Source organism: Melanostigma gelatinosum, assembly GCF_949748355.1.
Source record: "Melanostigma gelatinosum genome assembly, chromosome: 2".
NCBI classification, from domain to species: domain Eukaryota; kingdom Metazoa; phylum Chordata; class Actinopteri; order Perciformes; family Zoarcidae; genus Melanostigma; species Melanostigma gelatinosum.
This window is the reverse complement of record NC_136635.1, coordinates 25,979,180-26,051,268: the sequence shown is the minus strand read 5'-3', so window position 1 is coordinate 26,051,268 and position 72,089 is coordinate 25,979,180. Positions and strand designations below refer to the sequence as shown.

The 72,089-nt window shown below is 42.5% G+C and overlaps 1 protein-coding gene across 1 annotated transcript; it reads right to left on the bottom strand.

Annotated features, from left to right (window-relative positions):
- Positions 1-24,822: 24,822 nt before the first annotated feature.
- sall1a (spalt-like transcription factor 1a) lies at positions 24,823-36,312 on the bottom strand (the record flags this gene model as incomplete). The annotated part of the gene is made up of 3 exons (XM_079283367.1): positions 24,823-26,342; positions 27,430-30,821; positions 36,240-36,312. 3 exons carry the CDS (start codon positions 36,310-36,312, stop codon positions 25,902-25,904), a joined length of 3,906 nt encoding a protein of 1,301 aa, XP_079139493.1. The 3' UTR covers positions 24,823-25,901.
- Between the last annotated feature and the right edge of the window lie 35,777 nt (positions 36,313-72,089).

Here is a 72,089-nt window from a genome sequence, read left to right as displayed (position 1 = left end):
ATTTGTATTGTGTTGGGTCGAATGTCAACCGACAGTATTCATAAGTTATTTTCAAAGTTCTTAGCCAAAATACTTTTATTTACTTGAGCCACCTCCGGACAAACTCCCTTACTTTGTTTTAATTAGAATTTAAAAGAAAGATCGCCGCCGCTTGAGCCAAATATTTCAGTACGTATTTCACTGACTCTCATTACTCTCCCCGATGCCCGCTTTCATCCCCAGACTCCCCCCAGATCGCTACGGCTGTTTACAGTGAAAAACATCTGCCTTGAAATTATTCCACTTCCTGAGGCTTGAATGAAATCAAGTCTCCACAAAACAACAACAGGAAGAGGGCCATTTTTACAATGGCTTTGTTTAAATATGTGCAAGAATTCAGTGATGCCTGTGAACACAGAGATATATGGTGTCAGCAGCGACTGGTGCAAAATAGCACCCTATTTACACATTAGCAGTACCGGGTGAAAGATCTGTAATATCAACCCTAAACAAATGGCGGTTTTTTTCTCCACATAAGCCTAAGAGTAAGTTAATTTATTTTCACCCTCTAACTATCAACAAAAAATCCCAAAAATATAATTCATTTCGCAATGTAGCTGCTTCAAGTCCACATCCTGAAGTAACAACTCTACATTGTGACACTTCATCTTTTTTAGACATTTTCATCGAATGCACCAAAACACACTAACTTATATTTTTTAGTTTGTGTCCAACATTCCATCCATTTTGTTTTTCTGCTTTTTCTCTACTGCATCTGCATGTCTGTGATTTCACCGTCCATGTAGACATGGAAAGAGCACGAACCGGTCAATCATTAGCCAATAGCAGCCTCTGCCTTACCTGAACACAGACAGCTTCCTCCTCGGATTTGCTCCCTTTCATGCACACCGAACCATGAAGGAAAGAGAAAACAACTACAAATACTATGTGTCGCCTTTGCACAGCATTCTTTTCTTTCACAAATTAAATATGAGCAGCTGAGCAAACCAAAAAGACAGCTTTTATGGACGTATTACGGTTATTTATAGGCTGTAGGATAAAATGTTTTTTTGTGCAACCCATGGCATGTCCAAGGTTGCAAAACAAAAACTTTCAATCACCAAATCAGCAGTTCATAACAGGAAATGGTATAAATAGCTGTTAAATACTCCGTTCAAATAATCCTTCTGTACTTTATTTTGTCCTCCCTTCAACTTCCCTTTTCCCCCAAAATGAACCAAGTTAGCCTCAGGACGTTCAACTTCAGAGACGAGGCCGCGACGCCAAAGAAAGCTGCAGGTACTGACGTAAACAACCCCCGTCACTCTTCACGCTGCTTGAAACTTGTTTAGAAATGTCTCAGCGTCACCCTGAAACGTTTACACAAGCAATTGTGCACGCAGAATTAATCTCATGGGCTTACAATTAAGACATTGAGGAATTTCCCTCGACATGAGATGAGGCTGGCAACCTTATTCTCTCCCCTAACAGTAGCCTTGAGAGAGCATGTGTACATAAACCTCCTGTGGTTACTCAAATGTTGTAAACTGTATAACTAAAGCTTAGGCCTCATTCATAAGCTGTTTACCTTGTCGATAAATCACGTCGTCCCTCAAGCGACATGTAGTGACAGGAGGCTTAGCTGTAACCAGAGACCTGGATACTTTAAGTCAGGGACAACAAATAGAAATTACCTGCTCAAATAATGAGATTAAAATGCAGGCTTGTGTTTGGGTACAGAGGGAAAGGCTGTGAAGTGCATAAAAATACAGGTACAGCTGCCACAGCACTGGCTGTATAGTCGATCAGAGCGCATGGGCTCATGTCAATTTTAAGTCACAGGTGAAACATTATAAAAGCATCAACGTTGCATTTAAGTGTTTGAAACTTTTAAATGTGCTGTGCAAATGGCAGTGTAAATTATCTCGGTTTGCAAATTTCACAAACGTTTTTTTTTTCTCCTGTGAACACGTTTTTTTTACTGACATATTTTTAATTATTTGATTTGATTTATTTATGAATATACAATACCAATACAATAGATGTCACAACATGTTGAAGTGAGAGCACGTCATTCCAACATGGTCCAAAAACACAAGATCGAACAACAGATGCTTGAAACCAAAAATACATCAGTGTAAACTAAACAAACACACAAAAAGCAAATGAACACATTGATACACCGAAATACAACAAATACAGATTGATAGCACAAGTAATATTTCATTAACAACCTTTCACCCTCCATAGATGAGCTGTAACCTGACTTGTTTTTTGTCAGCTTCATATTAAATGCAAAGCTATTCCATTATTTACTCGAGGAACTACACATGATCACACACGCACGATCAGAAGCATCCATTGACGATATAGTGCCGTACATATGCTGCAGTTTCTGTTCAAATTTCCACAACAGCTTATTTGAATAGTGAATTCACAAAGCACATCATTTGTTTCACTGTATGACTCTTTTTGTCCCTGTAAACAGAAGCACCTTCTTGTTTATCCAGCATCAATGCAGCGTTACTCGCACACGAATGGCTCTGTTTCTGCTCGCTGCATCTCAGCCTCGTGCCAATGTTTTTGGGCAACACAAAACAGGGTCGCTGGTTGTTATTATTTTCCATTATTGAAACTTAGAAAGCAATTTCAGTCAGGTAGTGTGGAGCTCAGACAAAGGGTGTAGAGAGGTGCAGTCGCAGACAGACGTGAGAGATGTTGTTTACAAGCTGGCGAAAAGGCGTAACAGGTTCCTTCGAGCGGGAACTTCTCCCGCTGAGGGAGAGTCCACCACAGTGCCACATTCCTCATAGTTACAAGTAAGTGTTCACTTGATACCCTCTTCAGAAGGATAGCGCGGCAGACCTGCGCCACACGTCACGCACTGAGGTGATGGATGATCTCAAACAGGGTTTCATATTATGACATAGAGTATTCTAAAGTTGAATCTGATCTACAGTTTGTCTTTTGCCAGGATTGTCAAGTGACAGGATTCATTATGAGCCGTTGAATTAAGTACATATAAAACTGTCAGTGACACAAATACCCCCGTGTCAAGTTATTGACGCACAACAGTATCATATCTCCGTGTATCCATACGCCGTGGCTCAATTTACACCTCTGACAAGAAGCACCTGCTGTGACAGAAGCCAGCCACTGAATTTCTCAGCTACAGGGGGTGTCGAGGGTCAATTTGTCTCTCAGAGCGTTTCCATCGGTCACCTTCGCTAACCCCACCTTGGAATTGATGATGCTTGACCCAACTCCACTCAAAGCCAAGTACGCAGTGCGGAAGCAACAAGCACGTAACCGCTTCGTATAAAGGAAGCCATTGCAGCTCTTTGGCGAAAATATATCATACAACTCATTGCACTGTATGAAAAGTAGGCTGGTCTTATAGCAACAAGAAAGGACTAAACACTAGAATTTGAGTTTATAAATGTCTCCTAAATCTACCCCAATATACCACATCTCTTCTCAAATTCAAAACTACTGTTCAACAAAACAGATCCGAGGACTAGCTAACCCTTGATACCCAGCGAGTAAATACTAAATTAAGGAAGACTGCCTTCCAGTAGTAGCACCGTAAAGGAGTTGAACATACAATCGTATATATTGCAAAAACTGTACATAGTGCATCACACTTTATGCACTATTTATCATTGTCAGGGCCATATTTATCGCTCAATATGTCTAATATATGATGTTTAAAAGGGCTTTCACTGTCGACGAAAAGTGCTGATGTTTTATTCTTGTAATGATTCATTCGTTCTGGAAACCTGCCTTCCAGACTTCAGAAATGAACAACAGAAACCACCATGCAGCAGGCCTGCTGCTGTGTGTATCTCACACCAGCAGTAATGCTGCTTTCACCTGGTGTGTAGCCCACACCGAGTCTGGCAGGGCCGAGGCAGCGTCTGAGGAAAAAGATACCCAGTCCCATTTACGACGGGCCTGCCCAGTGAAGCTGGAGTCAGTCTGCAAGTGAAGGGTGGAATAAAGGAGTTTCTCAGGTTTAGAAGGCCCGGCTGAACGCACCACTGAGTGCTGTGCCTCTGTAAATTAATAATCTATAAACTCTGATAACACACAACTGCTTCATGTGCATTTAAAATGTATCATGTAACACTTTATTTAAAGTGGAAGGTTGCAATTTAGGATGGAAATAATATTTCAGTAATAAATAAATGTTTTCAAAATAGTTACTTCATTCGAACTCAAACGATCTACATCAACAAGTTGAATTCCACGAAGTGTTTTTCTCTAAATAGCTGTTATTGCAACATATGGGATTACAGGAATTACTTAACAAGCAAAAGTGCTTACAAACACTCTTTCATTATGTATGATATCACTGAGAAAGTATGTAAGTGGAAATGACTAGTTTTACATTTTTGGTCATGGAACTCTGTGGCGGCACATGGCCCCTTTGTCAGAGCGGGATTACCAGGAGCGAGCGCTCACAAAAGGAAATGCTTGTGGAGCTACAGTAACAGAAGGATAAAATCAGCCGTGTGATGATTGGGGTGACACATTTGTTTGGCTGTAATGAAAATAAGCCCATTGATGGCGCATTCAGTCATAGGCCCGGGCCCCCTCCCCCCTATTCCACATCCTGTCTCTTTATCCTTCATACAAGTGGCAGACAGATAGCGGCTCGGGGGATATTGTAGCAGCCAGTGGGTGAGAGGGGCTCAGTGTGTGTGTGTGTGTGTGTGTGTGTGTGTGTGTGGGCAGACCTGTCAGCCTGTCACTTTGCATATACTACTGATGTGTATGACAGAGCTGCTGCCCACCAGCTAGTCAATGTATGTTAATCTGCAGGCTTTAAGTACTTTAACACACTGAATGAAGATACAAAAATAAACAATTTAATAAAGCTCTTTTATTTGAAACTGTATTATACTTTAATATAAGTAAAAAAGTGTAATACAAGTTGCCTATTGTAATGATTGAGCCACTCTGAATGAAATAAAATATGAAATGTGAATTATTGAAAATAACAGATTTATACTTTTATTGATGTGACCGTAATGCCACCAGATTATCGTATAATCTACACTTTGCTGAATTAAAGTACTTTGTTGTAAATTAACTTTAAAATCCTAAACAATACAGTCTTTTTTTTTATACAAGAGTAAAAGAAGGGCAAGAAAACACAGCCATATAAAATATCACGTGAGACATCACAATGAAGTAAAAGTTTAAATGACACAGTAGACGTTTCTGGGCCTTCTCACTGTATCAATGAGCCATGGCAGAGGACCACAGTGCTGATAAAACATCAGGGCTGATGGTAAACCCAGAGCCCACTTGAAGCGTTTGATCCTGAGATAGCAGCTATGACTCACTCCTCTGTGTGAGTTTCAGCCACTGGGCAAATGAACACACACACACACTCACTGTGAGAACACCCCTGCCGGAAACCTGCTTTCAGTGTACCACAGGGTGACAGGATGACTTCAGACTCACTGTATCAATCAGAAATCTGCTCCGCACCCGTCTGCTTCACCAAAAGCCCAGGGCTCAGACATGCCACACACGGGATTCAGATCAGTGTTCGACATTAACATGTTCACGCTGCCAAATGTCTCGGTAGCTGCATGCAGCTGTTGTATGAGGACTACCGAAGAGGCTCGGAGAAGACGATAAAGAGAGCAGCAGGCCTTCAAACTCAGGATTGGTCTGGTGACATGTCGTTGAGCAAGACACTGCACTCAAACAGTCTAATATAATTAAGTATGACATTATTGATATTATCACAGCATATGTCGCACGGCAACAGCTCGTCTGCCCTGAAGCTTCCACAGTTGGTGCAGCAGCGCTAGTCTTAGAAAAACAGAGTTCACTTTGATCATCATATTGGATTAGATATCTGCTCATAATATAGGCAAGTGTGTTGCCTATATTATCAATAGATATCTAATCGAATGTGTTGAATAGTCTGTAACATATTCTCCTTTATAAACGTTAATTTTCACTGAAATATTTAGAATTCAAATATAATTTTTTTTATTAAGTAAAATGTTTCGGTAACACTTCATAATAACTACACACTATAAAGCATTAGTTAAGTATGAGTAAACACTTAATTCATCATTTATAAAGCATTGTTCCTACATTAATAATTCATTAGTATGCAGTTCATAACAACAGTTATGAATGTTGTATTCTTGATTAATAAGCCCGTCTATTATATGTTTCATTATTGTGTTTTCATACTTTATAAATGATGGATTCCCCATTTGTAAATGAAGTATTATATATTTTACAAACCAATTATTAAGGAGTTGTAGATGATTAATATGATAATGTATAAAGTGTTGATAAATGATGAATAACTTATTTAGATGTACATTATTCATGCATTTATATATATAATGGTTTGGGACTATGTTAATATATGCTTTATAAATGCGTATTAATACTGCAATTCATGATTTATTAAGGTAGTTACTACTCGTTAAAATAATTCATAAAATAATTTTAAAAATGCCATTGAGAAGAGAATGGAATGCTGGATAGAACATGCATGGTCTGGAATATAACTAGAATGTTGACGTGTAGTTGTGTCATATGCAAGATTCATTTCCCAGGCTTCTCAGACCGTGACGGTGAGCATTTGAACTGTCGGGGAGAGACAGTCGCGACTCTTAACTCCTGCATGGTGACATGTCGCTGTGTTGGGCTGCTGTTTCAATAGTGTCGATAGTGTGCGGTCTGTCTTTAAATCATGTGCCAACATGCGTTAGTGTACTTCGCATTAACTTCGAGAGCTTTGCTTATAGGAGGGATATTTTGAAATATAGTATTTATAATCATAAAGTTATAAAATAATTAGCTAACTGTGTAAAATGTTGGGATTTACTCTAACCTCCGACATTAGGACAGTGTCTTTATGCTATCATTCACTCACAGGTTTGTATGGATCATATTTATTTATGAACTACAGGCCCATATCAAAACTGCCTTTCTTGTCCAAAATTTTAGAGAAAGTGGTGGCCAAACAACTTACTGCTGCACTGGAGAGGCACAACATGTATGACAAGTTCCAGTCTGGGTTTCGTAAGCAACACTCTACTGAAACCGCTCTCCTGAGGGTTTCAAATGACATTCTCATGTGTGCTGATACAGGTGACTGCTCTGTGCTAGTTCTTCTGGACCTCAGTTCTGCATTTGACACTGTAGACCATGACATCCTGATTAAGAGGCTACGTGATTGGGTGGGCATATCGGGCATAGCGTTAGACTGGTTTACATCTTACCTCAATCAGAGAAGTTTCAATGACTCTGTGGGTGATTTTGTGTCTGTTACCTCTCCACTGTCTTGTGGTGTACCGCAGGGCTCGGTTCTGGGGCCTCTGTTATTTTCCCTTTATCTGTTACCTTTGGGGCTGATTATAAAAAGCTATAATGTGTCCTATCACTTATATGCAGATGATATCCAACTCCATCTGTCACATTGTTTGACCCTCATGTTAAGCAGCTGTCCAGGTCATGTTTCTTCCATCTAAGAAATATCAGTAAACTGAGATCTGTAGTATCAACACCTGATTTAGAGATGATCATACACACATTTATCTCTTCACGCATTGACTACTGCAACTCACTTTTTACATCACTTAACCGTCTGCAGGTCATCCAAAATGCTGCCGCCAGATTACTCACCAGGACAAATCGACGGTCTCACATCACCCCCGTACTCCGATCTCTCCACTGGCTTCCTGTAGCATCTAGGATACCCTTCAAAATTCTCACCATCACTTACCGAGCACTTCACGGTCAGGCTCCGACTTATGTAGCTGATCTACTTCGCCCCTATTCACCCGCCCGCACTCTCAGGTCAAACGCTCTAGGTCTTCTGTCAGTCCCACGCACACGAGCCTTTGAGGCAGTGGCCCCGAGGCTCTGGAATGCTCTGCCTGCAACTCTGCGCCTCGCAGATACTGTGGATACTTTTAAAAGCCAGCTCAAAACCCACCTGTTTAGGCTGGCGTTTGTGTAAAAGTAAACCCATGTCCGCTGACTTTGCTCCTTCACCGGAGTCTCTGTGCTTTCCCACCTCGCAGGTTTCCATGGATGCTGGTGATATCTGGACCCTGGTCTTGCCTCCTGCCGTGGTTCTGTCATGCGCATTGAAAGTGTTGTAACTCTGTAAATGTTGTTCATTCTGTACACATGACATCTATTGCACTTCTGTCCATCCTGGGAGAGGGATCCCTCCTCTGTTGCTCTCCCACAGGTCTCTCCCTCTCTTCTCCCGTTAAAGGGGTTTTTGGGGGAGTTTTTCCTGTTCCGATGTGAGGGTCCTGGGACAGAGGATGTCGTATGTGTACAGATTGTAAAGCCCTCTGAGGCAAATTTGTGATTCGTGATTTTGGTCGACACAAAAATGAATTGAATTGAATTGAACCTGTGCCTATACTGTTTTCAACAACTCCACAGAAGACACCTGGACAGCTCTGAGACAATATCTATTTAGTGCCATATATATAGTAACAATGTCTGTGTAGTCAACAACTGTCAAATAAAATAAAGAAAGTACACATTATATATATATATAAATGCATGAATAATGTACATCTAAAGAATTTATTCATCATTTACTAACGCTTTATAAATGATCATATTCATCATCTACAACTCCTTAATAATTGGTTTGTAAAATATATAATACTTAATTTACAAATGGGGAATCCATCATTTATAAAGTATGAAAACACAATAATGAAACACATAATAGACGGGCTTATTAATCAAGAATACAACATTCATAACTGTTGTTATGAACTGCATACTAATGAATTATTAATGTAGGAACAATGCTTTATAAATGATGAATAAGTGTTTACTCATACTTAACTAATGCTTCATAGTGTGTAGTTATTATAAAGTGTTACCAATGTTTCTACTTGGAAATTAAAATCGATGGGTAATTTCTGCACACTGAACCTGTGTGTTTAAGGGCAGTTCTTGGTGCATGTAACCCCATCAAAGTAAATACCAGAAAAATAACAGCATTGATTGACAACCTACAGAGTTTTTCCGACAGGTAACCTCTTGCAGTTATGTGAATGATGACTGTCCTCTCCAAAACCATGACAGAAAGCGTTGTTGGCAAAGAAAGTGTCTTTGACATCATGAGACCATGTTTGCATCCTGTTTGCCACCAATGTTGTATCACCATCAATGTTGGTTTCTATGAACCATAAGGGTGATCTTCCCCTAACAAGTAGTTTGGTTGCCTATACATGACTTAACCAACACATTAACTGTTGCATTTATTAAATAAATAGAAGTAAAAACTAGATAATCAGCATTAGCTTGAATTATTATCGTATAGTAAAAGACGGTTAAAGGAAAGACTGCAATGATGACTTAGCAGCACAGAGACAAATACAATTAAAAAAAATTAAAACACCAACTGCCAAAATGTATCTTATTTTGTATTTTCAGACGTTCAAATGACTTCTCTTTGCTCGGGCATCTCCAAACCATCAGCCCCCACCTCTCCACCCCCAAAATGTCTGTGAGCGCTCTGACATCGTGTTGGTGGTATTAGGTGTTACACAGGGGTCCATTTCCCTCTCAGTTGTCTCAGTGGAACACACCCGCTGCGGCAGGGCTCCCCCTCAGCTCCATGTGTGACAGTAATTTTACACAGCCGGGGCCCTTGGTCCCGGAGGTGGGCCATTAAAGTTCAGGTGAGGTTAATTACAGACAATTGTTAAGCCTGCTGCTGTGCGCTGGACGGGTGGGAGGGATTTGACGCCTCCAATGCTGATTCCTGTGTGACAAGGCTCTGCCGGTTCCACGGGTGTTCAGCAGCAGATTTACACACACAACCTACAAGCGCCGATCATTCAGCGAAACAGCTCGAAATAAAACCCCACAACACAGCCACATGAAAATGCTACAGCTTGTTGTTGCGCTCAAGGTATAAATTACCACACACAACATGAAATTCTCCACATGAAATACTCAGGAATCGTGTGTAACTACCTTTAAATAAAAAGTCAAATTTAGGAAAGTTATTGTGCATATACTCAGGGAGCCATCTCTAATTTCTACCAAAAGGTTATATTAACCCAGAGCCAAGCCGAAAGCAGGAGCTGGAAAACAAGCAGGGAAAGAGAGACTCAAAGGTGCAGTCTGCTGTGTTTGAGTAAGGATGAGATTATATTGGATTAAAGGGGATTTTTGCAATGCAAATGAATGCACCTCAAATCAATAAGGCCTGTTCTACTCAATATACAAACTAATTAAGAGGTAATACAATCAAACCAGAATAAAATAGATTGTGCAGCTTCCTTAGAAAGAAATCCAATCAAACCTTTTTATGTGAAAAGATAAAATCTAAAGCGATCTTTCTTTGTACGAATAATGACCTCGGCTTTGTGTCCATTTAATAAGGAAAACTTGTCTTAAGAGGTTACGCTCAATGTGCATATTCTAATCAATATGAATTACATAGGGTTTTATCTATGTTATCTGCTCCAGACTGCTAAGCTAATTAATGTTTTATCGAGTGTTTTAACTCAATTATTTCGCAAAGTCAAAGAGGTTCAACACAATTTTCTATGACCAGCCGGAACATTTTCAGTGGAGGGGAGGTAGTGGAATCCTGGGACCTCTAAAAGAGTCACAACACAAGACATGTACTAAACTTACAAATGTATCCTCTTCAAATATTTTAATTCAACAAAATAAAATGGTGGCGTAGGTATCATTGCAGTGGAGTAGTTTTGGTTGTTTGTGGAGCACGATGCCTCTCTGACGGTGTTACATTTTGTGTTGTATCTGCCGGGTATCATTACTAAAGTTTGGAGAGTCCCCCCTCCTCTTGCGCTTCATTCCAGCTGATTGCTCATTTTCTAATGCTAATGGTGCTAGGCAGGGGCTAGGGTTTCTCCCCTGTCAGCTGGTCACTGGGGCTGTGGGACGGATCTAATGGGCTCTGACAGGAGGGAACTGATCTCATTCAAAGGGGATTTGATATGTGGCATGAATGTGGTGACCCTCAATGGACATATTAATGGCCGTTATCATTCACAGACTTTGTGCCATTCATAAAGCCCCTTTCTGTTGGATGCACCGGTGCTGCACCAAATGCCATGACTTATGGATGAGCTGGCCATATATTGTTGTCACTGCCTTTTAGGTAACACGTCAAAGTGACTCAGAGCTCAGCTCCTGTGGCAGAGGTGGTGGCTGGTCGAATGGTTTAAGCGGCAACGCGCAGTAAATAATAACATGGTGGGTGTTGTTTACAATTCAATTACGACTACACGCTGGCTGAGAAGAAGACAAAAGCCTACAGTCACAGGAGACATCGGTGTGGAGTCACACAGTCAATATTTAGTTTCACCCCCACTGCTATTTATGACTGAGGCTTCTCCTCAAGCATTCAAAGTATTGTTTGTGCTCATTTGTCATTGTTCGTTGAAAAATAGTGAGAGGATCAAAGAGAGGTTTGTAAAAATGACTGTCAATACTGCAGCATATGGTGGTAAGATGTTTGATAAATTACATATATTACTTTTTAAAAGTATTGCTACAATGATCAATATAAAACGACTGTTTATGATCAACATAAAAAGTCATTAATGGTAGATTAGAGTTTAAGAAAAAAAGAATAAATTAAATATATCAACCAGAATACATATGCTTTCACATCCCTATCCAACAACTGTTATAAACCCCTGACAAACGTGACTGGGCTAAAGGAAGGAAAACAAAAACAAAAAAGTTACCATCAACATGTGGACGCTTTTGAATAAACAAGTCCTAAAAAGGCACAGAACTGCTTGTGCACAAAATGGAGCAGCCACAATTAAATGTCTTGGGCAGGATGTTCATCAGAGTGTGGTTTTCTAAAAAACAAATCCCAAAGAAATCAAGCCGGTCTATAAACGGGAGAACCAGCCAGAAAAGTCATATTCTGCCATACGTTCATCCGGGGAGAAGTGAAGAGGAGCGATTCTTCATTGCACAAGGGCGAGCGCTGCAAACACATGTGGTCTGAGCGGCTGCAACTTGAGCTGTTCCTCCTGGTACCTGGCTAAGATATATGTCAGGAACCCTTCAGAAGAACAACAAACACATGACGCAACACTCAAAGGTTCTTGCATCCTGTATGATTATACAATCGGCGAAACTATATTCATCATCATGTTTTAACATATTAAACAAACAAAATTAAAGTCCCCTTTGAAATCAAAGAGATGTGTTTTGCAAAAAAAGTCTACTTGTACTATACAAAAGGCTACTATTACAAATGTATCATCAACCTCTGGGTTACTGTAATTAATGATGAGCATATCCCAAGTGTTTTCCATATCCCCGTATTCCCTGCATGCTCTATTAGCAAAGCTGAGTTGCAGATACGAGCACAGCAGCGGCAGTAACTTGGAAGGTGCCTGGAAGTGTTTCTTGACAGCTGCACAGGAAGTCACATCCCTCCACACGTCGAGGTGTCACCGGCAGTATTTTAACATTTCCAATTTTAATCTCAGATTCCTGCCATGTGTCAGCTTCAAAATGAAGTTCCACTCCTGCACCCTTGCTTCCTCCTAATAACAATCTGTGTACTGCCAAGACATGCCACAAAGATGTCTGGTCCCACCCGTTTCTTTTTTTTTTTTTATCAAAATTTGCTTAAAGGTATGTTTAAAGGACATTTCAAAATAAGATGCAATGTAAAATATACTCAAATGATCAAAAGCACAGAATATGAAACACATGGCTTGGTACTATGTATTATTGTTGAATGAAATATGCTTGATATGGTAATAATAGTAGGAATAATTCTACTTAAAACTTTGCTACAATTCATAGAAAAACACCATTACTCCAAATCAAAAAACATATGATCATCTTATGAAGCGATGATGCATTGTTTTAGATTAAACTACCCACCAAAAAAGTGTGCCCCCATTCAGGTATCAATAACAGCCGATATGGTACTATAGATGATAATAGTGTTAAAACACAGTATGTCTACATTTGACTCCAACTTATATACTTAGTATAGAGTATACGTGAAAGTAACATTTTCAATGAAGGACTTTTACTCGTAACAGAGTATTTTTACTTTGTGATATTTCAACTTATATTGAAGTAAAATATATTTTGAGAATAGATGAAAAACTGCATAAATAGACCAACCAAAGTGCATCTGATGTACAGGTGTATTATGTTTCACACGGAACATTCAATGAACAACAATGATGGATTAAACATCCTAAAGCAGATGTAACAAAAGAGCAAAGCGAGCACCAACAACATTACCAAAGTGCTGTTCTTCACTCCGAGGCCGAGGCAGCAGGACATTTGTGCCTGGCTTCCTCCACAGCCTGGACAATCCTCCCCACATTACTACCATTGTGAGAGCTACTTTGCTTTCACAGTCCAAAGATCAAAACAGCAGCCATGTTTCCAAGGAACAAATGTCTTACCAGCTGGGCTGGTGTGAACACAGATATAATGCTGACAGGAAGCCGAGGCAGTCACTTGTAGAGCCAATTATGGGCAGAGCCGTGGGGGAAGGTTTACAAACACCGCTTTTCTTGTGTCGCGCTTCTCTGAGGTATATGATTAACTTCCTCACCAAAAGTACCCAGGCAGCCCAGAGTCTGCCCTCTTTGTAGGTGGCAAAGCTGGTGAGCCGTGGCGCAGCCCAGCCGACACCAGACAACCAGGCAAAACAAAAAAGTGGGCTGCGACCGAAAGGGTTCATTTTGTTGTTTTTTATCACTGACTGTACTTCCACATTCTTCTGCTTTTAATGGTTCTTCTTCAGGACACATTTAACCATTTGGTTAAGTTTTACAGTGTTGCTATCACTGGGAGAAGGCGGGTTATATGCCTCTCGTGAAGCCATAGAAGCTCAGCGTTCTCCATTGGAGTCAGGAGGAATTCAAATTGACGCATCCGAAGAAAATACCTTTGCTTTCGGAAGACTAATTACAGGCCTTCCCATGAATGGAGGTTGAAGGAGCAACTTAATTAACCAGTCTCTAGATTACCCTGCATTATTCTTCTGCTGCATTCCCTAGACCAACATCATTTTCTGGAGGATCACAGGAGTTTCAGTCAACAGTTGCGTTAAAAATTAAATTAGAAAAACAAAAAAAAAGGTAATTCCATTGTATTCAATCTTGTTTGAATCAAAATAAGGAGCGTCCACAGTGAGTGCCTCCTCCCATGTGGCATTGTCATGGTGGCAGAGCAGGGTTACCAGCAAACAACAGTCTTTTAACTATCCATGGTCTAGCAGCCCTCCTTCACTGTCGAATTTAAAAAGTTCCTTTCACCACATCTGCCCTATTTGTGCGGCCCTTTCTTCACCTGACTTGCTCAAGAGATTCCCTTTATCTTAAAGGTCAGTTCATTCGACTGGGCAACAAACAGAAGTGAATATAACTGTCCCCAATCTTTCCCTTGCAGAATTCATGCTTGAGTTGCCTCAAATAAAGACGGTCCCTGCCAGCTAGAAGAAGGCGCTCACAATCAGCTCTATAGGGGCAGCTCTATAGAAAAGACTCCCTGTATCATACAGTCCCCCTTTACAACTCTACATTTCCATTTAATGACACCCTACATATTAACCCTGGTCAGCATCCAATTACACAGAATAAGTGAATTGTCTGTGCCAGCATGCAATTTGAAAATGTTTTTCATGCAATGCGGGGACAAGAGGGAGTGGGGGGCCCTTTTTTTTTCATCAACCAAGCGTTCATTAAAGCGCGAGCTTGTGAGTTATTTCAAATTCATTAACTCTAAATACAGGTGATTCCCAGCCCCCTTTTACACAGGACCACCGAGATTCCCTGTCATGGAGTGTTATCGGGGTGTAGAATGACACCAACACAACTGATTTGATGAGCTTTCCTCCCCTGGCCAGCACTCAACCAAACAAACTGGCAGGGCAACCAACAGCAGTCCATTCATATTTAATTACAGCCTGCTAACGTCGCTTGCGGATAACATTACACCCGGAAAAAATGGAGGGAAGAACTGCTATGAAATTATAAAAATATAGCAAGGATGTTATTTCCGAGTCGTTAACGTGATACAATTTTTAGTTCAGGACACACAAAGAGATCAATCAGATAATCAGATAAAAAGAGAGTCACTGAGGGGCAGCGACCATCTCTCCTTTAATGGCATGTAAATAACACCAGGTGGTGAATATTAAGTATCAAACGTGGAACACAGCAGTCTGTGTCACATGACCCACCTATGGGTGTAAAGTCACTGCTGGCCTCCCAGGCGACAAGCTTGTGTGTGTGTGTGTGTGTGTGTGTGTGTGTGTGTGTGTGTGTGTGTGTGTGTGTGTGTGTGCGTATAGCAAGGCGGGTTTAAGTTAGCAGAGATGACCAGATGAGAGGTGGCTGAATCCAGCCAAACCATGTCAAGTTACTGAGTGCTGCTCTGAGAGAGCACAAACCTGCTCCCTGTGACTCATGGCTGAGCTGTAGATACACACCAGAAGTAATGTTTTTCCTCAGAAAGTACACCTACCGTGTACCTGCTACATGCTAAAAGTGTCTCTGTTTAATTTTGGCTTCAAGAAGTAATACAAAAGGTAAGGAAGAAAATGCAGTTGAAAAACAAACGGTGATGTGTTTTTCATATTCCTCAAACTTAGATGAATGCAGCTCGAGTGAAACTGCAGTCCGTCTGGGCAGTAAATCTAAAACATCAACAGCAAATATCAGGTTTTGGTGTTGATATGACCAGTGCAATCTAACATTTCCACTGATGTTTTGCAATCACACAGGTGGAGTCCATAGCAGAGAGGAACAGATATAAATACCATCCTTATTTTCCAGGGAGATTGTCACATTTCTCTTTGTGGTGACAGATTTGTTTCCCATATTTTGATCAAATTTCAACTGTGTTTATGTCCTGAAAACCTAGCGTCGATACTATACATCCTAATGTAGGAGAATAGACGAGGCAGGTTGAAGAAAATAAATAAAAAGAATAATAATAAATAATAAGTATTTGATCACAAAATCCCTGGAAGTGTGATTGTATCAATGTAAGAGTACATTATGGTCGGTGGAGGTTCCCTTCATTTTCTTGCTGTTTCGCTACTATGAGGAAGCTGGTTGTTGTCTCACGGTTGGTTTTCCAAAGGTTCATAGAGTGATCAAGAGTGTGCCTCTTTCTTTGCTGTATTGCATTGAATTATCAATACTCTTTGTAACAGACCGCCAGACAGGATACATGATTAACTGATACATCACCGGTCTTATGCTTGCATTCTTAACACCTTAATGTGTGTAGGATGGACTGTCATTAGGAGTCAATAACCTTGCCATGGAAAAGAGACACTCACACACTACACATAGTATATATACACAGCAGGACAGGTTCATTTTCACCTGAGAGCTATGACATGGATAAGAAACTAATGATATAGGATAGACACGCACATACATGTATGCACGTACAACACATGTCACACACACACACACACACACACACAGTGTGCCATCGTCTCTTGGCGCGCTGGCGCCTGTCACTCAGCGGGGTCCTGGAATATGCAACGGGGCCATCGACAGGCGTCTGTGTCAATGCCTGACAAACCTCAAGGCACCAGGCTGTAATTGGAACGACTGGCCTAATCCTCAGATCAAGACAGACTCATTGACAACCTAAGCGGGCAGCGATCCCAGCAGCGCCTTATTGGTGGAGCTGGCCTCTTCGCTGGGAGCAATGATGTCATCGCTGCCAGCCGAAAGACGCTGCCGCAACGTTTGAGCTAGTTCATGCGCATACATAAAAATCACAACCGTGGTGTCTTTACTATCGTATTTTATCTTAAAGGACTCATGTATCGGTTTCATTTTCAAGGCTAATATAAGGCCAATCACAAAAAGAACAAACATATGTGGATTCCGCATCACATTTCAGTGATTCCCAATTAATAAATGGTTGTGCTGCAGGTGTTTTAACAGTAGTTTTAGCTTCTTTGGCTAGATCAGTTAAGAAGCACTGGGGAAACACAGACATTTCTTTGACACCTTAACTAAATGTTGTATATTCCAGCATAGTATTGCTATAGTATCCTCCTCATCAACTAGACTAATGCTCATTTTCTTGTCTCGCCTGCTCCTGGAAGTCTTTCTTACTTTTGAGATTTTATTGACGGTACCATCCCTAACCAATGTGTTGAGCATAAAACACCCGTAACGCGAGCATAAAAAAAGTGAAACATCAGCTGTGGAAGATGAACCCACCCAGACAAGCCTCCAGCCTGCAGACAGTGCAGTACATGTAAGGAATCACTCAGACTAACACAACTTGCATCGCTTGGAGCAGACAGCTAGCAGATAGGCTCTTGCACTCCTTCAGTCTCAGTAGAAATAGCCACAATGCTCTCTTGAGATTGCCCTGTGTCCCTCTCTCTCACCTCCCAGAGTGGTAATCTGCTCTCTGATGGAGGGGAGCATGTAGCAGAGGTTGGCTCTGACACCTTCTTGGCAGAGCAACTGAGCCTGGCTCCCAATCCCGTTTCAAAAGCCAAGATGCCCCAAACCCCCCAACACAGTGTGTCTGTTTGTGGCCCCTTCTGACTGCCTGAGATCTCCTGTCAGTGAGCATATCAGAGGGTTTGACATGAACAGAGACATACAGTATGTACACTCAAGATATAACATGTTTTAGATTGAATATCTCGCAGATAAGGTGTCACAACTGTATGAATGCAGCCCTAACAGACCAGCAGATGGAAAAGCAAGAGATGCAGAGATTTTTTACCTGCATGCAATTGTTATGTTTCAAATGATAACATGCTGCTGAGGCTGACATTGTCATATGATATCGCAATTAGTTACTGTAACTCATTTCGAAGAACACAAAATGTACTTTTCTTTCAACGTGCTAAGTACTCTTTGGCAGTACTTGAGAGCCATCAACCACAGGCGGAGCATGACATGAGTGTTTCTGTGAATGTATGTGTGTGTATGTCTATGTGCATGCGTGTGTGTGTGTGTGTGTGTGTGTGTGTTTTTTTGTAGTTCCTGGCTTTTGTAAAGGCACCGGGAAGCTCGAGCCGTCCACCCAGGCATGCCTGTGCAGTGTAACCAAGGCTGACTGGCTGACCTCAGACTGTGTGGGCCCTTTAGCAGAAGATGAAGGAGCTTTTTCATTGACACAGGAACAGGAGGTATCGCCTTCCCTTTGCAGCAGCACTCATTCATTCCAGACACAATGCGTTATTATTGGTTTTGAATTGAAATGTTAATTTCGGGAACTGGGCAACTGGGCCGGAGAGCTTGCCCTGCTCATTTCTCATTTTTCACTTGGTCTGTTTCGATGGGGAGAGTTAACCCTCAACTCTCCTTGTATTACAACACCTTAATTAATGCAGCTAGGACTGAGGGCCTGCTGGACTGGGCCACAAAGGCAACGTGGCAGAAGTTTTCAACATTTGACTGGATGTTAAACAGTGCTCCATCACACAAGAGCCGAAAGGTTAGTGGTAAAAGGTGAAGACACGGTCCATACCCAGGGAGCAGTCTCTATTGATCCAGAGGCCACAGAGGAAAAAACAGCTCTTTCAGGGCCGGTGGTGTGAGGTAGGCAGGTCAGCACTCTGCTGTACAGCCTTACAGAAATGAGTGCATCAGCAGGCCCGGCAGATCTATATGACGGGAATTAAACAGCATAATCAAATTGTTTGCGCAACCATTTAGCATCTCATTCCCTCACTGCCCTGGGCCAGACTGACCACTGGAGACTGGCCATCCACAGCAGTAACAAAGTAGGGCAATAACTAACAGCGATTAAAGGAATATTGATGGCCTGTGACACACAGCATCCTGAAAAATGCTATTTGGTCAAATAGCTGCAATAATTAAGTATATGAGGGTCAGTCAATTTTATCTGCTGCTTTTATTTGGATCGATTATTTCGTAAACTGGCCAAGCCTCAGAGAGCATTATTGCTGAGTGGGGTGTTGATTTCATAGCGCAAGGGCTTCAGCCAAGTCACACAGTAGCAGCTCACAGCGGAAAGGAAACGCGCATTGTAAGTGTAAGTGCAAGTGTTACAAATATGACTTATATGCGGATCGGGGTAAGGAAACAAAATATCACCGCTGTCGCTGTAAAACATTTTGATATGGGCTGGAATTTGGAAAATGTTGACGTTGCTCTGTGATATTTGAGTCCTTCGTTGTTCTTGATAGCTGAAACCTTTCTTACTTTTTTCCCGAAAGGAAAACAAGCATGTCGGCCTGGCGTAAAATATTCTCACCACGGACTGATAAACATTGGCTGAAAGCAAAAATAATGAGTTTTGTCTGCGTACAAATCTCTGTGCATTTCATGTGATGCAGTGGTTAAAACTAAACGAGGCCATTTAGAGGCTTCTCTCCCAGGTGATTGATTAAACATTAACCTGCTGGATCTGGGATATCTCTTATTAATCACAGGTGGCACGGACTTAACTGAGCATGAGGAAGGCATGTAAAAAAAGGCACAGCAGCACATTATGAATCACACTTACACATGCATGAAATTGTGTAGTCATGTCATCATAACATATGCCATTTAATGGATGTTTTAATCCGATGAGTGACGCCGTTTTAGCGCTGGCGGACCCAGTGGGAATCAAACATCTAACTCTGGTGGTGCAACTGAGTTATACACACAGCAGACACACACACACACATGCACACATTTCCATGTCAAACAGCACATTGTGGGAATTGCCATGACCTAATACATTTCTTATCTTACATTTGATTACACATTTCACAGAGGAAACCATTTTCTTCCCGCCTACAACAAGATGTCCAGTGAGAAAATCGACCTAGACTGAAGAAGTGAGTAAGGAGTGGGTGGTAGATCTGTGATCTTGACCTGTTGACACTGTACAGCGCCCCAAATCCCATAAAAAACAGTACAACAGAGCAAAATCTCTATCAGACCTTCCTCATTTTCCCACAGTCAGTGGCTGAGTAGAAGAACCTATCACACTCCAATAACGTCACTGAATATTCAGCCACTGTAGCAGGCCATTGCTTTGATCTAGTACTGATGTGGGTGGCCGGTATCCACAACTACAACAGTCTTCAATTTGACCCTGCCTCTGATATAGCTACGTTGTTCTTGCTGTAACCAAGGGTGACTTTTTTGTGCCCGAGGAGGCTTTTATGAGAAAATTGACAAAGTAAATATCCTTTCAGCTGCTTCCCTGATGAATAATGTGGCTGATGGACTGCTTTAAAAAAACAACGATAAAAATCCAACCAACGAGCTTCAGGGTTGTCCGTGCACATCAGCTGTCATCGTGTGATGTGGGTGGCGGTCCTGGCGTGGGGGCTTACGGCAGCACACAGGTGCCCTTTTCACTCCCAGGCCGAAAATGACAAATTCAATAAACTCAAGACATCTCTCCTGAGCACCTATGGACTCAAACACACCTGACAAGCGGTTGAAAAGCTTCTTCCTAGTCGCTCCGACACCCCATATTCACGCTCAATATCAATATCTCTGCGGCCGTAGAATATCTTTCCATCTCACTAGCATGCTTTGACACTGTGAGAAAGAATAAGTGTGTAATGTGCTTCATAGGTTATGGGACTCGAGGTAAGATTGCGATGAGGAAACTAAATCTGTGAGATGGCATTAACAGACAGTGTCCCCAACTCTGTGTGTGTTTCAGCCCCAGAGCAGACAGCCCTGGCTAGGGTTACCAACCTTAATTCTGATGGTGAAAGGGCCACAATCAGCCTACTTAATCTCGAAGCTGTTCTTTAAAACCAAAGAAAGACGATCTGTCTCCATTCTACTGTACAAAACAAGGAAACGTGATTCATCTTAAAATGGAAATGCACATTAAATTTAATTTGCCTTCAGGGGCAATGAGGACAACCTTTGACTGCAGGTTTTTCCGTGATTACAAAAAAGGTGCTTGTACTCTCTCAAAAGACCCAGTCACATAAACCTATCCTGACCTGAAAGAACAAACCCTAGACATCAAATTTTAAAGAATTTGCATCACAATGGGCTAAATGTCCCCCTTGTAGTAAAAGCCCAGTAAAACGGGCCTGCAATTTCAGTGGTGATGATAAACTGGGAGAAGCAGATAGCGGGAGCACTGTGCGTGAGACAAACCCTCACTGTACATTCATTAGCATCCCTGAAGGTTCCCATCTGACGACGAGGGAAACAGAGCACTGTGGCTGCAAGCATGAGTGCCTTATTAAAGAATGGGCCAGGGAGCCTCGAGTTTGGTAAGTCTGGTCCACGAGGAGCTCGCATTAGGGCTCCCACCTGTTTGTCTGGGTGATCATTTGACACAATAGGTCATGAAATGCAATATGGGCCTGTGCCTCGACTCTTTCTCACCACACAAAGCCAAGAAGCGGACGAACTGCAAGATAAATGACCTTGACATTTGGATAGTCCCCAGATTGCTGTGCCATAAAAATAAACCATGCAAAGACAATCTTATAAGACCAAAGAACAACTTCAATGGAGAGCAAACAGGAGCAGAATGAAGAAGAAAAATAAGCGTCTGGTTTTCAGCAGGATGGATGTTTCTTCGAAGACTTTGATTGCTCGTCTGTGATAACTGTACAGGCCTGAAAAATCCTGCCCCATGTTTGTACTTACAATCTGGAGCTCTCGTCTTCCAACCAGCTGTGTACACGCCGCAGACGGGATCCATTTTCCACAGGAAGCACGACGAGAACCACAGGAAGATAAAACCAGCATGAAATGGCTGGAGGAAAAATGACAGCGCAAATTAGGGTGAGGCTTATACAAATATGAAAATTCCTTTTTTGTACAATAAAATACAATTACAGGCCATATTAGGGATGTTAAAGGCGGCATAAGCCTGCCATTTCACAAATAAAAACAAAAGATCTGAGAGAAGCACATATTACATTTTCATACTTTAGGACTTGAGCTGATTTAGACGGTGAAGCACCAGAGAAGTGTATTGTTGCAGGAAGTAAAGGCCTCTCAGCCGGTCCATCACCTGAATGTGATTGACAGCGTGGGCAGGTGTGGCGGTGCATCTGGGGTAAAGTGAAGCGGGTCCGGCTAAATGAGGCTCACCATTGTTCTCCGCGGGTCTTTGATCTCCCAGCAGTGGGCCAGAACCTCAGTGGGGAGTCCAGGCCGGGCCCCGGGCTACGGTTTGTATCGACTCAGGAGGGCTGACAGCACAAGGCAGAAGATGTCTCCAGCTTCCGAAGATCGCCTCCGTGCAGCTTCACGTGAAACTGACCTGCACACTGAAGCACTGCGGAGGTTAGAAACATGAGGTATGAAACAGATTCCACTCCTGAATTAAATGCCCATCATGCTGCTGTTGATGATTCCAGAAGCAGTTCACTTGTTGGTTTCCTTCATTTTTACTTTCTTTCCTTTTGCCCTTTCTACTGGCTGACTAGACTGAACTCACATACACACGTACACACACACACACACACACACACACGCACTCGACCCATCTAAACGTGCTAGCAGTTGCAGAGCTCGTAATTGTTTCTCAACAAATTTCATTCAGAGTAAAAACTATTTTAGGCCCAGTTTTTAGGGTTTTTTCTTCTTTAATTCAACATTTGAATTTCCAATATATTTGTTCAAAATATATATATTTGTTCAAGATGTGTTCAAAAATATTCGACCCATTAAAACTATTTGGACAAAACAAAGGAGAATGAAGTAGACATGTTGTAAAAGTTAAGTTACACTGGAAACTAATGATCTTATTTTTGCAATGTGGCAGCTGTGCATACAGCCCTTAAGGCCAAGCTTGTCATGAACCTTCAAGTGTACAGTAAGTGGACAGGAGTGGCTTACAGCTAGAGAGTAATGTTTCTTTGCTGCTGGTTCCCATCCTCTCCGGACACTGCAGCAAAAGGCCATCAAGCCATTTAGCTTCGGACTGCAGAAAAAATAACCAACACTAAAATAAAAACGAATTAGATAAAATGTTACGGAATACATCTAAACATGTATATGTGTGTTTGTGTGCAGATGCAAAACATCTATGAGTGTGTTTATCATATGAAGTGTATTTTCTCTGCACCCTGAAAGCACATTCTCAGTGTAGCTGCAGAGCAGTGGATGAGACTCACAGCACAACAGTAAATTGTGACAGTGAACAGGAGCAGACTGGGGCAGCCCTTCTTACTCTGCAGCGATTGTGTTTCAGTGTGTTCGCCGGGCTCTTCCTGTGGTGCTCTGTGTTGTGGAGCAAAAAGCCACTGCTGGGAGCCACAGTGGAAGAGATCAATTGTACACATTCCTGCCACCTGAGATTCAAGTGTTTCTGTAACACTGCACAGCTCAATCGATACTAAAGCGAGGAACCGAGAGGGGATGGCCCAGTCCGTGCTTAGTGGTGGGACTAGTCACGCAGAGATAAAGCATGTATTTAGTCCTGTTTATTTCTGTTTCCCACCTGTTAGTAGCCCACAGAGAAAAAACAATACACATACATGTACATATATATGGGCTATTTGGTTCTGTGAGCCAAGGCCTGAAGAAGTCCTGCAACACTTTGGTGGTTATTAGCAGTTTTGTGAATCTTCAGTATGCTGGAATTCATTTTTTTTTGCTTCTTTTTCAAAATATTACTATTATTTTTAATTAAAATAAACACTTGAAATAACGCCTTGGAAATAATAATAAGTAATGCAGGAAAAAACGCAGACTATTAAATATAAGTGGAAGTAAAAGTTGTAAATATGAACTGAGTATTTGTCATAATTAACAGAACAGTAACAAGGTGGAGCAGCTTTATTTTTCTCTCTGTCCTTTGAAGGAATCTCTCAGGAAGCCGATGTGCTGCACAAACAGAGCTTAGGGGAACAGATGTGACCGTTGAAAAGAAAACCGGCACTGTGGGCAAGGATCATTTAGCTTCGACGTCTTGAAATACAAAACGTAAATATTGGGGATTTCGGCTTCGTGAAGAGCTCCGAGGATGCTGAGCAGAAATGAACAGATCCTGTATTTCAGGATGTGCAACGATCTGTTAAATTAAATGCAGCTGTTGAAATACAAAAGGGGAAAAAATTCGGTTTGAATGAAAAAAAAAGCACGGCAAAATGCCTTCAAAGCAGTCAAAGGCTTTATCCGGATTACCGTGTGATCGTTTTGTCAACTTCTTTTGGCTTTATGGCAAATAGATAGATCGTCGCATTCTTCACGGAAAAGTTCATTTTCCAAAAGTGAAAAAGGACTGTGTCTGCTTGAATTCCGCCTGCAGACTAAACAACATGTTTTTTCAGCTGAGACATTTTTTTTTATTGCGATGTAGTGAACGTGCATAAATAAGTGGCAGAACTGAACCTTTTTCCTTTCCGCGTAAAAAAGCCCCGAATCTACTTTGTTCCGATGATGAGCAATTCATCGGCGACATCGGGGATTGGCAGCGGAAATGATGAGGTTAAAACTGCGATCATTTTAAATCAAAGAGCAGGGAAGCTCACACCATCAACTGAATCCAAGCCCCCGTTCTTGCTGCTGCTGCTTGTCAGTGAAACTAAACTGAGTTGCACAAGCAGCGCGGCGGCCCGAATCACACATTGTTCAAAGACAAAAAATGTTTTTATTTTATTTTCATATCTGCTCTTCTTTCAAATGATTGTCAACGTTTGATGCGTGAAAAACAATTGCCAGTATGGTATGATAAATAAAGATGGGAATAAAATCACACACACACGTACAATGTTTCTTTTGGAAAACTGATGTATTTGATTATTAGAGTAAAGAATTACAGTATCTTAGTTGTTAGTAGGTATTAAAGTGTAGAGAAACTGGACCCATAAAGATCTTCCAACTTTCCAAGAAAGTGCATGTAACAGTCCGAAGGTTGTCAAACCTAATATATATTTATATTTATAAAAACACTATCATTTTGTCCCCTGGCCGCGATGGACTTCTCTTGTGTGAGCTTTATGTACATTTTCTTACGAGGGAGTTTTTATTTCCACGTCTGAACATATTTACAGAAGCTTCAACACTTTGCACTTGATGTCAGTGAGGATGCTGGGACATAGCAGCAACGTGGAAATCCAGCTGAGAAACTGAAGGAGAATCCTGCTCATTTGATTGGCTGTCTCAGTTCCAAAAGCCAGGAAATGGGCCGCACCGAATGTTCCCTTCTGTCTTGCTTTCAACAATACCAAAATACGAGCAACAAACAAAAGAAATTGAGGGGAAAAATATGGAAGGAAATAAAAAGTACAAAGTACAATACACAGAAACGGTAACAACAAAAGTTAACACGAAAGAAACCCTTGAAATGTAGCTAACTTCAATGTTTTGTCGTCTTTAAATAAAATAACGGTAAATATAAATTGGAAAGAAAGGAACTACCACATAATTTAGTCCCTTGCCTGAATTTCATTGTTTTGCTTGGATGAAGGGAGGGGGGCATGAACACACAGATGTTAGACCATCTACAGAAGATCAGTGTACATTATTTACAGCAAGTCTGTTTGCTTATTACAGGGCTAATGCATCACATGAACATCGACAGTTCGGTTATAACTACTACAGACAGAAAATAACTTAATGCCAAGGTAAGGTTATCTACCCAGATATTCTAAGTTTCAAAAGCACATTTTTTAAGCACCCATACATACCCATTCTGGCTTTAAAACAAACAAAAACCTAACTGTTAATGCTTCCACTTGGTTTCAAGCAAGGTTATAATCACTAATAAATAAGCTCCGTAAAACTATAACATGTACATTGTACAAAAAAAGCAACTTGTCTTCACACTCATATTCGTAAAGATTCAATGGCGAGCAAAGCAGTTCAGTTGATTTTGTCCCTGTCTTGTTCTCTTTCTTTCTCTTCTTCTGTTTGTCTATGTGTACAGTATGCCTTCAGGCATCTTCATGTCTCTGTGCACAACTGAGGACATTCACTCTAACTGGTGACAATTTCTTTATTGTCCTCCATGAAGCGCGTGAACCGGAAGTGGGCCCCATTCTCTGTGTTGGCCATTTTCTCCAACCCAGCAAGAGCAGCATTGGGCTCCATGCTGTGCAGCTTGTCTAGGCTGCCGGTCAGGCCGCCAATGGGAGAGCGACCCCCATTCATCATACCACCTGACATGGGTGGGAGGCCTCCATTCTGGATGACAGAGATTTCATTCGTCTTCATTGCCAGGCCGTTGGAGAAGGCTGCAGCATACTGGTTCCAGAAACTGGTCGGGTCCCCGTTGCTTGCCCTTGATGCCATGTCCTTCTGGAAGATCTCAGGAAACTTGAGTGAGTTTGCACCCAGGAAAGCCATTGGCCCATCCACGGAGAGCCTGCGCCCACGTCTGGCGGGAGCGCTGTTCCACATGTGCGTGCCCATGTGGACCTACAGAGAGAGAGAGCGGGGGGAGAAGGGGAATAAAAGGGAGGGAGGAGGGAGACAGAGCAATGAGAGGGATGAAAATTAGTGATGTTTACAAACTTGGCCACAAGAGCTGCACATGAGATGATGCAATGGAAAAAATAATAATAATGCTCGACTCCATATTAAAATAGCTTCAAACCCTGTGTGCAGCAGACCAGTTAGTTGCTTATGCTGTAAGAGGTAACAGCATGGTGTAAACATCTATTTTTGGCAAGACTGATACATGCTGTTTAATCTAAACCTTAATTTGCTCATCTCACAAGGGGACCACGAGGCTCGGGGTTAAATTACACTGTCCAGTTTCATTGCTCGGGCCAGTATTGCATGTGACATTTCACCTCTGCCAAAACCCTTTACATGACAGAGACAAGGATTTTTTCTCCTGCTTCATAATCCTCCAAAGGTACATTAGAATGATTGTATTTTAGCTATTTTTGTACAACCTCCTACAAACAATTTAAGAGACTTTTCTGTGTACTTTGATGGATCAATAAAATGTAGATATCTCTGTATAAAACCATCTTCAACCAAAAGCCAGAGCTAAATCTTAACATGTATCCCAAATTCCTCTCTAGGGATTACGGCTAGACATGCTAAAAAGTAATTCTCCCAAGTTTCACATCACTAAATTCACATAATTCTCCCAAGTTTCTGTAGATTATTGAGCAGGATCCTTTTCTTGGTGATTTAAGTCAGTTAAGACAGTTTTCCCAGAATCTGATGTGGAAAACTACTGACTGACCCAGTGCACAATGATTGCCTCTGATAATTAATTATGTGCACTGAATCATTCTTAGCTGATTACATTCTGGAATTCCTACCCAGTAATCATATTAGTTGCATGATTCAGCCTTTCCATTATAAGGTAACTTCTTTTCTCAGAGAGCTGTTCCTTTCATTAATTATACAGCATTATCACCTCTTGATGCCTAGTGCACTCACACACATTATAAAACTAAATAGGAGCTCTGAGACTCATTTTTCATCAACGTTCTCACGCACAAACTTTTGGGTAGGTCAACAGTTTTCTGGATCTTTCGACATTTACCTTGAGGTTTCCTTTGGTGGTGAAGGCCCGGCCACAGATACTGCAGGCAAAGGGTTTCTCCCCTGTGTGGGTTCTCTCGTGGATCTGCAGAGCACTGGAGGAGGAGAAACACTTCCCACAGGCGTTGCAGTAGTGTTGCTTGGGAGTCCTGCGTGGCGGAGCAGCAGAAAGCACTGGGGAAGTGGAGGCAGATGATGTGACCATGCCAGAGGGCATTTCCTTGATTTCTTGGTGGAGGCTATGGAAGAAGCCATTGACCTCTGGTTTATTAAGAGAACCTACAGAGAGGAGGGAAGGGGTTGGGCTGGAGGACAGGCTGGTGTTTGACGGCTCAAAGAGTTGTGAGGGCAGATCTCGCATTTGATGGGTTAGCATGTGCTGCTTGAGGTTGCCCTTGGTGGAGAAGCCCCTGTTACAGGCCGTGCAAATAAATGGTCGTTCTTTGGTATGGCTTCGATAGTGAATGTCCAAGGCACTCTGACACGCGAAGGTCTTCCCACAGATGTCACAGGATGTGTTCTTGATGATGCTACGCTCACGGAAGGGGAATAACATGCCTAAGGGATCTTTTGAGGGATTGACAGATGTCAGGTCCAGTGCTCCAATGTTGGAGGGGTGAGAGTGCAAGAGGCTTGCAGTGGTGTGCTCCAAGGATAAGGCCCTCTGGTGCCTTTCTTCGAGGCTAGGGGATTTGCGTGGTTGTGGCTGCATGCTAGTGGGGGATGGCGCCTGCATGGAGGAGGTAGATTCTGACACAGCTGGACTCCCGGCGCTTTGGCTTTCAACATCCCCTCCTAGAGACGAGGAGTCATTTGTAAAGCAATCTCCCTCAATGAAGCCATTTGCCATAGCCCTCATTTGTATGACTTGTAGCTCCTCTGTTTCATTATTGTGGACATTCTCTCGTCCATTTCTCTCTTGCTCCTCCAGGCTAACCATTTCAAGGGGGGCTGGGGAGTTACATAGACTGTCATGGGAGACATCCGCTGACCTGGGTGTGTCTGGGCCCTCCTCCATTCCTTCAAAGTTGTCATCAGAGAAGTTGTCCAGATCATCAATGTTTCCCTCATCAAATGAGCCAGTGTCAGAGACCATGGACTCTGGATAACTCTCTGGCAGAGGGGTGTTGGGGATGTGTCCACCCATGTGCATGCGAATGTGTTGCTGTAGAACCACAGCATTTGTGAACTTCTTCTGACAAATGGGGCAGGAGTGTTGGACTCTCAGAGGAGGCATGGCCCTATGGACGCTGTAGTGGGTCTTAAGATTTCCCTTGGTGGTAAACGCTCTGCCACAGATTTTACACTTAAAGGGCCTTTCCCCAGTGTGAGTGCGATAGTGCATTTTCAGAGCACTTTGGCAGCTCAACACCCGGTGGCAGATGACGCATTCGTTTGGGTCTGCCACCTTTCTGTCAATGTTCTCCACAAGCTGCTGTAGCTTGGAGGTCTCTGACCCCTGGAGAGGATCCAGGATGCCTCCAAAGGGGAACTTAGCCGTGAACTGATCAGACATAAGAGGCATGAGTGGGTTGGTCATCATGGGCGGGCTGTTAGATGTTGTGTAGTCAGCAGTGCTCTCTGAGGCAGAACTCACATTTGTCATGAAGCCTGAGGAGTAGCTGCCTTCTTCAGTTCTCCCATTTGAGGTAGGCAGAGTTGCACCTTCACCCTCTTCATACACTCCGTCATTACTTTTAGCTGAAGGCTCAGCAGTGCCCGAGGCACTCTTTGTAAAAGAAGGGCTAGTTATGGCTATTGAATGATCTTCCTTTTTGATGAAATGGGGCAAGCTCGGCATGGTTGGTGGCAGCAGCATGCCGACTGAGGAAGTCAGTGTGGGCAAAACTGGTTTGCTGTCCAGCCAGCTGGTGACAGGTTTCTCAGGGGGCATAGACATGCCATATGGAATGCCGGTGCTTGTTGGTATGTTGTCTAAATGCTCTGGAACAGGGTAGGGGTTCATCTGGACGTGTGGGTATTTTTCTTTATGACGCTGGAAATGCACCTTCAGGTTACCGCGGGTGGAGAAGCGGTTGCCACATATATTACATTTGTATGGTCTCTCGCCAGTGTGAGAGCGCAGGTGGATTTGCAAGGCACTGTCACTCCCAAACACCTTGCCACAAAACCTGCACTTATGCTTGAAGAAAGCCTCATCAGAGCTGCTCTTGTGTTCAAATGAAGTGACATTTGGCGGCTTGCCTTTCCTCTGCTGGGCCAAAGCTGCTAAAGAGTTGAGGTCCTCTACGGTGGTGCCAATACTGGACAAAGAGCTGGAAAATATGGGGTTTCCAGGTGGGGGCTGAGGTAGAAGGGGATTCACTGCAGAGCTTAACAGGCTACCCATTCCAAATGCTGGCGTGGATGACTTAGTGAGGGGGGAGTTGCTGAGCTGAGAGTGGAGACTACTCATATGATTCGGCCTCTTGTCAGAGGATTGGGTATTGACTGTTGATGGCCCCAGTGTGCTAATGCTCTGAGATGTCTCACTGCTGCTTGAGTTGGACTGAGGTAGCTGTGCTGCTGCAGCCAGCTGCTTTAGGCTGTTAATACTGGCTGACTGACTAGCCAGGTTCTGAGCTAGGCCTGCGGCTGCAGCCAGCTGTTGGGAAAGATGTGAGCTGAGTGTGGTCAGTGGGCTGGCAGCAGGCCCCATTGTGCCTGGAGCAGAAGCTGGGGGCACCTGCAGTTCTGGGGACTGGGAGGCCAGTAGCAGTATCTGATGGCGAATCTGCTCGATAAGCTGCAACTGGTGGATCTGTTGCTGTTGCAGGGTGAGGAGCTGCTCCATAAGGGCTGGCACTGCCACCCTGGGGCCCCCTGTGTTACGGGCCTCTTGGGAGAATTGGGCCACAGCCACTTTGGTGCTCTGCAGATTTTCAATTATAACATTGCTGTTGATCATAGAGAAGCTTCCCAGTTCAGTCAGGTTTCTGAGCTGAGGTAGAGGCGCAGAGATAGCTGAAGTACCTAGTGCAGGGCCAGAGGTGCTCCTGCCACCATGGTTGCTGACTGTGTTGAGGGGGCTCCCGCTCTCTGTGTGACTGCCTTCCTCTTCATGACTACTGCTCATTCCGGAAACGTCCACGTCCATGGCTTCGTCTTTGTCAAGAGTGTCAGGCTCCAAAAGGTCATTGCACTCTGTTTGATCAGTGTTATTAGCTGTGTCATTCATCTGGTCATCAGGATTATGGGGAGGAGACTCAGGTGAGAAAGTTCCGGTGGGGGAGACACGGTTTTCATTCACTATCAGAACTAACTGATTCTTAGTGCAATTTTTCTGGTGTTCCTCAAGATCTGATAGTTCAAAGAACTCAGCACAACATCTGCTACAGACGTGGGCGTCTGAGTCCTTGCAGGGGGGGTCCTCTGAGCAAAGTTCTGTGTCCCCTGAAAAAGAGGAAACAGAGGATTAGTGATTAGAAATGTTTTGCAGCTGAAGAAGCAGCTTTATCTCCTCAAATTCCATTGTTGTTAATCTTAAGTTAATCAGTTTTACACTTATCCCTCTGATGCTTTCACAAAAACAACGATCGAAAGGCAACAATAAGCCAACAGAAATGAGAAAAGGTCTTATTCAATGCAGTGGCCTCTGAAACACGATAAGAGGGATGCAAAATCAATGGGAACTACTCAAATATTGCTTAAAAGTGATCTTTGAAGATGTACATCTGGGTTTCATCAGCCTGACCAAAGGTAATCATTTTCTCCAGATAATCCATCAAAATATAGAATCAAGTGAAGTGAGGACATTGGGTCTTAATGAAATTGCATAGAAAGGCATTGATTTCCTATATTCCATGCCCTTCAAAGTCGACTTGTCCACTAGGCTCAAATCAAGCATTTGAAGGACTTATTAGACTTTCAATTTGCTGTCAACTTTGCTCATTTTCAGCCAACTATGGGCATCTTGGACAGGTTATCTATGTCACTAAACTAATTTGTATCCACTCAGGCAGCAGTCACAGTGAGGCATGAACAACAGAGCCTGGGGTGTCTAGGCTGTTACGTGCCGACACTAAACACAACAAGCAAAACAAAAGAGGAAAAAATGAGAGCGAAAGTAAAAGGCGACTTATTCAGTACGTATGATATTAAGTTATTTGTCATGGTTGAAATGTTTGCAATCCAATGAAAAGTAAGAAAAATACATTTCATTTTTAAAAGTCACCAGACTTTAGTTTGAATAAACGTAAGCCAATACATTCGTAATCATACGACAAACACTCATCAGTAAGTTCTTCTGGGACAAAAGCAACATTTGTTTAAATAAATGACTTGGTCCAAACTTAAGAGTGGGGCAATACTTCAGAATCTATGAATCACAAACTTGCCGAAACTGAGAAACTGGACACACCAGTTCACAGATCTTGCAAAACAGACACAGCAACTTCTGTTGTCACTCACATGGAAATTCAAATTTAATGCCGCCTTTCAGATGAGCAGAGAAAAGTGTTTGTGAATTTTCCATTTTGATAAACAAGACGAGTCAGGGAGGGAAAAGTCAAAAAGTCACCCTGCCCCCAAAGCCACTGCTGTGCTCCAGACTTTCCTGATTCTTTTCCCTCTTTGTCACACTAAAATCTTGCTGTTTAACATATAAGTTGATTTACAAGTTGTATTTCTCTATGAATCCCTTTCATTGTGGCTCTGGCCCCTCAACACTTTCATCAGCGGCAAGAATTCATTTGCAAATGAAACCCAGAGAAGTGCAGCCCTGCCCCACAGAGAGACAGGATGCCTTCCCATTGTTCGCGCAGCATGGGAGCGGCGGGGATCGTCGGCACAGCCTGGCCCTGCTCATCTCAGTCGACTCAAAGCAGATCCTGTTTAATTCAGGGATTATCTCCCTCAATGTTTCTCTGCTCAGAGACATCAGATAACGCAAAGTTGCCATGACAGTAAACCCTGGCCCTCACACCACCAAACCATGCAAACAGGGAAGACTCAACTTTAATGATAACTTTTCATGTTAAATCCCCCCTTCCACCCACCGTCTACCTACACCCCAGGCGCTAATTTTGAAAAAACGTGTTTGATTTTTAGTGTGAGAAATGTGAGGATTAAATAAACACCCTTTCCTTTTCTCAAAGTTGACTGTACACAAATTAGTGTGAAGACAATCTAATAGTATGACAGAGTGGGACGAGAAAAGGAACCGTGCAAAAAAAGAATTCAAAAAAACTTTTCTACTTTTCTAACAAACTTCTGGAAGATGCAGAGTTAATGAATAAACAAAATATGTGTGTGCATGCTAAAATCAAAGCAGAACATGAGAAGAAAAAAACCGCACGATACATACACGATTTGAGAAATGGTGAAGTAATTCAATTAATTCATCATATCACTAATGCACATAGAAAGGGCATAAGTGTGTTTCTTTTATTAAAATAATTGCCATAATATTTTATGCAGTGCGCATTTTTAAAAATTCTACAATTTAAAAGATTCTAAATAATTCAATATTTAACATGCAAATGAAAACAAATAACAACAATAAAACTATCTCTACAATATGTAATTTTAGAAAATTACAGAAAATTTAAAGATACAACAGATTATATTCATGCATAAAATTATATGTGAATTTCTATTTTGCTAATTTAGGAACTGGAGCAAAACATTCATCAAAATGATTCGATGCATCAGAAGACAGTCTCCTCTTCACCAACTCTATCTTCAATTTGAAATGTTTGAGAAGAAAAAAGCAATACTTTTGGCTGCAAAACATACAAATAATATTGAATTAACTTAAACGCATACACGCCTACAGATCTGCTTTTTTGACAGTGCCCTATTATATTTGACTTTACATGATGACAAAAGAATTATCAAAAATAAATCAATGCATGTGTACAAATCCACTGTCCACATAAAACCAGAATAGCAAACAACGCAGATGCTAGCATTAGGCTTAATTCCCCAAATAGCAAGGATTAACTTCCAATTAAAATTAAGATAAAGTCAAGCTGGTATAAAGATGGAGTCTGTAAAACTTCCATAGAATCTCTATCAAAAGCACAATGTAAGCAGTGCGCAGGGCTAAAGGGCGTCAGGAGAGACAAAGAGCAGAGGACAGAGACTCAAAGAGACTGACCAAAGTCTGAATATGAGAGACAAGAAAGCGAGGATTAGTTGAAAAAGTTAACGGAGAGCTTTGAGAGATCCTACATTATTTTTTCGCTGGGGGCCTCTGTCAGCCTCTTGACACTTGTAGTAACTTCAGGAGGTTTTCTGCTCTCATCGTCTCCAGCACTCAGGACTCATCCCACTGAACACTAGATGGGGTTCCACTAAAGCTGCCGTGGTCTAGGACAAGACTCAAATCTAAGAAGCTCTGCCCCGGTGACATGCTTAAAGCTCAAGGGGAGGGAGAAAAACAAAAAAAACGCAAAGAAAGTCCTTCAGTCTACAGCTAGACTCACACCACATAAACACTGGCAAAATGACAAGCAACCGCACTCTCAGTTTGCAGGCAACCACAGTGCAAAGTGAGCTGCCCTGCCAATCTCCCCTCTAGGGGGGCCACTCTGATAGGGCAAAAGGGGATGGTCACAACATTGATAAGGCCTCACACACACACGCACTTAAAATGGAAAGCCGAGGCCTCGCTGGGCCGCCTGCAGCTCCGATCAGCAGGGTCAATGGCGAGGTAGTGAGGAACACACTGGGCCCTGAACTCACATCACCTCCACACAGAGGGACACTGGCAAAGGTTAAAACAGCTCAACATCCCACCCTCTGTGGCTCTCAGTCCGACCTCCCAGTAACTCCGGCCCTCAGCATCACTGATATTCAGCTACAAATACAATGACTTTCTGTTTTCACTTCCGACTACCACAACTCTCCAGAAGACACATCACAGCACACTTGCTTGGAGCACTCAGCTAAATACCCCCAAAACCAAAAGACAACATGTCCATACCCTTATAATTACAAACACAAGACACTTGCAACAATTTTAACATGTAGCATAGAATCGGACATAATTAGGGAATTTGCATTCTGCAGTCTGCCAGAGTTAGTGACAAAAGTAACTCTTCACTAAGTTTATTAGATTTAAAGGAAGATGCAGAACAAAACAGCCCTCCGAAAATAACTACGTTTTGCCTTAATCAGCAGGTTCCCAACAATCACGTGAAATGAGCTGCAAATACCTTCTCTACATGACTTTCTCCTGAAAGAAGCAAGTGTTTATTTCAAATGACCTGCACATGCTTTTCAGGCAGTACTAAACACAAGGTAGCTTTGAGAGTATTTACATTGCATGTATTTCATTTATAGGCCTTATCCAACAGGTCTAGCCTACACCAAAAATATTGTATTGTTTCATGTTATATTTAAGGCATGTCTTTTTTTTGTCGTCAAATAATTTGTAAAATATGAAAAAATGTGAATGTTGAGCAGTACAATTCGAATGTACTGCATTGCAGACCAAAGATAACCTTCAATTTAAATTAAGACCATTTTTTTGAAATCCAGAAAAATAAATACATTTAATTTTCTTGTTAATGAGTAATTTGATAGAAAAGTCAAAAAGTCGGTCAACAAAAATACACGTTACAACGCAACGTCCTGTTACGAAATGCAGCTGTTATTAACCTTTATCCTACAACCATGCCATGCCGCAGTTTTGCTGAAGTTTTTCTTCTGGTACCATGTCTTTTCAACTAAAATCTAACAATTTACATTTAATTACAGCTTGACTGGATATTGCTGGACTAACCCTAAGCTCCATTTACGTACAGAGACCTTTCCAGTTCTAAATGCCACTTTCCAGCCAGACTGATTACACATAACAGCACCGTTGAAAGAGAGTATTTCACTTTGCGAACAAATATTTCACATCGTCATATTTTTCACAGCAGGCGACGGATAATATTTAGATGTACGCGTCTCTCAAGTCAGTGAAGAAGATCAATAACAACCGTATTCATCAATGTTTAATGTAGTTGAGAAAACTATGAATTATTTTGTAATAAAACAGAAATACAATGCGTTTGTGAGAGAGTGTGTGTGTTAAGACTTCACTTCTGCTATTTGACTAAAAGGTATAAGCGATGAACCGGTGGGTTATTTCTAGGATGCGTGTTCATCTGCGCTCTTTTGAGCAGTTTGTCCTCCTTTCATCTAACTTTTAGGAATAAAGCACGCTGGTGTGCAAACAGGCAATGACTCACTGACACTGATTTTTCATAAAAGGTCAGGAAACAGTGTGCGACTTTACAGCGGGGGACAGAAACACACGCGGATAGGGGAAATGTCTATGTCCGGGGACCCAGGAAAAGTTAGGAGTCCCGGCAGGAGAGACCGGGTGGTCCATCTCGAGGCACCGAGACCGACCGCTGAACGCAGCGAAGCCTCGCAAGAAGCCCGAAACTAAAGCTCATTACAGCTGAGTTTCAACTCCAGTTTAAAACACGATGTATAGCTGAAGCAGATTAAAAAAAGTTTTGAAACTTTTAGAAAACACACGCAGCGTTAACATGAAGAGGAACAGCTAATGTCCTTACTATCGTTTACTTTTTTTTAAATAAATATATAAATAGTATAATATTATTTTAGCATGTAATAATAAAGCAGTCTAAATTCCCATTTGAACTGGAATAAAGTAAATGTCAGGAAATCCTAAACATTACGTTTTTTTGAAAAAGTAGTAGACTTTCTTTACTTGCAAACAAATAAACAACAACAGTATGAAGTTAAATTCAAAGTATTAACTTGAACCGTCAGACAAACAAAACAGCCCCAAAAAGTGAGATATTCATGGTGCTTGGATAAAAGGAGGGTTAGGTTACGTGGACTCACCATTGTGCTCCGATAAAGGCAGATGAGGGTCGGATTGGAAGTGTTGCGGCTTCGCTTGTTTCCTCCGCGACATGCTGGCTGGCACATCAGCAAGCAAAGAATAAAAAAAATTACTACAAAACCTTCTCAAAAATTACGTAAATCGAGCCCATCCACCGCGCATGTGCCCCGTTATGATTATCAATAATGCTCTGCGATTAATCATACGGGGGCTTCTTTGAAAGGCGATTGGCACCTCGCCAGCCCCCCTCCTATTCAAATGAAGTCTCTTTAATCAATTAGCTCCTGATTTGCTGGGGACTCTTGTCTCTCTCTCAGCTCCCACCCAATGAGTTGATCCGTATGGGGAAGAAAGGCTGGCTTTTCCAAACTCCCTTTAGATACGGTTTAACCCCTTCTGTTAGCCAAGTCAAAGCTTATCTTGACTACTACAGGGGAATGTCAGCGTCTCGAGTCAATGCCTGCGACAGTATCTTTCAATCTTTCACATTGATCAAGCAGCGATCACAGTTTCTCTGGTCGTTTTCCCCTCCTGTAGATGCGGAGTGGCTGGACGCTCGCAACTCAAACCTCCGCGATCGCCAAACAACTTTCTTCTCCCAACAACTCCGTAGTCCGTCCTCCGCTCTTGCGTTGAGGTCGTTGTAATTCAGCTCTTGTTGTGTTGCACACCGACACCTACTCTCTGAAGAGTTTCAATCGAGGCTCCCGGTGCGTTAAAGCGCAGTGAGGCGCGAGCATGTTCCGTGCGTAAATGGCATCAGTACGCGTTCCCAAAAGTCCACAGTGTGTTCCGACGTCCCAATCAGTTTCATTTGATTATTATTAGTCGAAAAGGGGGGTTACTCACTAACACGTTTTCATCACACACTGCATTCCGCGAATAAACAAACTTTGAGGGCCCGTGCAGCACTGGGGAAAAAAGTGGAGCCCGGCCCATTGAGGATCTGATTGGTCACCGGGCTATTCAGTCACGCTGCCATTCACCTTCACCTCCTCCCTCCCTCCCTCTCTCGCTCTCTCTCTCTCTCTCTCTCTCTCTCTGATTGCGCACAGCAGATCCAAACGCTTTCTGCGCACCGGGGTGATCAGTGGTAAAGAGAGCGGAGACAAGTCTGTTCATCTAAAATAATCTGTTCACTAATTTCTTCCCCTAAACATTTTTTTTGGCGAATGCCTGTATCACACTCACGGCACGTGGACTCAATCTAACGCCATGCCTTTAACTATTCGAAAAACAACAACTTGTTTGTCTTTATATCGTCGCCATCCAGTGGGTTGTTTGTATAGTAAAAACAGTATGAGTTATTGCACGAAGTCCTTATCAGGAGTTAGATGTTTCGAAGGCCTTTTGTAGCATTTTGATTTCTACAGATGCGAGTTTTTTTAAAAGGCAATGATAATTGTGCAATATCATTCTGCCGGTAAGCCAAGAAATCAACGTTTCAATCAACCTTGTAAATAAGCTATGGACCACACACACGCACTTCATATTTTTTATTGTTGCTATTATTATTATTATTATTATTATTATTATTTCTATGATCGCCCTGAATAATGCACGAACAGGAGTGCACCTTCAGTGGGGATGTTTTAAGAGGGCAAGAGGTCCCACGGGAGCTTCATGTGAGCGCTGAGTCGAGTAGATTTATTACGTGAAAAAGACAAACGAAGCTCTCAGTCGAGCTGATTTTGAGAAATGAAGATAATAATGTTACTATAGGTGATGCCTCGGATGCCATTATTTTTCACTGAATATTTAAAGAGCGGCTGCAGGCTAGATGGATCTGCTCCTCTCTTGTGTCAGCTATCTTTTAGTTTCGACTATAGCCTTACTATTTACTTATTCATGAAAAAAAGGAAAAAGCAGGGTGGGGGGGGGGAAATCAACTCAGTGATCTGCTTTATCAATGCAAAATGCAAAATGTTTGAAGAATACATATTTAAATGTCTCTCATATTTTTGGAGTATTATTAGATGCCCGAACTGTCTACAAATCGGACACTGTAATCAAATCGAAATGTAAGCCGTGACTTACAAAATCACGCAGCAAATGGTCATCAATAGGGGAAACGTGTCTGTGTGTGTGCGCGCCGTTAATAAGCCAATGCAATTATGTGCACCAAACTTGAAATTGCTGGAAGAGGAAAAAGGGGTCTGCAATATTGTAATGTCCCGAGCGGGAAAATCAATGGCCAGTTAATTGATGTGAGTGTTGGTGTGAGATTGTAAACAGGGTGATTTGCAGCCCAGCCGAGCGGGAGACATTTTAAATGGGATTCACTCAGGACGGTGAGGATACAGTGTTAACAATGATGGGCTGAATGACACAGACGGACACAGACGGACACAGTTTCGGGACCCAAAAGACATAACTCAATGCCAGCACTGGAAAAAAAAGTGTCCAACTTTGTCTTAAAACATATATATTTCAACCATGCAGGTGCAATTGGCTGGATTACTTGTTGATTATGAAAAATATTATTTATAATATCTAGCACACGATTTACAGTCGGCCTACATTTGGACAGTTTTCTGCTTTGACAGAGCAAAGTGGAATACTCTATCCCAGTTCTTTATGATATCTGAGAGTATAAATCATATTAATTATACTGATCACATTTTTTTATGAATGTTTATTTTCATATAAATTAAATTATCTTGTTTTTTAATGCATCTAATAATAATAATAACATATAGTCAACAATGTACAAGTTGCTATTTGTTAATATATAAAAGAGGAGGAAAAGGACAGAAGCCTTTGGCGCATAACAAGTGCGCATTTGTCTGTTATGCGCAATCAATGCAGTGCGCAACATATCACAGAAGGTCCGGTCCGGGCGCCATCACTCACTATTATCACTGACATCCCATGATTGATCATATAGCTCGGAAACACGGCGCGTTTGGCCGCATAATGTGATAGTTAAGGCGGGGAATCTCCCAAACCGGACTCGTTAGTGATCCTCAGCCGCTGTATTTCTCTGCAGAAAGCCCCCTTTCTGTGTGACATCGCATTCAACACGTGGTGGGTTTCTATTCACGGTCCTGCTCCCTGCTCGACGCGATGCCTAAAGAATTTCAATTTCACTAGCTGGATCAGGCCTTCATCTAGGTCAGCTGCACGTCTGTGCGTGCGTGCGTGCGCGCGTGTGTGCGTGAGATAATGTGAGACAAAGTAGAATGAAGACATCAACTTATAGAGGTTTATGGGTTATGCGGGTGCATCGTCTCAAGACTCCAGTGTGTAACTCAAATGGAAGACTGTTGTACTTGTTGTCAATATTGTACATCATACTTATTTGATGAGTGACATTTAAATGTCATCAGTCAAAAATAATATCTAAGATGATTAAAAACACAAATTCACTAATTTGGTCATGGCTATAGAATTAAGAAGCGTTTTATTGTGATACAAATAAAAAAAAGTAAAATGATGTGAGCTGACACAGACAGCAGTTATTTATTACATATCGTTTACTAAATGGATTTAAAGTCACAGGCATGGCGGACGATGTTCTTGCTATTTGAAGCTTTTGTTCAACGATAAGTGCTGAAGCCTTTGACCCTCATCGTTTCCAACACAAATATCAAGGAGTACATGGCTTTATTCATGGCATGCTGACGTCTTGCAAAGGGATTAGGAGCTTGATTAAAGGGATTGTTGTAAGCCTCATGCTCAAAGAAATAAAGAAATAAGCCCACATTTTCCTTGTATCAAGTCACCCACTGTCACTGTATAGCTCTTAATGCGCTGTGCAGCTTTGTTCAAGGTGTCCAACTGCAACAACGTCAATAGAAAAGAAGCTTACTGTATTTAAAATGCATTGATTGTTTTCAAATGATGGCTACATCATTTATTCCACCTTTTGCATTCACATTATTCATATTTACAAGATATGCTTTGATAGGAAACATAATTAAACGAACATAAGTTCATGAAGAAATGTATCAATCGCAACAGAAAGTATATTTTTGGCATGAACTGAAATCGTCTTCCAAATGACCACAATGCAGCATTTAGAGTTCTGTTCTGCCACGAAAGAAACCCACTTGAAAAATGGCCTGCATTAGAATTCAGTACCTGCAGCAGCAGGGAATAGCCTCCATTAATTAAGAGATCAAACCCTTTCTATTGTCCTCCAGCAGCCCTGCCACCACTTGTCCCACACATTGTCTCCCCCCCCATTGTGCCCCCTGACAACTTCCTGCAGCATCACCCGATATCAATGGGCCGTGTTTGTTTTTACATTATCTCAGCTGCAGTTACAGACACCCCCTTTCAATCCTGTCTTGTTTGAGGGAAAACAAGCAAACGTTCAAGGGTGTCACAGAGGTGCCAGAGGTCACTGGCCCATCACAAACACACACACAGACACACACACAGACAGACACACACACACTCACACATTGTGTATCCGCTGTAGCTGCTCAGGTACAAGTGTACGGAGACGTCTGCCAAAGGATCTCTGACGAAGAGTCTCCTCAGTTATTAGTGAGAGAGGCGAGGCGGCCAACGGTGTCCTGTACTGAACTGCTGCAACTTGAAACCAGATACCACAGACGGGGTGCACTCCATATCCGTATCCTGTTGCAAAGTGTGAAAACTCTGGCACACTTTCATTTTGGTAAAGGAATGTATATACAGTATGATAGTTCATTTAAAAAACGAAGACGCTAATATGATAAAGATAGGTAATAGAACATGCTGTACTCAGTCATTTATAATCATGGTATGAATCAGCCTTTTACCAAAAGCATAATTAACATCACTCAAAACCTGAAACTAAAGACAATTGCTTTTAAAAATGTCAGGAGTTTGAAATTGTAAAATATAAAATAAACAAACAGAAAATGTGCTTTTTCAGTAAATATATAGCTACAATTTGATATCTGTAAGTCGTATTAACGAGACTCTCTGTTTCTCATTACTCTGCACTGACTACTTTTCCATCCTGAATAGATACTCACATTCACAGAGATGCAATCATTACATCCTCCGATTGTTATGATACAAATGCTCTTGATTATATCTGATTAAACATGCTCGCATGAGTTGAATTAACGAGAAACATGGTACTGGACGACCACCAAGACTACTATTTTAGCTCCTTTTGTAATCTTGAAAAACCCATTCTGCTTTCATATGACATTGACAAATGATATTTGGATGAAGAGAGATGCTTAGCTCGTTAGATGTTTCTCAGAATGGAGCGCCAACTACACTGACACACATCACTATGGCTGGAGGTTACAGAGGAAGCAAACACTCCAAACATCTTGAAGAAATTACAGACATCACCATCCGAAAGCTGAGGGTTTATGTATTTTTAAGAACCTAGAAGCAAAACTAAAAATTGCACCGTGAATTATCCTTACATTGATTCACACGCTCGCAAACACAGGACATACAGGATATACGCATGTGATGTCTGTGTCCCGGGCCACACAACAAAGCAGCGTGCAGGTAACCACTGGGTGAGTAGACACGCCACGTAGAAGACAAACACACACACACACACACACACACACACACACACACACACACACACACACACACATGTTCTTACAGTAAATACACCCACAAAGTTGAAACACATCAAGTGGTTTATTCGCAGCGACTCTGGGCACAAGATGTTCATCAACTGCCGCCAGACAGCTGTGTTGGTTGGCCAGCAGTTAACTGTGTCTCAGACAGCCCCTTATTACTATTGATAGTTAGCATCAGTGTCCCGGCTGAGAAATGGGACTGCTGTGGGCAAATGCATGCTATTGATCTCCGGCTTGTCCCTGACCTGCCTGGAGCTACAGGGAAGGAATGGCAGTGGAGGCCGGGTGGAGCCTCCACGACACTCCCAGAGTCTCGCTCTGGCACCTGGGAGGGCCACTGGTGGTGCTGGTATTCAGTAAGTTATCACTCCTTCAGGTTGTTGCTTCGTATTTCGATTGATAGTCTGCATCCATTAAAGAAACAGCACTAAAGTGATTCAATTATAGACGCACTTGGAACACAAGAGGCCACGTATTTCATGTCAGCTTTTACATCAGCAACAGCAGTTTCAAATACAGTTATGACGTCCCACGAATTCGCACTTCTTCTATCTCGTCCTCTCTTTCCTCCTTTCCTCTCCTCTCCGTCCGAAAACAATTTCCACTCATAGTTGTATTGATTGATTAGCTGGAATAGAGCGATTCACTTTGGCGTGCCGCGTTTTCCACAGTGCCCTTCTGATAGCGTGCAAATCATCAAATGGCTACTTCAGCTTGCCCCCTGCTTCCTTTATGCTCCTACATATTCCATGTAACGAAAACAGCGCTCGATGTGACGCCTTTCTATACTTAACTGCTCTTTAAAACAAGCACAAACACACATTAGACTGTGCTGAGGTTTCGGTGGTTAAAAATCAGCAATCTGTTGGAAAGAACCGTGTTGCAGGCTCAATGTGAGGTCCTCTCATCTGCTTGCATGTGTGTACTTTAGCTCCCCGTGACCACACATGAGAGCTCTAAATGTACGCTTGTGTGTGTGTGTGTGTGAGTGTCAGATGAAGTCTACGTGTGCGTGTCTGTTTTTGTAAAGTGTGTTATTTAGCTACGTGGTGACCACATGATTAAATAGGGAGGAGGAAACTTTCTGCGCTGCAATGATTTTGCATATCTTTCAACAAGGCGAACACAGGGGAAATGAGATTATAGTTAAAGTTGTATTGTTGCACACAAGGCCAGCACTGGAGAGGAGAAGAGGGGTGAAAGCTGCCTGGAGGTGGGGGGGGGGGGGGGGGGGGGGGGGGTTAGAACTTGTCATTCTTTATTTACCCCACTTGTAGAAGTCGAGTCGGATACAAAACGTGAGAGAAGTCAGGTCCCTGATGACGAGCGAAAAGACTACCTTGGGGGGTAAACTCACTGAAGTTCCAGCGCTGCCACCGATTCACCAATTTGCTTTTTTCTTTCCGTGCGTCTCTCCTGCCTCCTTTTCTCTTGACAACTCTCTCCCTCCTCCCTGTCGTCTGCTTCTCCTCCTCCTCTCTCGCTGCCTCTCACCTTTCAACCAAATTCGACAATTTTATTGCCATATTTGCCAAAGCAGTAAAAGTAGAGATCGTAGTGACACCCGAGCTGTTATGTATTTTTCATAATATTAGCGTGCAACACTTACAGATAATGGACAGTGTCTCACAATCAACTGCAACGAGAAGAGTAGACAACATTATGCATGCATTTATGCAACATGCTTAAAAGCCAGACACTTCAGTGTGTGCATATGGTCAACTATGCTCTCTCTCTCTCTCTCTCTCTCTCTCTCTCTCTCTGCACGTCAGACAGAATGGCAATCAGACTCTCATCAAACTCCACTGCCCTTTTACTTTCCCTCCTACCTCTTGGCTTGTCTTGTCTGGCGAGTTGTTGCTTTTTAAACTCCCATCAACATGTCTGGCAAGGGGACACGGCACAGATCCCCTTACCTTTTCACAAGGCCCCTGTGATCCACCCACTGTCTTTGATGATGTTACAGTATTTCATGTTTCTGTCTTTCAGAATGCTAGGTTGCATCTCATGTCCCAAACTCTTACTTCAGGTATTACATATACTCATCATTCAGGCAGACAGCTGCACACAAACACTTCCATGCATGCATATGAACTCACAGAAACACACACACACGGACGCACACAGAACTCTTTTCAAAGAAGTTTGCTTTTTTTATTACTTCCTTTCCCATTCAGTGGCCTCCCCACTTTTCCAGAGTGCCCTGGGTGTGCAGTGAAAGAGCCATGCTTATTATGTGCTCTGGGCTCTCCAAACCCAGCTTTGTTTTGTCCAGATAGCTGGTTCTCTCTCTCTCTCTCTCTCTCTCTCTCTCTCTCTCTCTCTCTCTCTCTCTCTCTCTCTCTCTCTCTCTCTTTAATATTCACGGTAAGAATCTTGGCTCTCACAAGCCAGCTGTTTTCCCAGTTTTCTCCCCTGCTAACAACCAAGTGTGGCCCCTGTCAGTGTAAACATGCAGAAGGGAGGGACATCTCCTGACAAACATCTCCAAGGATGTGCCACCCTGCCCCGTGTCATTCATTCTCTACCTGGCACTGAAGCTAAACTGTTAACACCGACGTGTGAGAGCCAAAACCCTAGGACTGCCAGCGGCTGCATATGCCTGGTCTACCTTAATCCACACCACACACACATCTGCTCTCCACGCCAAAAGGGATGTAGCATATGAGCATATCATTGAACGTTTGCGTTTCTCAACAAAGTTGTAAATGCAGAGTTGTCTGTGAAACTTCCCTAAATGGCCGTGGCATTATTAAGTCACTTTCCATGTGTCATCTTCATATATGCTCAATACTTTCTTAAGTAGGTCTTGCATTGTCCTCTCACACTGTGCTGAAGGTCCTGGTGGCCTTGTGTGTCAGCATGTTCTGTCAATGCGAGTTGTGAATATGTCACCATGACAAATTCCTCTACATTCATTGCACTTGGCAGGTAAGGTAATCCTCATTTGGGCTGCAACGTCTTCCAGTGGTCTTTTGTTTAACCAGGTGGCTAACACAAGAGCCCCCTCCCACTGAATGACTTGCACCCACTGGAGAAAATTGTCATTACCTTGTAGCCCACTATCTGCCAGTGGCAGCACAGCACTAGCAAACAGCATAAATTAGGAGTGGAGCCTATACTTAAACAGAAGATCACTCCAAACATTGATAAGGCAGCGCACTGCATGGCAGTCAGACCCCTGGTGATGTTAACAGCACTCTGCTATTATCGCAGGTGTGATCGCTCACCAGCCCACAACCACATTTACATCTTAATTACCAGCCTAATCAATGGGGTTGCACTTTGACTTCATTCGTGACATTCATGGAACCTCATTTAAGATGTAAGAAAAGGCCGTCGTAAGTATTGGTGGTATAAGAAAAGCACCTGTTTTCAACACTGGATAAAAGGTAACAAAGGAGATAAAATAAGGGGCACACCTACATTTTTCACAGGCAGGATCGCAGCGCTGTTGGGGTTGACAAAGTGAGCACTGGGAGATATTTATGATAATTGCATACTCCTCCCAAAATGACAAAGCAAATTGGTGAGACGTGCAGCGTATGACAGAAAACGGATGGCTTGCGGGTCTTGAGCCGGGTGATTTAAATGGCAAGTGATTGAACAACAAACTCGCATTAAGACCGTATTGATGAGTTCAGTGTTTCATTTGGGATCAATAAGACGATTGGTAGAGGCTGAAGCCAATACATGCAGCAGGGAGAGACTGCAGAGAAGAGAGAGAGAGAGAGAGATGAGAGTGTATTGAACTGGTTCACCACAGAACAGAGAAGGTGTGCGATTTGTTTATCTAACAGCAGGCCTTGGTGAAAACTCTTGCAAACTACAGGACGACTACAGCTGCTGGGTTTTATCCAGCGGCAGGATACCATCACACTGGGAAGAAGCAGAACCACACAATGATGTTAGATTTTGTAGTTATTACTTTAGTAAACAGTTTCTGTAAACTCAAAGTAATCCCAGATTACTTCAGAACCAGGGCCACTCAACTAAACAGTTTTAGGGTTTTTTATTTACAATAAAAAGTAAGCTGGCTGGTGTGAAAACTAGTTGAAATAATTAGCTTAAAGTAACTGGTAATGAATCAAAAGCTAGATTAAAGTAAGGGATAAATAGTTGATAGTAACCAACTTAAAATTATTGAATTATTGAAGAGTTGCAATAGTTAGCGAAACTTTATGGTTCAAGGGAAGTGTATTATCTCCCAAATTGCTGACGCAGTCACTTGGTTAACGTTGTGAAGTCAAACTGCAACAAAACTGCAACAAAACTACGTTGTTAGCTTTAGTAAAAGATCATGATTTGGCTTAAAATAAATATGTTTGTTGCAAAGTCTAAGTTACCTACACAACATTATACATCACGTTAGAATGAGTCAACCTTGACTTTTTGTTTCACATGGGAGTTGAACATCATTCCCCTGGTTGAGAGTCCTGTGTTTCTTTGAGCCATCCGTTCACCCAAATAACTTCCTCTGTACATGGACTTCTGTGGACTCTTGTTTTAGACGTATCACAAATACGTTTCTAATCAATCCGGAAGAACATCCATTTCCCTCCAAACTTAATTGAAAATGCAGTTCCGCTGCCTGGGAATGTAGTTTTTTAGGAAGTAGCGCAAACGCATACTTGAGCAATTTGCACTGCTGTGGGGGGCCTGTTTCCCTTACATCATCTGTAAGGGTGTGCAGTTATGAGCTTTGGCACCAGGGCAAGAGAAAAGAAGAAACGATTTGTGATTATTAATCCGAACCCTGTTCAGTTGAGGCCTGGTACTGTAAAAGCTCAAGCAAATCACAGCCGTGTCATCACTCTCCTCCCACAGTGTGACGGATGAAGCGAACAATGAACATTTCATCTCCAGCCGCACCACGAGCTCCTATACGACAGAGATGAAGTACATCGAGCGAGATGAATTACCGCACAGTGATTTATCATGACAGGCCAATCGGAAAAATACAAATGAACAATTAGCAAATTTAGCCTTAATTAACCGCTCCCAGACAATAGATGAGCTTGTAGAGTGTGTGTGAACATGCTTTGAAATAGTCAAAGCACATGTCTAATCTTCAAGCAGTTTGTAGAATGTTACTGTGTTAATTAGGGTTAATTGAATAATTTCCCTCACTGCGTACTAATTATGGATGTCAAACACAGAAGGGTCATTCTTGATCAAGCAGAATGTTCTGAATACAGGATTTATGGCCGATGAGCCAGTGTGCAGCCAAGCTAAAATTCCTATACAGATCAAATGGAAATTAAAACACGTCAAAATGTGCAAATTAAGGCACTTTTTTGGGGGGATCCTTAACAATAGGAGCTAAATTTAATGAGTTAATTTACCTGAATTAACTTGTTTTTTTTATGCCGTTCTATATAAATCTGAGGTAGTTATTGTGCTCTGAAACAACAGTCAATAGCTCTGGAATAACATCTTTCCAAACTACAAATCAAGACATTTATGGACTGTGGAGTTTGCCTGGTTTGAATGAAAACCAACATCACATGTGTTCTTCATTCAGCACTTGATTTGGGAACACGTTGTTTCCCACATCATCTCCTCATGAGAGATAATGCAGTTTAGTAAGCAATACAATACCGTGTGAGACCTGGATGACATGTATCCCTCGTCGCAACACTGGTTTAAGAATTAAGACCCACAATATCTGCTTTGTTAAGATGCACATACGCTCATGCACACACACACACACACACACAGAGATGCAGCAAACACAAAGTAGAACGCATCTCATAATTCAATGTCACCAAATCCAATTGCAATCAGGAAAATTCAATTTGTCCCGAGCCCTTGAAATAATGAGTTGATTGGAGTAGAAGTTCTAAAAATATTAAGTTTTGGTAAACAAAGCATTTTTCTGTTTTGACATTGTGTACATAAGTGTGATTGCAAAGAACCCCCAAACTGTGGGAGAGTAGTAATGTGTGCCCCTAACGCTGGTATAAAATGGCATCTAAATTATATATATACAGAGAGAGAGAGAGACACACAGAGATGCAAGCTGAGAGAAAATGTCCTGGTGCTGCATGTTAAACACACAAGGAAAGCCAATTAATACGAGTTGAAGAAGTAAAGGAGAGATAAACAGAGGATGTTTTTCCTTCAAAATATAGTTTCATTCATCATGGATGGTTGTATGCCTGTGTGGTTTTGTGTGTCCACAAATTGTGTGCGCTATGGAGAAATAGGATGATGCCATCATCCAGGGAGTTGGCAGCAAATATCTGGCTAACAAATGATGATGCGAATACATGGGCTCATAGGCCAATAAATCAGACTTCCCCCTACAAATTAATAGAGTTCACAGTTGACGGCTGAGGAGTAAAATCGTAAATTATATTTGGCACATGAGAATGGCATGACAACTGGAGGGCAGACCTGTAACAGACAAATTCCCCCGCCTGTTTTGCGTTTTTGTTTCAGAAGAAATGTACAAAAGAGATTTATTGGTTTCACACACTCTTGATTGGCACCTTGATAATGCATCTAATAAATGTAAACAATATGGGGGGAACAAAACATACGGCCTTTTTTCTCAAATTACAAATAAATCTCGATGAATAAGAATTTATTTAATATTTTGAAATTGTATTTCTTATCAAGTTTTCTTGTGACCGAGCAGTCACTCATCAGCGCATTCGTATCACATTGCAAAAAACTCTGAAATGGCAGCGCAGACGTATTGTTCAATGGCATGAGGATGACAGTGAAGATGAAAAGTCAGTAAAACGAAGGAAAAGAATAAAAAGAGACAGCAGAAAACAAGAGAAAAAAGAGGGGGGAGGACGGGAGGAGGGCTAAGTACCAGGGAGCGTGTCAATGTGGGGGGCTAATGGTGGGGGTACCAAGGTTGCAAGCAATTTCTCTTTGTTATCAAGTGAAATGACTTTGCAAATATGACAATAAATCACAGTGGAAATCAATCTGAGAGGAGGCGACTGTGAGCCACTGATAATGCATCAATCAATATTTAATGTTTAGACTTTAATTAATCCACAGGCGCCAAGCATTCTTTAAGTGACAAAGGGGGAGGAGAGGGGGAAAAACGAGCGGGGAGTGCTTTTGCATAGAATAGCTCTTATATCAAACAGAGACACTGAGCTGAGCGGCCCCATCAGTCGATTTCCCATAGCTTCCCCGTGTTGCTTTATTACCTCTGGTTTTATTTACGGGAGCTTGAAACAGAGTAGAATGAAAGCAAACGTAAGTGTTTGGTCAAAATATAGAGGTATTAAAATACCTTTAATGAGTACATTAATTGTTTTATCCACACAATGACGCAATCCAAACTGCTCTTATGTATTGAAATCTGATCTGGATCCACTCTAAGTCTTTGTAACTGGGGTCGCTGGTCTTTATTATTGTGTTTCAATAATTATAGTATTGACTACTCAAATTATCTAAACCACTCAAATAATTTGTCAATTTCAGAAATGATTAAACCAAAAAGGTTGTTTGGGATCATCGCTGAGTTAAGCTGAACTAGTACGTATAAGTTTAAGTATGTAAGTGTACTAGCTAGGCCAGACACCCTGCTTAGTCCCGCAATTCAAGGCCAGGGTATACAGCCATTTTGGACGGCAGGTGATTGTATTTGTTCCGAATGGCCACACTAGAAGGCGAGGTGAAAAAGACGGTTGTCGGAATTCATAATGCCTTCAGCAATCTAGCGCCTGTCCTATCGAACCAGCTCCCAGTTTCAGTCCGGCAGGCAGACACCATTTCCAGATTCCAGAGACGGTTTAGACTTTTCTCTTTGACATTGTTTGTATAGGTCTGGCTCAGGCTTGCCTTGGACCAGCCCCTATGCTGCTGTAGGCCGAGACTTTTCTATGATACACTCAGCTCCCCTCTCCTCCTCTCCCTCTCCATCTGTATGCACCCATGTCCCATGAATGCATGTTACTAACTTGGCCTCTTTACCGCAGTCTTTGTGCTTTCTCGTCTCTCAGGTATCCATGGGTCGGGATGCACCTGCAGCCATGAACAACAAACAAGTTGGTTGTCTTGTTTACCATTTTCTTTTCTTTTTATACTTCACAGAGAGTGTCAGCTGAATACTCAATGTCTGATTAATTGGCCTTCCATTCGCATCACAGTGCCTTCCCTGCTGCAGAATTACTTTCCAACTTGTAGAAACTCATACTTTGTCTGCCTTAGAAATTGTGGGAATAAACTCTCAAGGCTGTGAGAACACTAAGACCCACCTTGATACACCACCTGCCCCGGCCTTCGTACCTGCACACCACAGACCACTGCTGTAGCGTCTGATTCAGGGGCTCTATCGAACAAAGATCCCTGTCTGAACGATGCAACCACAGAGCCGTTATGAAGGGCCGCTTGAGTATGGAGCCATGCTTAGCCCTCACCCTCTGATCACACTGACACATCCCACAGGTACTAATTACTGAATCTACTCCACGGAGGAGTTGTGGGGGAAATAACATGGAAGACGCTTGACATTTGGATACCTGCTGTAAGATTCACTGGGATAATTGGGACACAACTGAGAGGGAGGTCCAGCAAGTCTGTTTTAGTTGATAATATGGCTTTGGGTAGCTCTCAAAGTAAGGCACATCCCCAAAAACATGACCTCAGGAGAGCACTGAGTGGGTCAGCGCAGGAGTGGAAAAGCATCGCAGGCATTTCAAGTTTAAAAACTAGCAGACAATTATTTGAGGTGTTCCTTGAGATGTGGATAAAAGGCTTACCCATAACAGCTCCTGATATTCCTGACCGCACATATTACGTTTGATCCATTGTGCCATTGTCCACAGATTTGCGGGTCTTTCATCTTCAAAGAGGACTCGTCTGGTACTCGGTGGAATGTGCTGCAAAATGGACCATGAACAAGCCATTCTTGAAAATCACTCATTTAAATATCAGTCGATCTGTGTGGGAGAAAACGCTTTTTATTAAATGATGATAGCTGTGGACGTTTTTTTTGCAGGTGTGTATTTGTGCTTATAAATGACTGCAAGATAGTAAAACCTGACAACAATATCCTTCTTCAACAACAAAGCTTGACTTCTCCAGGTTCATCATTTTAACAGAGAATACCAAAAGCTGCAAGACAAAAGAAAAAAAAGCATCCTTGTCATTTCAACATATATTGATCGGAAATGGAGGGTTGGGGGGGGGGGGTATTTAACTGACTTTTATGACAGTTGTTAAGTCATTTCCTGCAGCAGTGGTTTATGTCTTTGCAATAACCTCCATGAATGATGTAATGAGAGATTATGATACTTCCTCCCTCGTTTATGATCTGTACCTCTTGCTTCACGTCAACAGACTCGTGTGTGTGTACCCATGTATCAGGTGAAGCCGCTATCAGACCAGTGCTGGCCTTGTATTTACTAAATATGTCTACTGGAAGTTGGCCAGTGTGATAATGTCATTAATCCATGCACACTGACGAATGGAGATAAAATGTGCAATTAAAGACGAACAGCACACTTGACGTTTATAAGCCGTAAACTAAACGATATGACTGTACTTTGATGAAACACATGAATGATGATGTTAGTATTGACATTTCTAACCAAATTCATAAAAAAAATATTTCATGGTTGAAAATGGCATCGACTGTTTTACATCAGCACTGATCTTGCGAGGCCAATTCTGAAATAAAGTTGACGATACAGAATAATCCACGTCATGAAATAAAATAATGTTAACGCCCTCTAATCAGACTCCCTTTCTACTCACTAAATTCAGTTCCCCATGCTGTTATCCAAGCTACTGTAGTTGTAGTTGTCAACACTGTGTGAAGGATTTTGCCATATGTGGGCATGGTTTCATCCCTCAGCACCTCACCCACTTTATGCATTTTTTTTTAATTATGCACATGGTGGACTTAGACCTGGGGGTGAAGTTACACTTCAAATTACATTTTCTTGGAATATTTTATGCATCTAAGTAGTCAGTGATTTTTCTGGAAACAAAATTCCCCTTCTGTCTTTTACCGACGTGCTTATTATTATATTATGTTCTGGTATGTTCCTGTAAGTAAAACAGACTCATTCAAATGTATAAAATGTCAATCCACTCGTATTGCCACACATTGTACATAGAACAGCACACAGTGAGATTTAGCCTCTGCATTAACCCGTATCCTATAAGGAGCAGTGTATCACTACTATATAGCGTCCTTGTCCAAAGACACCTCAGCAGTGACTTGACCGGCGAACCTCCTGAATGAGGCCGGTACACTGACAGAGTGGGTGCAACAGCAGAGTTTTAGCCAAAAAGACAAAACAAAAATGCAAGCTCACCTGACAAAAAAGTTGAATCTGGCACAACGTGACGTCATCTGGCAAGGCACTGTGGCGGCCAATGAAATATGTGCGAGCACACTCTCCTGGTACGTGTACCTGATTGGACCCCAGATTAGGATTGCAGCCTAGTATTTTCAATAATTATTCTGTAGTTGAATTAAACGTATCCTCTTAACACGAAAACCATACGCTTGTCGTGCATGTCTGCCCGAACATCTGTAGGACCACTGCTTTCAATCTCAAAATATTTATTAAGCAAAGCAAGTCTCAGCATGCGCAGATAGCGACATGCATGCGAATACTTTCGCTTTACAGTAGCTGCAATTAATCTGTGTTAAGATAAACTACACGTGACATTTTTTACATCTTCTCAATCAAACTGCTTTCTTCTGCTTTCTACTGGCAGTTTGTATGACACAAAGACAAGATGTTTAATAGCATTATTTGGAACATTCAGTTGATTGAATTCATCCAAAAGCAAGCCACCTCATCTCCTCCCTGCTGTCACCAGGACAATAGCTTGTAAACTTATCTCGCCTGCTCCTCATTGTCTCATATCAAACCTGTGTTGTTTTTCTACTTTCTACTTTGTCTCAGAGACAATCCAGCCACTGAGCTTGTTTGCTAATTGTTGCCGCAGTTGGCGGGGCATTCATCCTCTGGCCCCTCTGTTAGCAGGTGTGGAGCCGTGCAACCCCTCTTCCTGTCCTGAATTAGGACCACTTACCCTGTCCGCTTAAGCCCCATTGTTCTTTTTATCACTAACCATTTTAATAAATCTCAGGTGGTAATCTCCCAGCGCCGCCCACCAGACACTCTTAAAGTTGTGTGTAAAAACAGTTACCTGACACAACAATGGCCTCGTCGGCTCACTTTATCTGACAAGTATTGACAAAGAAGGCAGCTGCCCTGCTGGACATATGGTCAAGCTTAACACTACCCCCCCCCCTTCCCTCCCCCTCCTCTGCTCCTTCCAGGAGGGTGTAAAAAAAAAGAAGGGAAGAAGAAGGAGGGTGGGCTGAGTTGGGATGGGGGCGGGGTTTCACTCGTCTCCTTCCTCAGATTTTATCTGGACAGCTGAGGGCCTGCTCTTCCCTTATCACTGTGGAGATGACACTGTGTAATTCACTGAGTGTCTGAGAGAGTGTGTGTGTGTGAGTGTGTGTGTGTGTGTGCATGGTTTAATAAAGGGCAAAAAAAGCCCAGAGCAGCAATGAGGCAATGAAAAAAGAAGAGAAAGATTAACAAAGCATATGTTTTAGAAGTCATTAAGAGGACTCAGTAGAGCCTGCTGTGGACTTGATTTACACTGGGCGGTAAGCCATTGGTGGATGTAAAAAATGTATTCATTTTTAAAGAGATTTTTTTCTCTCTCTCTTCTTTAACGATAAAAAAAATCTCCATCTGGTCAAGTGTGAAGTACGACAGAGCTAGATTAGAGAATGTTCTGTGTTGTCTTATCTGAGCATGGGCTTAATGTCTGCACAATCAATGCTCCTCCAACAAGTGGTTCATTAAAACAGAATGGCAATGTTTAATTCCATGTATTACAAATGTACGCTGGCACAACAACTGACAAGAGAGGAACCAAAGCATAGAGTGGGATATGGATTCACATTACTGTCGTGAGTAAATCAACAAGAAATATGGGAATCAGAATGACTGTTTTAGTTGCACGAGTGAAGAGACAAGGACGTAAGGAAATCAAACGAGGATATACAACAGATGGAGGTATAGAGCTGAAATGATTAGACAGTTAAAATCATAACGATATTTTTTTAAGCAAGCATGTACTTGATTCCAAAGCTCCTATGTTGAAAATAATTTCTGGTTTTATATGCTTAATGCACTTTTAAACAAAATCTTTCTACGGGTTTGTTTTTGCAGACTTAAAGAGTTCATTCATTGAGAATAATAACCATAATAATAATAATCTAAATGTTGAAATGTGGGTTCTACATTCTAGGATTAAAAATAAGTTGAATTTGCTAACATGCTTTTCAATGCACCCGTCAATATTCTCTCTGAGGCCCAAAGTGAGTTCAGCAGCCACTGCAGTACTGTTCCGTCACGTTCTTGAGCTCTCTCTCACACACACACACACACACACACGCACATGCACACACACGCCAGGTCAGACTTTTGATATAATTGATGCAGGTTTCTCTATTGATGTTCTAAAGTCTTTAAAGCTCCCTGTAATGGATCGGTTTGTCAAAAGTACTTTAAAAACACATCTGACTTGCCATCAGCTTCAATCACCAGTCGTCAACGTCTCGTGACGGCCTGGCATTTTACTGCCAATGGACTGTTCCAACACAGGACCTGCTTTATTCAGCATCCGATCATTAATCTATGCGAGCATCAGCATCCAGCAGGACAACAGAGACAGCGGCGCATCAGCCAGCTTCATCATGTCCCGTTTGTCCATCGCTCACATGGCCGCGGCCCCAACCATTCAGCCTCATATCTATAATTCATGAAGGTCCTCTGGCTGTGCTCTCACACCATTGCAGCCCCTACAGAGGAGTGCAGAGGTATAAAGCTGTTTGGTGCCAATATCTCGTCATGCTCAGAATCGCAATTGCTTGGTCCGGTCCTCATCCATCACAAGGGCGAGGCGAGGCCTGCCATGATATTACCCAAATATTATCGAAACTTTGTACCTCCTGCTGCCATAAATTAGAAGCAAATCACTGGTGATGCCACTGCATGGGGGAGAATGTATGGGCTGCTGTAGCCGGGGAGTAATTACACACTTTAAGAGGAAGCGTGACTGAGCATTCTGCTGTGGAGAGGGTGGACAGAACGTACGAGGGAAAACGGCTCGTCATAGTTCCGGTTGTCTGTATTGATGGGGAGGGGGCTTGTGACTGAAGACTGCTGCTTCAGTTCTCTGGGAAAAACTGTGTGGGGAGTAATGTGTCTCTTCTTTCCTGTAGCATGTCCTGTTGGAAAACACTGGGCGAGGCACCATAACCCCGCTATAGGAGACAGAAGACAGTGGAAGACTGGGAGTTAGAAATATTCAGGGTTATGCTAAAAACCAGCCAGCAAACTTCCAGTTTATGAGAAAAAAAATGTATATTATTCATCCACTAGGTCAGACTAACCTGGATGGGAAACCATTACCGGCGATGGAGAGACCAAACATCTGTTGTTAAATGCAAGCAGGCTGCAGTGTGACATGTTTGCAGTCTTGTCCTCTTCAGATGTTTGGCCGCCAGTGATCCACTTCAAACACTTGGCCTCTGTTGCTATCTCTCTCTTTCTCGCTCTCTCTTTTCTATCTTCCTCGGTCTCAGCTGAGCTGCAAAGCTTGATACCCTCTTCTCCTTGACTCCTTCATTCCTCTCTCCATTATCTGTAAGCTGTTTTATTTCTCTCTCTCTCTCTCCTCTCCTCTGTGGTTTCACTCTCTTCCAGTCACCGTCACTCCCCTTCCCCTTGCTGCGCTCTCTCTATGTATTAGCATTTTTGGGCTTGCGTGCTTGGTGATGATGAGATTTGATCCCACATGCTGGATGATCCTCACCTGGTATCCCACGCCAGGCAGATTCGTAAGCAGGTTGACGTCTTAAGAGGAAAGGACACGCAGCTTCATTTTTCCCCCTTTGAATTCAGTGTGACAGGCTAATCTGGCATTAAAGTTGAGCAATGCATCCATCAAACTAAGTAGTAAGTGGCAGCATGCTACTCTACAGGGTTCATGCTGCGTTGCTGCACAGGTTGTAGCTGTAGCATGGGAGTTGTCTTAAGTAAAATGCACAGGATGAAATGAGTACTGTCACAGATCCCTGATAAAAGGGATTTCCAGTAACCAGGAGTAGGTGCTGGGTGAGGGTGGTGGAAGAACAGGTAGTGATAATTGATGGGACATCTGCTGAACTGCAGGTGTCTATTACTTTATTCCTCTCATGAGAGTTAACAGATGACTTCACCCAGTGATGCAATGCTGTTTATAGCAACAGTCCAGAGCAATATATCAAGTTTAAAAAAGGTGTGCACTTTTAAAATATATAAAATATAAAACAATACTCCCAAGAGAACATTTGAATCAAACAAATCAAACTAAATAGATCTAAATAGTTTCAGCACATTGTGGGGTTACACAATATATTGCAGTAGCTAACAGTAAACATTGAGAGAACAAAGAACGGCATACTACTGTATATACGACTCTTTATTTTGGCCTATATACATTTAGCTTGGGCTGCAGTTATTTCCATGCTTGATTCATAATTTGGTCTTCACATTGTCGTAAATAATATTGTCATAAATCTCCAGAAGCAAAAAGTAAATCTTGAAAGTCGGCAGGGCCAAAAAAAGCACCAGAAGTTATCATTTGAGGATGATGTGCAACATCGATGAAACTACAACCAGAAAATGTTCATTTGTACTCGATCAATTGCTTTCCAGCTGTCCTCAACTGGTGGTTTTGGCTCGCCATTCAGCGCTGAATTAACAGCTGTGGATATCGGGAATTCACACCACATCAAACGCTGCCTTACGATGGTTGACGGATTTGACAGAACGTCATGAGATCCGTTCATGAACAGACTCACATCTCGTGCCCAGACAAACAGCTTTAATGCCCTCGTCGTGACTTCAGAGGAAAGGCATCAGCGATCCTTTACATGTGAATGGAACTCAACACAGCAACATTTGCCCGCAGATGAAGAAGAACACATTATTTATTTTTGCAAATACAGCTGGCAGGCAACTTAAAAGGGCCATTAGACTGCTCTTGTAATTGTTGAAAGATAAGAGAACAGAGAACGGGGAAAAATGCAACCAGCAGAGAGACAGGAGAGAGAGGGGGGGAAGGAGCATTCTTCAAAGCGATATCAATTTTGCCATTAATCCCATTTGCATTGATGTTCCTCCTTCGAATGCTGAAAAAAACTGATGTTAAAACGCAGTTCTTTCCAGTGTCTCCAAATGTAAAGTAGCAGACGTGGGAGGGAAAAAGAGGGACGGATAGAGAGAGAAGGAAAGAGAGAGACAGAGAAAGGGAGAGCGTGGAGTTCAGTACCTCTTTGATTGCTGTCTTGGGGCTGTAGTGAGCAATTACTGGCTGGAACCTTGAAAGAAGCTGATTACAGGCAGTCACAGACCGTGGAGCAGACAAGACAGACCTGGTCCCAGGTACCACTCAGCTGTCTGCTGACCATCTTACCACCGCATCACGTCTCCCAGCATAGTACCCTTTAGCAAGACACTCCATCCCCAAATGCTTTCGTGAAGCTGCTTTGTGGCAAGAGGTGGAGGGAAATTGTCCACATCTGGACTGATAAAGACACAGGCAAAGTGTCCAGTGTACCGGTTAAGTTCGCTTCAGCATCTTAAGGGACAGTCTCCCTGCCCACCAGAGCAGACGCTTCAGACCTCCTGCTGTTTCAGGCCTTCAGTTTCATCTTTCAGGCTGCCTGGAGGTCAAGGGAGGCGGACAGTGAGGTGAAGGTAAGGTGCTGGAGGGAGGGATGGTGGGAGCAGGAAGGAGTAAGGGAAGGGGCAGATCAGTTTTCTCACAGCTCCAGGCCTGGCACTCCTACTTCTGTTGATTTATGGCCTTTCTCAACACGACCACATCTGAGAGAGGAATAATTAGAAGGCTCTAACACTGCGCAGTTTAGGGCTGTTGTAATGACTTGTGTTGGCCTGCAGTCGTGTTTTTGGGGTGGAGTCGGGGCTGAGAGGTAGACGGGGGAGACAGGTGAGTGTCTGAGATTCCAAATAGTCACAAATGCACGCATGCCCATACACACATACTCTCAGATCTCACGCTCTGCTTCCCACAAACTCTGATCCAGCTTGTTCGGAGAGCTTTGCAGCGCCTTTACAAGATCATTTTATTCCTACCAACTCCTTGTTATGGTGATTAAATATATCCCCAGTGCAAGGCATCAATTACTGAGCAGTGGAGCACCACAAAGGGGCCTGGCTGGGAGCTGGGGAGGGGGCTTGCCTGCCTGCCTGGCTGGCTGGCTGGCTTGGCGGTGGCTGTCCTGGCTGCGATGTGTAAGACTGAGTAGTTCCAGGCCTCGTCAGTCCCCCAGACCAGCTCAAGAGGAGAGCAGAGAAGTGCTGCAGGGCCTGGCTAAGGGGAGCCCTGGCTGGGCGAGCAAGCAGCTGCCTCCCTGGCTCCAACGAACGATGGAGCTACTGAGGGAAGCACAGAACACCCCCCCCCCCCCCCCCCCCCCCCCTCTCAGCTGGGAGGTTAGCTGCTCTGACGCAGGTTCTCTGAACAATACAGCCTTCCCATAAACAACAAACAACAGCTCATCTCTTGCACTGGCTGAAGTAAAAGATAAAAAATGGAATCACTAATGGCAGTGACAAAAGCTCGTGGAGGTGGATGTGGTGATTACCCGATCAGTTCTATTTTGTGGATTTACTTAACCTTCCTCACAGTTGAAATGACTATGTCAGACATCTCCCTGGATGATAAGTGAGAAAAGAAAGACAACAAAAGAATAGCGGCTATTACTGCCGTCATCTACAAACAACTATAATCTGGTCTATGCCATCAGCCCCAAAGCTATTTCCATTTATCTTGGGTGCAGGCTGTTTTTGCTTTTTTTGGTGAATGTGTTGCGGCCCTTGAACATTACTTCAACAACATACATCAGTGAGTTTCTGCAGTCTCCACACATGCAGCCTGCCCCCATACCCCACTTCAACACTAATAACACACACATACCCATTCCTGTATGTGCACACACACTTTGAAATTACTTTTTGTGTTGAGACCCATTTCAGAAATCTTCAATCACGAAGATAATTTCTCTAATATTAGGGAAATGAAACATGTATCTTGAAGGCGAAAATGACACCTGCTATCCATTCATTAAAAATACTGTAATATTATATACAACTAATAATAATAACAACAAAATGACTTAACACTGTGATAGTACTTCTACAGACACACACTTCATCACGGTGGGGCCAGCCAGGTGACCCGCTGACATCACCACCTGCCCAGCAGGAATGGCAGCTATGCAGGCTGCCCTTCTTTAATGGCACCTTGCCTCTTATTTACTGATGCTTGGGCATGCATCATTTACTCTGAAGCTACTGGTTTTTGTCCACCTGTCACCTGACCCCTTCCGCCAGCGTTGGAGGGGGCACGGGGCTCAGGTGGCGTAAAAAGGGGGGGGGACACAGAGGCCATCACTCAACCTCAGTGGTTATACATCACAGACATCTACACTGCAAAAAATGTCCCTCTTCTCAGGCCCTTTGATCTATTGTTGAGTCTTGAAAAATGCAAATGAGCTTCGATGAAATTTCTTTTTTGACATGATTTAGTTGGTAACTTGACTTTAAAAACAAAACGGGCTCAGTATTAAACCATATTAAACCATATAACTAAAGTATGTAAAAGTATGTAATGTAGCACACCTAGTGAAAGAAGAAAGACAGGTCAGGACTGAGGGAATGTGAGGGGATCTGAGGACAGGAAGGGTGGAGTCAGGTATTAAAGCTCCAGAAAGGATAAGGTATAACACCAGAGCCGTGGTGTCCTTGCCCCTCAAACAACTGAATTCTGGGCGTGTCACAGCATGAACTAAAGCTAGAGTTTACACAGGGGGTTGAAACCACATTTCAAAATCAAACATTTATGTTTGTCTATAAAAAAGGTATTACCCATATTTAATCAGTAACCATGGATCTATGTGATCACAGACCTTTGATGTCCATATCCCAAAAATATATTGTTGGTCGTGGTTATTTTACTAAAATTCTGTTTATCTAGTGCACATGCGCTGACAATAAGCCGTGCACTTTATAATCACTTCAATGGCAGAATTTCTGATTTCTGAACACCAGACTGACACGACTGTCAGCAAGTATACTCCATACAACAGTGCAACACTTCATTGGACATGTGTGGAGCCTTTTTCTATATGCAGCCAGCCTTTGCCTGCTCACTTTCTAATCAGGGAAGGGGAGGGTTAAGGGGCGGCTGGCCAAGAGGACTGAAGAATCTTACTGGGATGTAATCCCGTCCAAGTGGCACTGGCTCTTTCTTCTCTCTTGTTAGGGCTCCTTTGTGAGGCTCCAGAGCTTGGGGCCCGGAAGGGAGCAGAGGATGTGCAGTGGATGTGGCAGTAAGGCCTGGGGAGAGGTGAGGGTGGGGGTCGGGGTGGAACCTACACTGCAAAAAAATGTCAACCCTAACAAGCCGTTCATTCCAGCGATGGAATTCATAATATTGTTTCTTAAAGGTGGGGAAAAGCTCTCAACCACGATGAGATCATGTCACTTGCTTCAGATTCTGTATTTCAAACAACTGTTCTCTAGAAATAGGGCTGCAACTAATCAGCATTTCAGTTATCAATTCATCTGTTCATAATTTATTTTGATCAATCGATTCATCGCTCAGTTGATAAAATGTCAGAAAATTGTGAAAAATTCCGACCACAAGTTTCATGAGTACAAAGTGAGGTCATCGACGTGACCAGCAGTCCACAAAACATAGATATTCCAGCCAATTTAGAATAATATGAAACATATTCAAACAGGAGTTTAACACATCTACTGTCACACACTGGCCTACTGATTAAAATACATTTTCTTTTCTACACAATATTTAAAATGTAGAAGGTAATGTTAAGGTAAAATGTTTGATTGAGAAAAAGACTAGAGATGGATTTATTTGCTGTATTTGCTGTATTACAGACCTGCACTTCTGGATGTGGATTCAGTGTCTCAGCAACTTTACTGGTAGCATCTTACTTCCCGCACAGTATTTACACGTGTTCTTAAATTAAGATGGTACATCTCAGTACTCTTTATATATGCCGGCTGACATGAGGGCAGACATGCCCCAAACGTTGAATATAAGTGACATTAACACAACACTGGTTTGTCATCTGGAAATCATTTAGAAACCTAGTGAGCTATGCCAAATGGGTATGTATCATATTATAAGAAACACATTGGAATCCAAAATCCATATACATGCATTTTTTTCTCTCTTCTCTGCACATCTGTCTCCTCACGCATGAAGAAGAATGTGGGTCCACGTGAGTGTCTCCCCCTTTGAAAATGAATGGCTTATGTATCCATACCGATACATGTGTATATATCTTTTTTATTGAAGCCTGTTTGTATGACAGCAGCGTCACTGGACCATCTGTGCACACTCTGCATGATAGTGCCTGTCTTTCTGCTCCTCTGGAGTGAAGCTGCCTAGTTAGGCAGACAGTAAAGGGGTGGGGACGGGGGCTCAGCAGGAATGCAGCCCTGTGTATTGTTTGTAAAAATAAACCATCTGGACAAAGATATTTGCAGAGAATTTATATTAAACAGCTGCAAAAGCAAGCTTCTGTGTGTGGACTGGTGATGCAACGGGACCACACCGCAAGACTGCATCTGATCATCTTGCAGGACAAGGAAGTAGAGAAACCCGAAGAGAGGAGTTTTGACTGGGGACACGGTGGAGGGGAAAAACAGAAGGCCGCTTGAGTGTGGAAAGGGATCCTCCGGCAGACAGGTTAAAGTGGGTAGGTATCGTTCTGCAGTGGGACAAACTTGGGTGCACAGGAAAAGCCCTCACAAGTAAAGCTGAGACACTCACCCGGTTGCTGGCACATCATAAGGAGCAGATGTGGAGGGCTAAGAAGCCTGCTGCATGCAACCGGCCATCTGGCCAAGCTAAATATTGCCTCAGTGCACCCCAATTCTATTTGCCTTTGGCGCATTTGTATTGTCCGTGGTCACACATAGGTACACTCCAATCACTGTCGACAGGGAGGGGGATTTATGGAGGTGCCATCAGGGTGATTAGTTCCACTGGTAAACAATGGCCTACCCTTGTTGTGTTTGACTCTGTGCGCTCTACAGCAGGCGTGAATGGCACGCAGCAGAACAGCACTCCCACTACTCAATGGTGTCTGTCTCTTTCTGCTAAAGTAACATCAAACAAACACTGCAAACAAAGGGGGCTGCTAAACGCAGACACGGAATCAAAGGGTCGGTGTCTGCACAGAGGGACTGCAACACTTCACTCGTTCCAAAATGCCTCCTGCTCAGTATGGCCAACATTTCTGGACACAAACCACCGAGTGAGGCATAGCTGAGTAGTTGTGCCAGCTGTATCATACGAAATGAAAATAATTACCACTTGTTGCTGGAGGCATCTAAAATAAAAGACAAGGGTTAGCACATAAGCGGTTTTCTGTATTATTAACTGAATTACACGCTATAGCTCCAACTGTTCCGTTTCAGACTTTAGTATCGGCAGGATTTTATGCATTGTTCAGATACAATCTCATTGAACAGGTGTCAGCTGAACACTAAATGGACGTGAATGCTGACTTGAGTTAAACAATTGTGAACATAACAGAGATAATTATGCTGTTAAATCAAAATCAGCCCATTGTCTTCAGCACAAAGCAAAACCTGTAGTTGCTTGACCTTTGTGTCAGTAAATCAGCACTATGTGTTCCACTGTTAATACGACTTCACAACCCATTAAAGTGTAAAAATCGAAATGTCAACACTCTCACATCAGTGTATATCAGGACCCTGATTTCACCCACATTTGCAACCTCTACAAAAAGACGTGAACCATCTTAAATAAAACAAGTTAAGCAAGTGTACCGCATCCAACATGCGTTATAGTGTTATGTTACATCATTTAAAACAATGGCTAAATAACAGTAAGCTGTCACGTTTTTTCCTGGTGCCACCTCAAAAATAACCTCGATGAACCCGTGGATCCAGAGTTTGGACGACTTTCAGAGCTTTCATCTGAAAACCTTTCACTGCAGCGTTTGGGTTGCAGCTTTGTCCGGACATTTATTGAAGCTGGGGAAGTTTACCTGTGATATGGTTACCATGGTCAGTCCTCACCCTTTGTTATCTTTTTTAAATAGTTTGACTTCTAATAACTTGAGCAAGTCATTTTCATGTGCAGCTGGTAAAGTTAATATCTATTCAGACATTCTTCCCGGGGTCCCCTGCTCACATACAGTACTCAGCAGTTTTGGAACCACGTAAACACTTAAATTGACATTTTGCATTCATACAATCTATTTTGGCTCACATTATTCAAAATGATATTCTGGGATACTGTGTCCAGTTTATTTTGACCCTGTCAGGATCCTTTATCCCTTTATAAGTTCAACTGGGCTTACTGGACACTTTTGGGATGGACAAACTCAAGCAGACATCAATTCTTAAAAGAACAGAAACAGGATACACATTCTACTCAAAGAGACTTCAATCACTGCAGGCTTTTCTTCTATCAAATTGCCTTTAAGTGTGGTCAAAATATCTCAAACTGACTTCCTTTCTTGGGTCTGATTGAGAAATTGTGTGGTTCGATATTAGCTCACTACCGATATAAGATACTAATATCAGCAGTTACATAGCTCTTGGATTAAAAAATAAAGAAATACCGATATTGGGATCTGCTTAAAAAGTCGTGTACTGTGAATACATCACTTATCCGTGAGAAAAACATAAAATTGCTCTTTGAGTGGGCAGTCGACACTCTGATCAAGATTCCTTGATTTGAATGTTTTATACTGATATAGTTCAGTTACTGTACAATGGGGAATGTGTACGTAATGAATGCAATTTAGATACAATAACTGGTTACAACTGTTCTCTAAGGACAAACAGGAGGCCTTGCTGCCTCTGCCCTCCTCATCACAATGCCACACGCCTCAACTGTAGGATACAGACTTATCGAAAGACTTTAAAAAAATGCATCCGTCATTAGTCTCACCTTGGTCTGCTTGCATCACAGACCAGGCATTCCATGTCCTCCTCTAATCATCCAAGGACCAATATCCTGCAATTAGTTCAGTTTCCACACTCTGCCCTCAGGTCCTGCTTCAGCCTGGGAAATGGGATCCAGTCCCTTCATAAGCCTCGGCTTTGGTGCTGCAGAGCACGTCAGACACTCACAGTGCAGCCTGCCAGCCATGATGTGGTTGTTATCTTATGTTTGCATGGGAACCACATGTGGCAAGTACTTTCCTTTCATGTATGGCATGCTAGTCAGCACAGACAGGGTGGCAGCGTGTGCTAAGGATTAGAGAGACTGTCCCATAATGATCCAAGGCCAGCTAAGTGTAATGTTAAAGTATCCCGCATGGCATAAAACTCTGACCTGAGTGTGTAAATTCCTAAAATGCAGCCTGCTTGCTATGATTTGGTTTATGTCTTCATGGGGAATATAAAAAGCAGGTCACTTTCTTTCATGTCCCGACATGCTGTTATGTTATCAGTCAGAGAATATGTTGTGATTCCGTACATGTTGTATGTGACTTTGAAGCATAAACAGGGTCAGTCAGAGTTTTCCTGCGCAGGAACTCTTTTGTCAATGATCACTGGATTGGGATCATATTAACTTCAAATAGAACACAGGCGGACTGGTACAGTTGTACGTATGATAGGAAGTGTGCAAGCATGCATCAGTGGGCCCCCTGCTTATCCCATCACACGGAGTTAATAATAGCCGGAAAATAGCGCTCTTGAGAATGTGCTTTTAATTGGTTTATATATTCTGCCAATTATGCAGCGGCGTTCCCCCTCAGGAGTCACCTTCACTAATCTGCTTCGAGCCTAAGTGGAATCAAACAGGCCGGTGTCATGGAGTCAAAGACTGTCGCAAGAGAACGCTGCGGACAGAAGGCATGCGTGCGTATGCCTTCACATATACGTGTGTGTGTGTGTGTGTGTGTGTGTGTGTGTGTGTGTGTGTCCGAACAGAAGATGGCTGTCCTGGCAGATCATGTGAATACGGAAGGCCAATTGGATTAGCAGATTACCACAAGATTTGCCCTTTGACTTCTGGAAGGCACTCAGACAGCCATGCATTTGGCTGACTGACGTTGGTACAGGCTGTCACTTCCTGCCGCACATGTACAGTGCATACACACACACACACACACACGCACACACTCACACAGGCAATGTAATGGTGTAACCTTTCCCTGCCTGGAAGGGCATAGATAAACAGGACACTATAACTTAATGTTCCTGCTTCAGGAGGATTACAAGTATGAAGGAGATTAGCCCATGCACTACAACAATAAGCAGGGTTAAATCCAAGCATCCTCAAGGGCCAATTCTATGCACTTATCTTTGACCATATGGAGGTATTAAGAATAGATGAACAGACAGACAGATAGACAGATACAACGTACAACTATTTGGGTATTATCCCCGACTTATAATGAGCTTTAGGCTGTCGTAATACATGTCAAGCATATGTAAGTTTACTCTTGGACATTTTTGCTTCTGTGGTATTCATTCAGTGAAGCCGGGCTCACTAGGTCACGCATGGCCACTTGTGGTTTGAAGTCAACCTCCCCAGGAGAATAAAGCAGACTTGTTTGGGCCCGGCAGCCCTAATGTGTGGACACATTTTCTCAGACTCAGAGAGCGGTTTGCCAGTGGCCCTCGCTGTACCTGATGACCCGCAGATCACCCCTGCCACTCGATGATGTATTTCATTTCCCATGTCTCCTGGCTGACTGACAAATACAGGTTATTCACACATGTTGCTGCTGTTGTTCCTAATCCATTACACAGCTCACATGTCCGGGTTTGCCAGTAGCTGCTCTCTAAACAAGCAGAAAAGACAGCACCGCTGTTGCCAAAAGCCTTTGAACAAAATGACTTCCTCTCACACGCCACGGCTTTAATTATGTGTTGGAGAACATGAAGCAGGTTGGACAATTTGTAGTGGGAAATCATATTTCCATTCAAAGGGCTCAGGACATAACCAATGATTTATAGGAGGAATGTCAAAATTATTTTTCTCCACCAGGCCAAGGATCGGGTTTCAGCTAATGGCCGTCGAGCTGAAAGCACTAATTAGGTTTTGTAGTCGACTGACACCGGCAAAGAAAGAGAAGGTGCCACAATAAATAAGTTCTCACCGTGTAACTCAAAGCCTGTAATTTGAGTCGATGCTCCTGTATTAGGTTGTGGGAATTATAAACGTCTCAACAAAATGCAGATAAGTAATTACGAGGTGTCTCAACCATACTTTGTTAGTATGGAGGGGCTCTGACAAGTATGATTACTGGAATAAGACTGTAACAAACCTCACTGTGGGCTGCTGTATGAAATTAAAAACAAATGACATCATGCACACGACCTCATACCATTCGCTACCGTGCATCTCTATAAAAAAAGCCACCAATATACCATCAGACACTATAAACAAATATATTAGAGTGCCATAATACCATCCACTGAATCAACACATACAATTTCTGATTTAAACACACATTCCTCTCTGAGGAATAATAGGGATATTTTAAGGAAATTGAGTCCCTGCAAAAGATGGATTGTTCGTACTTGTCCAAACATGACATAAATCACTGACTAACTTGGAGGCAAATGTTGTTTTTCTTCTTCGTGACCGACATACAAAGCTATAAAATTAAATAAACATAGACTATTACCTTTTTCAGTCTTGCATGAGCAAACAAAAAGGTCTGGTGGCCTGAGAACATGACCACCAAGGTTTGGAATTTTCCATCTCTTCTTTTGAAGAGACTTTAAACATGACAATTAGAGAGCGGCTCACATGGCCTCTTGATTCATTGCTATCCAGTGAGAGCTGCACATACATGCACTTTTATAAACCGCTCCTTTTGGCGTCCCACAACGTGAGGAACTGGTATAGAGCCAGGTGCTCTCAGCAGGCTGTCATCTTGTGAGACACACTCAATAGTCATTAGGCCCCATCTCTCCATCCAGGTCCGTGGCACTTAGAAACGCGCACACATATATACACACACACACACACAGCCAAGTGGCACCTTCCTGTAAACAAACAACCACACGGCAGCAGGACATGGCAGCGGCTGCTCTGTCCCTTCCTCGACACTGACGGCTTATGTCCCTCATGCATTAGCCCTCTCCTCTGGCACTGGAGAGCAAACCAGCTGGCCAAGCCAGGACACCTGATGGTTGCCAGGTCGGATGCAGCCAGGACCTAAAGGAACACCTTTCAACAGCAGTCAGGATGGAAGTCGCTGCAGGCTATGTCTTTTTTTCTTTTCTTTTACACAGCAGGTACTGCAGTGAACAATCACATGCAGTGACTTAACTAAATAAGGTTTACACACATGGCAAATCAAAATGCACAATTTGAAACAACATATTTTGTAATTTATTATCTGATTTAAATTACTTTTGTCTTCTGTTTTTATATAAATCCCTGAAACGTAGGACGCCATGTCAGTAGCCTTATGTTATATGGCTACTGTTATGAAACCAGATGTTATTTTCCCTTTGTTCTTCATTACAGTTACTGATAAAATAGCTAGATGTTTAATCGATAATGTAAATGTAAACCTCTGAAATACGGAAACAAAATCACAACAACAGTCTCTAAAAACAAGCACAACAAAGTTTTTGTTAGGAGTCATAAATGATGTCATCAAAAATGTTGTTTTCACATGAGTCTGTATGTGAGTCATCATGCAAACTGTGGGCCTGGAGACACCTAATGCAGGGGGAACTACCACAGAAGCAGTTTTGAGTACTTTGCCAGGTGTTCATGTGTCTGTCTGTCTCTCTGTGGACATCTTTTGTCACCGCGACGGCATTGCAAAAGTGTGTAGTTCAGGTCATAATTAAGGTCAAGTTTGACGGCTCAATGAATTGGCGTCATTGTTGGTGTGATCCCATTGCATGATGGTCTCCAGTTTGCTAGCTGTGTTTCACTCTACTTTGCATGTAAAGATAAATTACATTACATTTCAACCTGTTTCTGGATCTTATAATTGTGGCCAGTCTGACTATGGTTCATGCTGATTTTGCACTTCCCACTTCCGTTGTTGAGATTTGGTAAATGCAATGAGTACGGAAGAAAGAAAAAAAGTAAATGTCGGTATATCAGGGCAAGCAGCACAAGCATCCAAAGGCTTGCCAAAAAAACGTACATTTCACATAAATCATTCCAAATTCGAGTCTGTGAAATAGATTGGAAGTAAACACCGAAATTAGCCTTCTGGATTCGAAATTAGCCTTCTGGATTAGTTATTGCAGCTAACTGCAAAGGAATCTCCTTGACAGCTAACTGCAAAGCATGATATATCTGCAAAGACGGCAGAAACATCAAGCAGAAGCTCTTCATAACCACGTTCAACACACATTCACTTTTAAACTGCAGGTTAATAAAAGATAATGACAAATGATCCGTTGTGGGAAGCAATAGCGGAGAAGATCTGTGTAGAAATGTGAGATATATCAACATAATATTGACATTGCAATACGAGACGAGAGTAGTGTTGCGGGAGGTTTTAGCTATAATGATACCGCTTTAACGTTGTTTTTCCCCTTGTCTTAAAAGCTCCATTCCAGTTGAGTATATTTAGCTCCATCAACCAAAGTAGGCTGAACTGCACATCACAAACTTTGGGGAAGAGAGTTTTTTTTATACAAAATAAATGCAGTGGTGAATGGAAAGCCATTATGTGGGATGTGAACATCTGTATGATCTGTTCATCCAGAGAGAGGTCTGATTCTTCTTGATCCTCGTTGGATCAAAGGCTGAGAAAGCCAATGGAGCGGGGCAGGTGCATCACGAAAGCAATAATAAACGAATCAACTACCTAGCAGTGCAGAATTGTCACCTGCCAACTCATTATATTTGGTATAAATAATGTATTTTATTCTCTGAACATTATTTGACGATATTTAGTTTACTAATTATTTCAAATAAACAAATATATAGTTAGTAATGTCATTCAATCTATTAATATCACTTCACAGCTATTTATGTTGTGCTCTAATTCATACTGGTAAATTTAGAGAAGCTGTTTAGAGACATCACCCACATTACACAAGTCTGTTTTTGCCAAAACAGCTCATGCAACAATCCAACACAAACTGCAGAGCGACATTCCCCATATGACCCAGAGAAAAAGGCCACCTACACACGGCTAACTGTGTGCTAGACACACATACACACGACTGCTCTACAGTTATCCACTCACACACACTGCTCCCTCCACACACACAGAGAATGGTAGATGAGATGTTATAAATGTGCAAATTCACAGCAACACACACACTCTCACACACACACACACACACACACACACGGTTCTGCCCTGTTTCGACCAGGCTGCAGAATCCCTGGCCCCTGTCATTCATTAGTTTACAAAAGGTGTGTGCGGCGGACATGAGGTCACTGTGCTGCTTTGAAGCCTGAAACACACAGACAGTGTATTAGAAGGTAAAGAGCATCTGACTGGGTCCAAGGCAGAATACTTATTAACCCGGTCAATGAGTGCTGCTATTGTGTCTCCCCCTCACCTCCCTGGCGAGGAGGAGCAGCGCTGAACAAGACGTTGGGTGTGTGAAGGGCCAGACAGGTCGAATCCTTTTTCCGTATCCGGCTGAATAATGTCTCCCTGATACTCTGAGAACCCATTGCTCCACTGCAGATTGTGCAAATGTGACCGCTGATCTCAAACAATTTGAGCAACCATGCAAAGTTGTTCTTAGAAAGGCACATTATAGACCAATGCATAGACATACACATGTAAGAACACGCTTGCCATAAGAGCACACGCAGACACACACACACACACACACACCCGCCATGCTTGGTTGCTGAGTCAGTGTGTGAGGTTGCTGGTGTATGAAATGAGGGGAGGACCTTTCATTTCCTCCCCCTGGTTCTCCTCAACTGCCAACAGGAGTGTGTTTGCCTCCCCCATGGCTGTTTCAGCACGTCACAACTATGACTCAGAGCAAAGAGAGTAAACAGGAAGGATGTTAACTGCTGTGAAACGCACGCATACACACGTGCATCTAGAAAGTATCTCAAAGCAGCCTAAAAGAGTGCAGCGAGAATAACTAAAAGTGAGATAACAGTATAAATACATGCGACCGAGCACATGACACATGTAAGTACACATGCGCTTCTATGTTTGCAGAAAAGCTCATGCACTTGTGCACGCAAACAGTAGCTCGAACAAAAAGCCCACACACACATTTGCTGTCAAAGTCGGGTAGAAAAAGTTCAAAGGTGTGACGGAGTGTGATTGCCGGTGAGACAAAGACGTGCGAGGTGGACGGATAGGGAAAGGATGACAGTAAGGAAGACAGACAAAGAAGAAGAGAGAGAAAGAGCGATTTGGGTGAGTCGGTCAGATGCCGTCACTCACCTCCGTCCTCACCTGGTAACTTTTCTGTCACCTCATGCCATCACCTTGTCACCCCACGTCCGTGCCACCCTGTCACCTATCCCCTTAGCAACTGAGCCTGTCAGCTCGTTGTCATGCGACCAGCTTCACCCCTGACCTTTTGTTTCTTTCATACACGCTACAGAGAAAAGAGCCGAGGCACAGGAGGTAGGGCAGTTGTGTCCGGACATGCCTATCACCCTAGATCACAGGCCACCGACATCAATGCTAAAGGGGCCATAGATTTATGAGGGTGTGTAATATTGTGGGTGCGCTAGCCCCCCCCCCCCGTTAGTCCTGTTACTAACGCAGGGGTTGGATGTCTGGTCAGGGCACACATATACACACACACACAAGCACGCACCCATACACACACATGCAAATGCCATGAAAATAAGAGGCCTCTCTCTCTGAAAGGAAGCACTGTGGCTTTTGTATGTATGTGTGTGTTTGTGTGTGGGTGCTTAAACATGTATGTTGTTTATGTTTTACAAGTTGAGAAAGTCATTACATGACTAAATGTGACTCACATTTGCGTCAGATACATGAATAAGGTTGTGTGGCTGGTGCTGATGGCTATTTAGGTGAGAGAGAGAAAAAATCAAGCAAACAGAAGTAGTGGCACAGTAGCCCAGATGTTAGAAAAGAGTGCAAAGGACTGGAAAATTGCCTGTTCAAATACTGCTGAGGTGCTTTTGAACAAGGAACTAAACCCCAAACCTATTCAGTGGTCAGCAGTCGAGGTCAGCGGTGGTAACTGGGTACTTTCTTATGTGAGAATGGATGCTGTGAGGCATACTTCTGCCTGTTTGACTTTATATATATATTAGTGCTGGGCAAGTTAACGCGTTATTATCGCGTTAACGCATTCATTAATTAACACCGCCAATTATTTTAGAGCGCGTTAACGCATTTAAAAAAAAATTTTCTTTTGAAAGTCCGTTGCTCACTGGCAGCGGTGGAGGAATGGAGACTACTGGACATCGCTGCGGTAAAGTCATCAGACACTCAGATCTCCGTGGTCAACTCAGCAGACACTTACATGTTAGTGCACCTATATGCTCAAATTCACGGTAAACGGATTTAAACGGCACAGATCGGGAGCGAGCGAAGGACTTTGAAAGTTAGCGGAAAGATTAACGTGAGACAACATCCGGTTTCTTCAGACGAACATCCGGTTTTCAGAATACGATGCCAACAAAGTATGAATTATATTCACATTAAGTATAAAACATGCTGCATCTCGTGCATGCTAAAGGGAAAATACACCTACATTGTGGGTAAAGTGTCTTTATTCTTTGATCGCTGGGTAACCATCATTACCTCAGAGTTACAGCATTATATTGACGAACAGCAGCGCTGCATTCACATGCTCTGACTGTCATGAATACAGACATTTTTGATGAAACGTGCTGAAACATTTTATTCCTGTTGCACAGCAGTGGAACATCTCACATACAGTCAGCACACTGAGCACAGATAGTGAAGAGATAGAACTGCTGCTGTGTAAAGGGAATACTGCTGTTAAAAATAACCTGATTTGTTTAAAGTGTTTCAAACCAAATGTTCTTGCACTGTTGTTCATCAGTACTTTTTAAATAAAAGTGCGCAATACACTACTTTTGAGTTCAGTGTTGAACTTTGCGATAATACGATTAATCGCGATTAAAAATGTTAAATAAAAGTGTCCAAATAAATCATTGATAATGCTGGGGAGGGTTTTGCTATTCAAAAAAAAATGAAACCAGTATTGTTCCAAAGATTTTTGAAAGCAGACAGGCCAGTGACAAAAAGGGACAATTGAGCGCACTGACAGA